The sequence below is a fragment of the Hevea brasiliensis genome, chromosome 16, assembly GCF_030052815.1.
Source record: "Hevea brasiliensis isolate MT/VB/25A 57/8 chromosome 16, ASM3005281v1, whole genome shotgun sequence".
Lineage (NCBI taxonomy): Eukaryota > Viridiplantae > Streptophyta > Magnoliopsida > Malpighiales > Euphorbiaceae > Hevea > Hevea brasiliensis.
Window position 1 is genome coordinate 68,920,981 of NC_079508.1, and position 68,108 is coordinate 68,989,088.

At 33.6% G+C, this 68,108-nt stretch overlaps 10 protein-coding genes, 1 long non-coding RNA gene and 1 other non-coding gene across 23 annotated transcripts; 4 read left to right on the plus strand and 8 right to left on the minus strand.

Moving 5' to 3' along the window:
* Positions 1-4,215: 4,215 nt before the first annotated feature.
* Positions 4,216-9,633, minus strand: LOC110643520 (probable DEAD-box ATP-dependent RNA helicase 48). Of its 2 annotated transcripts, none has more exons than XM_021795915.2 (10): positions 8,607-9,633; positions 8,233-8,339; positions 7,809-7,867; positions 7,505-7,729; positions 7,137-7,343; positions 6,946-7,032; positions 6,681-6,776; positions 6,387-6,602; positions 5,242-5,424; positions 4,216-4,791 (listed from the first exon to the last, which is right to left on the minus strand). In XM_021795915.2, the coding sequence occupies exons 1-10, from the start codon at positions 9,506-9,508 to the stop codon at positions 4,561-4,563; spliced, it is 2,313 nt and encodes a 770-aa protein (XP_021651607.2). In that variant the 5' UTR covers positions 9,509-9,633; the 3' UTR covers positions 4,216-4,560. The 2 variants fall into 2 exon arrangements, with proteins under 2 accessions (XP_021651607.2, XP_021651609.2); XM_021795917.2 differs by having other exon boundaries at positions 7,809-7,864; positions 8,607-9,632.
* Positions 9,634-10,930: 1,297 nt separating this feature from the next.
* Positions 10,931-14,691, plus strand: LOC110643513 (tyrosine-sulfated glycopeptide receptor 1). Its single transcript, XM_021795901.2, has one exon. It carries the CDS (start codon positions 11,258-11,260, stop codon positions 14,534-14,536), a length of 3,279 nt encoding a protein of 1,092 aa, XP_021651593.2. The 5' UTR covers positions 10,931-11,257; the 3' UTR covers positions 14,537-14,691.
* A 25-nt stretch (positions 14,692-14,716) lies between these two features.
* On the minus strand, positions 14,717-19,846 carry LOC110643514 (tetraspanin-10). 8 transcript variants are annotated; one of them, XM_058137588.1, is made up of 11 exons: positions 19,415-19,841; positions 18,767-18,879; positions 18,607-18,661; positions 18,441-18,496; positions 16,960-17,007; positions 16,661-16,709; positions 16,461-16,544; positions 16,307-16,374; positions 15,916-15,984; positions 15,747-15,822; positions 14,717-14,945 (listed from the first exon to the last, which is right to left on the minus strand). In XM_058137588.1, exons 1-11 carry the CDS (start codon positions 19,466-19,468, stop codon positions 14,880-14,882), a joined length of 738 nt encoding a protein of 245 aa, XP_057993571.1. In that variant the 5' UTR covers positions 19,469-19,841; the 3' UTR covers positions 14,717-14,879. The 8 variants fall into 8 exon arrangements, with proteins under 8 accessions (XP_057993571.1, XP_021651595.2, XP_021651596.2 ...); XM_021795903.2 differs by having other exon boundaries at positions 15,916-16,041; positions 19,415-19,832; XM_021795904.2 differs by having other exon boundaries at positions 14,717-14,940; positions 15,916-16,041; positions 19,415-19,831.
* A 924-nt stretch (positions 19,847-20,770) lies between these two features.
* LOC110643512 (uncharacterized) lies at positions 20,771-26,597 on the minus strand. Of its 2 annotated transcripts, none has more exons than XM_021795900.2 (14): positions 26,244-26,597; positions 25,345-26,008; positions 24,988-25,123; positions 24,789-24,909; positions 24,613-24,702; positions 24,202-24,486; positions 24,024-24,131; positions 23,615-23,686; positions 23,243-23,329; positions 22,885-22,956; positions 22,691-22,780; positions 22,320-22,427; positions 21,744-21,812; positions 20,771-21,188 (listed from the first exon to the last, which is right to left on the minus strand). In XM_021795900.2, exons 1-14 carry the CDS (start codon positions 26,505-26,507, stop codon positions 21,183-21,185), a joined length of 2,172 nt encoding a protein of 723 aa, XP_021651592.2. In that variant the 5' UTR covers positions 26,508-26,597; the 3' UTR covers positions 20,771-21,182. The 2 variants fall into 2 exon arrangements, with proteins under 2 accessions (XP_021651592.2, XP_021651591.2); XM_021795899.2 differs by having other exon boundaries at positions 20,771-21,351.
* Positions 26,598-26,916: 319 nt separating this feature from the next.
* Positions 26,917-28,479, minus strand: LOC110643511 (LIM domain-containing protein PLIM2b-like). The gene is made up of 5 exons (XM_021795898.2): positions 28,192-28,479; positions 27,981-28,080; positions 27,858-27,880; positions 27,671-27,760; positions 26,917-27,574 (listed from the first exon to the last, which is right to left on the minus strand). The coding sequence occupies exons 1-5, from the start codon at positions 28,324-28,326 to the stop codon at positions 27,263-27,265; spliced, it is 660 nt and encodes a 219-aa protein (XP_021651590.1). The 5' UTR covers positions 28,327-28,479; the 3' UTR covers positions 26,917-27,262.
* Positions 28,480-29,912: 1,433 nt separating this feature from the next.
* LOC110643508 (uncharacterized) lies at positions 29,913-31,711 on the plus strand. Of its 2 annotated transcripts, XR_002492650.2 has the most exons (5): positions 29,913-30,108; positions 30,471-30,597; positions 31,132-31,215; positions 31,317-31,403; positions 31,499-31,711. It is a non-coding gene; the product is annotated as an uncharacterized LOC110643508 (long non-coding RNA). The 2 variants fall into 2 exon arrangements; XR_002492649.2 differs by lacking the exon at positions 30,471-30,597 and having other exon boundaries at positions 29,917-30,108.
* Positions 31,712-32,832: 1,121 nt separating this feature from the next.
* LOC110643492 (remorin) lies at positions 32,833-34,679 on the minus strand. 2 transcript variants are annotated; one of them, XM_021795876.2, is made up of 5 exons: positions 34,197-34,679; positions 33,691-33,723; positions 33,516-33,603; positions 33,323-33,404; positions 32,833-33,230 (listed from the first exon to the last, which is right to left on the minus strand). In XM_021795876.2, the coding sequence occupies exons 1-5, from the start codon at positions 34,315-34,317 to the stop codon at positions 33,030-33,032; spliced, it is 525 nt and encodes a 174-aa protein (XP_021651568.1). In that variant the 5' UTR covers positions 34,318-34,679; the 3' UTR covers positions 32,833-33,029. The 2 variants fall into 2 exon arrangements, with proteins under 2 accessions (XP_021651568.1, XP_021651567.1); XM_021795875.2 differs by having other exon boundaries at positions 33,691-33,732; positions 34,197-34,663.
* A 2,895-nt stretch (positions 34,680-37,574) lies between these two features.
* On the plus strand, positions 37,575-37,658 carry TRNAL-CAA (transfer RNA leucine (anticodon CAA)). Its single transcript has one exon. It is a non-coding gene; the product is annotated as a tRNA-Leu (tRNA).
* A 711-nt stretch (positions 37,659-38,369) lies between these two features.
* LOC110643506 (nuclear transcription factor Y subunit C-3-like) lies at positions 38,370-38,985 on the minus strand. The gene has a single exon (XM_021795894.2). The coding sequence runs from the start codon at positions 38,782-38,784 to the stop codon at positions 38,413-38,415; it is 372 nt and encodes a 123-aa protein (XP_021651586.2). The 5' UTR covers positions 38,785-38,985; the 3' UTR covers positions 38,370-38,412.
* A 7,435-nt stretch (positions 38,986-46,420) lies between these two features.
* Positions 46,421-51,956, plus strand: LOC110643505 (uncharacterized). The gene is made up of 9 exons (XM_021795893.2): positions 46,421-46,862; positions 47,274-47,474; positions 47,566-47,688; positions 47,841-47,878; positions 47,976-48,081; positions 48,312-50,558; positions 50,829-50,984; positions 51,217-51,347; positions 51,531-51,956. Exons 1-9 carry the CDS (start codon positions 46,785-46,787, stop codon positions 51,772-51,774), a joined length of 3,324 nt encoding a protein of 1,107 aa, XP_021651585.2. The 5' UTR covers positions 46,421-46,784; the 3' UTR covers positions 51,775-51,956.
* A 2,245-nt stretch (positions 51,957-54,201) lies between these two features.
* Positions 54,202-55,337, minus strand: LOC110645934 (protein LURP-one-related 11). Its single transcript, XM_021799211.2, has 3 exons — positions 54,999-55,337; positions 54,680-54,895; positions 54,202-54,578 (listed from the first exon to the last, which is right to left on the minus strand). The coding sequence occupies exons 1-3, from the start codon at positions 55,236-55,238 to the stop codon at positions 54,444-54,446; spliced, it is 591 nt and encodes a 196-aa protein (XP_021654903.2). The 5' UTR covers positions 55,239-55,337; the 3' UTR covers positions 54,202-54,443.
* A 4,815-nt stretch (positions 55,338-60,152) lies between these two features.
* On the minus strand, positions 60,153-61,166 carry LOC110643517 (protein LURP-one-related 4). The gene is made up of 3 exons (XM_021795911.2): positions 60,882-61,166; positions 60,545-60,763; positions 60,153-60,434 (listed from the first exon to the last, which is right to left on the minus strand). Exons 1-3 carry the CDS (start codon positions 61,107-61,109, stop codon positions 60,300-60,302), a joined length of 582 nt encoding a protein of 193 aa, XP_021651603.2. The 5' UTR covers positions 61,110-61,166; the 3' UTR covers positions 60,153-60,299.
* Positions 61,167-68,108: the final 6,942 nt, after the last annotated feature.

Below are 68,108 nucleotides of genomic sequence, written 5' to 3' on the forward strand. Positions count from 1 at the left end.
GTCACTATTTTTTTTTTTATTTTGTAGTTTTTAACATTTAAAATTCAATAGGGATTTGAGTTTTTCTCTCTATTTTATTAATATTTTATTAGTTTTTATAAAATTCTTAAAGATTTTTTACTTTTTTAAATTTTTTCTTATTTTTATTAATATAAATAAGATAAAGGAAATGAATTAGTATTAAATATCATAAAAACCAAGATAAATGGTTGGCATCTCCATGAGTTTTTAATGGGTTTCTCTTAATTACATCGATTAAGGTTACTTTTTTTTTTTAAGTATTTTGTAATTTTAATATTTTAAAATTTTACTTATTACATTATTTTCAGTATTGCATGCACTTATAAATACTTATTATAATAAGAAAGCTTATATGTAAGAGCTAATTATTTATAATATTATTGGAATAAATTTGAATTTTATATAATAATTTTTAATAATAATAGTTATATATAATTGTATTTCATTTATATGGATGATTTATTTTTTATTTTCTTTTGACATTGAACTTTAAGGGAAATTATTTTTTTATAATTAAAGTTAAATTTTTTGTAAAAATTATTATATCAAATAATTATCATATGAATAAATTTTTTTAAATTACAAATTATTGTGAATACTTTTCATTAAATTTTTTTTATATAAATAATATCATAATTTAAATTTATGAATATATCTCAAATCTTTTTGTTTAAGGTTGAATAAATACAATTTGTATTTATATCAAAGCAACTGTATTAATAAGAATAAAAAAATAATAAAATAAAAGATAAAACTTAAAATATGTGAAGAAAACAGAATCAAAAAGCAAATATCTTTTGATCTTTTCAAAGTAAATGAATGGAGAGATAATAAAGTGTCTAATAAAAATAAAATACTATATTACATATTTAATGAAATTGTTTATATCTTTTATGTCTAATTATACTTTATATTCAACTTTAATAATGTATATTTATTAAAATATAAGATAATAATACTTTTTATTAAAATATTTATTCATATAATTTTTACAAAAATTTGACAAGCTGTATAATAATTTGAAAATCACTAAATTAAAACTTTGGGAAATGGGCCATAATTAAGTATCTAATCATTGAATTTAACGAGTTGTTATACAAAAATTGGTTTAATTAATTAAATGTTTTTATTGATTTAAAAATTAATTTTTAAAAAAATTAAAATATAAATTCACTAATTTATTATTTAATTAAGTTAATAAAAATTTTAATTAATACCAACTCAAGATTCAAATAAAGTCACTGTCCCTCTCAAAATTCTCAAAATTTAAATTTTTAATTAAAATTACTTCAAATATGATTATATTTGTAATAAACTCTTATGTTTAGTTTAAAAAAATTTAACAAAATTTTAAAAAGTTAAATAAGATGATTAAATTTATTAATTGAGTGGTCTGTGGCCCAATTAAAATTTATACCTGAATTATCTATTTTAATTAATATTTAAATTTCTTTTAGTCCATTAACGTTAAGTTGGTATTAAATTAAAAACCTAAATCATCTAAAGCTGACGTCATTAACTGCTTAAAGATCCAAATGTATTAATTTAAGGATATATTATACTTTTAATAAATATATTCTAATAATTTTAACTAAATTAATACATTTAGTCTAATATTTCATAAAACAATTAGATTTACTTAAATTCGTATAATATTTTTCTTCATTCATAATTATTCAAGGGCCACAATTAATATTTATGTCATTAATCAGGTGGACCAATAGATGAGTCATTTAACATTTAACGTTTAATGGGCTTATTGGCTAAAAAAAGTTAGTTAGTTTATAAACTTAATTCAAAAAATTAAATTATAAAATAATTAATTTTTTATTTAATTAGAAAAATATAAAAAAAAATCTAAAATTATTAAAATATTAACCATTAATATTAATATTTGTTAATTTCATATATTAAACTGTTTTAATTAGCCCAGTTTTAGAAATTTGAAATTCTAGTAAGCAAGAATCATTTTGAAGCTTTTGAGGAACATAATTTTGATGATATTCTAATTTCAAATGTGATTTGAGGCAGATCATCATGCATCCACTAAATAATATGTTTATGCATTTTTACAACATAATTTAAGAAAATAAAATCATTTCTTAGTTGAGATATTACAAAAAGAAAGAGCTGTAAATTCATAAACAATCCACTAAGACTTTCTCCAAACAAGCATTATGATAATTGATGAAGAAAATAGATAAAAAAACTAAATGGGTTGAAGGTTACAGAAATATCACCTACAATGAAAAGGGTTTCCATGCAATTAAAAAAAAAAAAAAAACCTGAGCAAGAAGTGCTTTTTCTGAACTTTTTTAATAAAAAAAACTTGATTGATCATACCATATATCTGTCATTTCACTATTATGTGTGAATCTTCTAATCACAGGGAAGACAACAAACTTTCCAAAGATCAAATAAGATGGTTGTTTATGCAACCAAACTTTGGCCTAAACTGCTAGTGGTATTTTCATCTTTTTCCCTTTCCTTTCCCTTTTTTTCAAAGAAAAATAATAAGAATTTTCCTGTAATGAGTAATCCGAATAAGAGAGGTAAATGACAACAGAAAATGAAAACATATCAGTTGAAGAATGAACTAACCTCCAATGAGGAAGAATGCTTTTTTGATGCTTAGAAATTTTTTTTTTTTTTCAGTTCTGTCTGTGTTTTTGGGAAAAATGAAACAAATGAGGTAAGTTATACATGGAGGGTCCTAATTTAGCAAACCCAGGTTCTTTGAAGAGAGTCAAATTGAAAGAGGGAAGCCCAGCAGCACATGTCCACTTGAATAAGGACCAATGGAACTGTGACAAGTTAGACTAAGGGTCCACACGACCATTTCACAAATCAGTGTCTAATTAATACAGGCACCTTTCTATTTTAGCTGAACTTGAATGCCAAAGTGTTGTGGCAGGGGTTAGTGATTCTTTGTCGAGTTTCCATTACTGATTTTCATAACAATGACCAACTTCATATACGTAAATGAATGATGCTTTATTTACCAAGAAAGAAAATTTAGTTTCTTATCTTTTCCCTTTCACCACAATCTTTTTTTTTTTTCCAGCTTGTTCAAATAAAAAGTTGATTTTTCAGAGTTCAACCATGTAACATTGGTTTTGCGGCTTTCCCGTTTTGAGTTGTACTCAGAAACAGAGTTTTATGTAAATTTGCTGTTTGTTTAGGAAAGTTAATAGGATTGAGATGTCAACTTTCAATGTTAACCGTTGGATTGCACTAATTAAGAGCAATAAATATTCCAAATCTACGATGGTTGTTTTTGAAAGCCATATTAGCACAAGAATCTGACTTGTCATCTCCCTTTCCACTCTGGCGCAGTTGTTCTCTGCTTTTTTTGTTTCCTTTGGAAATTTGAAATACCGAATATTTTATTTGTGTGGACAGGGATTTGAAAAACCTGGACGAGCGAATGGAACATAACTTATCAGTGAAGTTACCGAACTAAAATTTTACTTTGATTTGCCTGAACTGAAGAGAAAATGGAAACAGGGGAACTTGTTAACTTCTCGTGAAACCAGCACCCCATGTATGATACATATATTTCAACACTATTTTTCAATTAGGATGAGGTTATTTTACATTATCAAATGTATTAGAACATTTATGATCGATGATAGCTCCAGTTAGAGTGAAGCACAAGTTCCACAGTTTCGTGATATCTGATCAGGTTCAATCAATTCATGGCTGAATTTGTGTGGTCAAATGTGCAAATAGATACCATTTTAAGATATTGAGGCTAACCTTGTTCAATTCTTGCTAGTAATTGGTGAATTTCAAGGGCAAAACTGTTGATCTTATGGTTAGACCAGTGACGAGCGATAACTGTTTATCATGTCAAGCTGAGACTATCAATTTCATTGGCTCAAAACCCCAAAGGCCCACTCTGATAATGAAGAAAATTAATGGATCTTTCTATTCTATTCTTTCTATATATAATGTTCCAGTGATCTGTGTAATTATTTCACTTCTAGCAACTGTAACAAGGCATTTCCAATTTGTCTTCCAATAAAATCTTTTACGTGTGTTATCATTTTGCATTCAAGGACTTCCAAGTATTTGTTAGGCGTTTAAAAAGATAATCGGCTTCATCACTTTTCATAATTCACGAACAAGTCCAAATTCATGAGTAGCCAAAAAATTAATAAATAAAACATATGGAAAAGGTGCAGCTCAAGATCATCAACTAAACAATAGATTCATGAAGATGAACATACAGCATTGCATAAAATCTGATTCATGGAGATTGTGGAACCACCATTAGATCTTACTTCCTTATCAGACCCCAGATCCGAACATATTAAACCAAGTGATGCAAAATCTAATGCAACAGAAACTCTTCAAAGTAACAAGACAAAGCTTGGAAGACCTTACAGTATCAAGACAATCAAAGGAAGAAGCCTAACATGTACAAACTTTTCAGCTTGAATAAAAGTTGAATCTAGTGTTTTTGCACTAATTGTCAGTCCCTTTTTATCCCAGCCACATGATTCAGAAATTTGTATACCTGGCTCCCAGAAAGTGTCATGCTCGAATTCGTATGCCAGGGATGTCTTTCAAACCCATTTTTAGTGCTGTTTTCCTGAACAAATGAGGTGGCCTTTGTAAACCTATTGACTCAGAAAATCGATTGGCTAGCTCAACAAGAGTTGTTTTATCCCTGCCAATTTCCCTGATTGAATTATAATAACCTAGCCAAGCATGATATGCTGCTTCTTTGACACTACTATCAATCTTTGACATTGAATCCTCTACCTGAGAAAGTAAATAGTCTCCAAAGGTCAAACACAAGAAACAACCACAAATCTGTACCCAATAAACCAGTAGATACAAGAGACTAAAATCCTGGGAGACATGCACTTGAAGATGTTTATGGGATTTCCACCAAGAACTGGACATGTTTTAGGCAGTGCCAATATCAAGATGGTAACTCTGTACATTCACCAGAGAAGACACAGCATAAGCTGCATCTGTCAAGAAAGCAGGCGATCCCGTGGCATTCTATTCTATTGTTCTGACATGAATCCAGCAGGTACAGCCCAACAATTTAGGTGGCCTCATGAACTTCTGCATGTTACTTACAAATGCTACATTCCCTTTCAAATAAATAAAATTTTCCTATATTTTCAGCTTCATTTTCCACAACCTACACATTTCAGTATAAAATATAAATGCAAATGCAATTAAATAAAGTTAGAAATGGACCTTAAGTTTAGTTTCTCGATCTACATTAGGTAAAGGAAGTTTATCAAGAGGCAGATCTTCCAACTCATTCAGGAAATATTCTTCCCATGGAGCAAGCAATAAGATTCCTTCTCCATCTTTGCCCTCACGCCCTGTTCTTCCAAGACGATGGATATATTGCTCCCGATCAGCAGGAATACCAGCCTGGTTATAGTTAGAATAAACACATTATTGTACAGTAATCCAAGGTGAGGTACACAGTAAAATATTGGAATACTCGACCTTACATGATTAACATTTTCATTTAGTTCCATCATACCAATACAAGAAACTTTCAGAAATACATGGTAAATTCTAGGAGTGATAATTTTGGACACGACCCGCGAACACGACATGAACACAATACAAAAATATAGGGTTTGGGTTAGACTTATTCGTGTTCGTGTCGAATTCGTGTTGACCCATTCATGACACGGTTATAATCGTGTCGTGTCACGGGTTAACCCGCTAATCCGACTTGACACGTTTATGACACAATTTAATATTTGTGTCACGTGTTGTACCGTGACCCACTAACCCATTTGACCCACTATGACCCATGAACCCATTTATGTAGCGTGTTAAATGGATTAAGTCGTGTCAAACCTTGTTAAATGGGTTATTTCGTTGTGTCGTGTAACCCGTATAATAAAATAATCGTATTCGTGTTTAAATTTTTGACACGATTTGTTAATCGTGTCGTGTTCGTGTCGACCTTAATCGTATTCGTATCCCATGTTGACATGATACGAACACGACCCATCAATCCGAATTGACAACCCTAGTAAATTCCCTCTTAACATTCAAGCATCTACTTGTAAATAACATAGTGAACTGCTCATTATGCATTCATGTGTTTTCAAGAATTTATTTAGAAATAATTTTTACCAGAAACAACAACGAGGTGTTTGAGCACCTCATATAACTGAAAAGGTGAAGTAACATGGGAGGACAATTGGGCAGTTACTTCTTATGGCATCTCATCTCAGCCTCGGTCCATTGTATCATTCTTGTACATGCATGTGGTAGTCATAGCATGAAAGTTTGTTCACTGATGCATATGTTGAACATTTATTTGAGATTTTATAAATGCAGAACAAAATAAAATTCCCAAGCTTTATCAATACCTGAATTACCAAAGTAACATCAGGATAGTTCATTCCGCGCGCTGAAACATCAGATGTAACAAGAATTGATCGTTTGGATTCCTTGAATTCATCAGAGACTCGAGCTCTGTATAACTGAGGTTTTCTAGAGTGCATCTCCCTAACATTCATTTTCATTTCCCGGAGAAGCATATACATGAGTGATGTTACCATCCCAGTTGTGCAGAAAACAATGACCTGGGTGCAACCAAAATGTCAAAGCCTCAGGCACACACATTTCTAAATAATGCAAAATCCAAAGCTACAACATTTTACCTTGTAATCAGGTGTTCGTCGGATATGCTCCTTCAAGAAATAATGCACTACTTGAAAATGCAATTCATGCGGAACAACCAGGAAAGACTGCCTAACCTGCAGTTAGAAAAGCCAAAATTGGAAATCCAATTCGAAAAAGAAATAATGAGGCATATGATTTTTGACGTTGTTGCCCAACAAATCCACTCATTACAAGAGACTATGTTTTACCAGCAATTTCCTGATTGTAATTTCCCATACCAGTTAGTATGTTTTTAAAGGGTACCTTAGCAGGAGTTTCTAGACAACCCAGGCCCAGCGTATCAATAAAAGCATGCTCTCTTTTCAATACAAGCTGAGAAATTCGGCGAACCTGCATATGCATGATCAAACACAATCCAAATTTGGGTGAAGTCATGAAGCCAAAAAGAAAAAGAGTATTTAAACCATTAACAAAGTGATAAAGGGAACTCAAACCTCTTTTGGAATTGTTGCTGAGAAAAGCAAGGATTGCCTCTGCCGGGGCAAACAATCTACAATTTTTTCCACATCTTTTCGAAACCCCAGGTCTAGTAGATAATCAGCTTCATCAAGTATAAGCATCTTCAAGCCCATCAAATGCACAGATAAACCACCTTTGTTCTCAATGTGATCCAGCAGCCGACCAGGAGTTGCAACAATTATCTGGGAAAAAAGTTCAAAGGAACACTAATATCAGTATGTGCTATCAGTTAAACATACACATAGTATCTTTAAATTATATCATTCATTGCCCATTCCTTATCCACAATATCACACCCCATGAAACGAGTCGAAGTTTATCAGAATAGAACATATAGGCGAACCTGGCATGGATCTGATTCTAAGCGCTTCTGATCATCTTTGAAACGCGTACCTCCAACTAGTGTTTGCACGCCTATGCCATCATGGTATTTCAGCATAGCATTTGCTTCTGCAGCTATTTGACTTGCCAATTCTCTTGTCGGACAGATAATAAGAATGTAAACTGAAGACACCCGTGGATTGGCATTGCCACTTTTTGCTTTCAAAACTGCTTCAATTGCAGGAAGCTGTTTGTCTTTAGCAACAGAGCAGGAATATATATATGACCAAACTAATTCATAGGAATATCTGGGAGTTGTAAAGTACCAAAAAAGCTGCAGTTTTGCCTGTCCCAGTCTTGGCTTTAACCAAAGCATCCTTGCCTGCTTCAAAATGAAATCAGAACATTACCCATATGTTCATTAAAATTGAGTCATTCTAAGCAATTCAAATGACTAACATCATATCCACAATTGTAATTATTAGATCCAATAACAAGCATTCATCCGTCACATGTATCAATCTATAAATATTTGCAAGTACTTCTAATTACAGTGAATTTGTTTTTTTTCAATTCTTTTAGATAATGCCTTGGCATATTATCAGACTGCTTTCAGGCATTAAAAACAACAAAAAATTTTAACATTGAGAAAAACAATAATGTCTTGCGCTCTCAAATAAGAACTAACAAACTAAAGTATTATGGATAAAACGCAGGATGGGAGATATGCATAAGCCACAACTAACATACCATCAAGGCAAACAGACAAAGTAGCCTCCTGCACTCTGGTCATTTGAACATAACCAGCTGCTGTAAGTGCCTTCACAGTCAATGGTGATAAACCACATTCGTCAAATCTGGACACAGAATGGCAACATATCACACAGATTACAGATGAATTGCAAACTACATTTCACATAGTTGAGAAGCCCACTTTTTTCCCCAGTCCTATTTACTAAAAGCCTCTCCAAAATGTGAAAAATCAAAAACCTCTCCAAAATGTGTAAAATTCTTTCTTTTTAACATTCCTTTCGTTGTAAGCAAATGGAAATTATAAGCATATGAAAGCACCCAATTCTCAGGCTACCACCAAACATTGAGAAAATACGTACGTAATTACTTACCTTTTCTGACTGAGAATGGATTCCTCCTCACCTGTCTCACTCTTCTCGCCTTCATTTTCAGCCAACTTTTTCTTCCCAAGCTCATGTCTAATCAACTCCACCTCCTTGGCAAAATCCGACTCCTTCTCAAGCTCCTTCAATGGCACTCTTTTCGTTGTCTTCACATCATACTTCCTCAAAGCAGCTCTACCCCCGATCTCCCCTGCACTTCTCCCTCGCCTTTCCCCCTCGTTATACGAATCAAATCCATAATCTTCATCCTCGTCATCGCTGGAAGAACTCCCATTTCTCCGAAATCTCCTCAGTTTAGGAGAAGAGAAGCCCCTATTATATGAACTTCTCTGCGCCGAATAATCCCTTGTTTTTGTGTAATTATAAGACTTGCTAAAATTTTCGCAATCCTGCGATACATTACGTGCCTCTGATATCAGTTTCCTCAAATCAATAGGCGAATTGATCGATCCCGGCTGTTGATTCGGCCCAATTGGCCTTGGCTTTTCAATTGAATTCTTCAACGGAGGTTTCAACGGGCCGTCGTTTTCATTCCATAAGTCTTCAGCTCCTTCTTTCATGAAACGATCCGCGAGGGCTTTGATGTGGTCCTTTGGGGTCATGGGGCTGTAAGAAGTGGTGTTCGTATCCGGGCCGGAATCCTGCTCAGATTTTCCCGCGAGTCTGGCTCGGAGTTGGGAGCGGACTCGGGCTTGGTATAGTTGTTTCTCTTGCTCGAGTAGTCTTTTTTCTTTCTCTCTAGCTCTTTTCTCGTGGAGGCGTTTCCACTGCCATTTGTTTAGGCCACCAGGGAAGGTCCGCGGACCTCCACCCATGAGCCGGGCAAATAATCGGGTTCGGAGGTGGTCTGAGATGGTTCTGGAGCGTTGGAGGAAAATTGGCGAGTGCATGGTAGACGCCAGAGGAAGAGTAGAGGTATGATTTTGACGAAAATGGGCAGGTCTCAAGGGTTTAGGGTTTATGCACCAGTGGAAGCGATTTATGAAAAAATAAAAAATGAAAATGTAATACACTATAAAAATAAATAAATAAATAAATAAATTCGCACACAAAATAAATTAACCAAATATGAATACGTGGAGGGAAAATAGCAAAATAATTGCAAGCTTCTTACGTAAGAAAAGAAAATGTAAACCTCTTATGATGAAGAGAAATTCCAGCTTTAGAAACCATGATAAACTGAATTTCAGAGGATTTGAAGACAAATTTTAAATAATTTGAGCTCAGATAGAGAGAGAAGCTTGCAGGTATGGCAATATAAGCAACATCATTATTGAGAACCTGTTCTGTTATATTTGAGTAAAATTTTATATTAAATTTCAACCAGTTGAGCAGAATTATATTGAGAACCTGTTCTATTCGACCTCCATGATATTGTTTCTGTATCAGATTTGGTGTGAATTACAACATACTGTAACGAGCGCATCCAGAGATTTTAAGATTCTTATAGTAAAACCTTAAAATCGCAATTATACCCGTCCAATTCGAAGTAAGAGGAAGGTGGTGCTGCTGTTGGGTGGTGGTAGCCATGGCAGATTGAGTCGGCAGCGGCGGTTTATCACGCACTTTGGTAAGTTTAGTGGACGATTTGTGGTTTTTAATTGAGATCACAAGAGTGTAGCGATGCGACGGCGTTCAAGTGAGAGTTTATATGTTCAGCATAGTGCAGTGAGAGCGACGTCGTTTAATCCGACTGTTAGTAGTTTCTCATTAAAGTTACCGACTTTTTTGGGTTATTATTTATTTTGTTTAATGACCATTTTGGCCTTGTTATTATTGCCTGCAAAAGGAGGTAACAGTGGCAAAGTTGGGATCAGGCATAAGCTGACCATCGAGCAGTGGAAGCAATTTTTATCATTGATGATGGTGAGCCTGAGGCTGAGCTATATGCACTACGAAACTGGGCCACTTTTTTGTGTCTGCCACTTGCAACCAACCATTGCCCGCCCACTCCAAACACCCATTAACATTTTCGCAACCAACAAAAAAATAACACATAAAAGTTAGGGTCAATGGAGCAATTAAAAAAAACCCATATGGGAATATTCGGTTTCGCAACCAACTTGAGACAGAGAAAGGATGGCAGTCAATAAATTAATGGGTGGATAGAGATAACCCATAAAAATAACTAAAATATTTGTGTTGATGAGGTCTGATAAAAAATTTCACCAGTTTTTACAAGATATGGGGAGTTTTTGGTACTTTTAGAGGGCTTTTGTATATAGGCTATGGTGATCTATCAATCCAAAAGTCCACACCACCAACACCACCCGCACTATCATCAGCAGCAGCCCAGAAGTAAACGCTTATGACATATATATATATATATTCATATTTTGGGTGTTGCAGCTTTTTTGCTCCCTTTGTTTATATTTATCTTTGCATTTGTATAGCCTTAGTGCCATGATAATATCAATGACCAACGTCATGCCCCCACATCCATTGTCTACTTCCCCATCCTCTCTCATTTCATTCTCCTTTTTCTGCCTTTGGTCAACCGGGGTTTCACTGCAATCCCCACATCTCTTCTGCTATTCTCCAAGGTCACCCAGAGACCAGATAATCTTGTACTTTGTCTTCTTTTTCTCTTCTTACTCTTCCTTATTCCCCGTTCTTGCCATTCTTCTTTTGTCCCAGTGATGATGGGGACGGTCATGATTTGTGTTAAAGACAACAACTTTGTTGCCTTTGCTTGCTTGGGTTATTTAAAAGTACCAAGACCAGGAGAATCAAGAGGGCCTTCTTCCTCCTCCTCAGTCATGGTCTTGTTGGTTCTGGCAGTAATATTAGTACTGTCACTGCCTTCTTGCCATGCTTCAGCTGCCTGCAATCAACATGATTATGATTCTCTCTTGCCCTTCTTCTCCAACATATCATCTTCTCCTTTGAAATGGTCACCTTCCATTGATTGCTGTCTCTGGGAAGGAATTGAGTGCGGCGGAACAGGTCGCGTCACTCGTCTGTGGCTCCCCTTTAAGGGCCTCAGTGGCATCCTTTCTCCTTCTCTAGCTAATCTCGCTTATCTATCTCAACTCAATCTCTCCCATAATCGCCTCTTCGGTACTCTCCCTGCTGGATTCTTCTCTTCTCTTGATAATCTCCAGATTCTTGATCTGAGCTACAATAGGCTACATGGGGAATTACCATCCAATGATAATAACACCGCCAACATCGCCATCCGGATAGTGGATTTGTCTAGCAACCGCTTCAGTGGGGTAATTCCATCCAACTCATTTCTCCAGTTTGCTAGGAATTTGAGTAGCTTCAATGTTAGCAACAATAGCTTCACAGGCCAAATTCCATCCAACATCTGCATTGTTTCTTTTCTGTCCATCACAGCACTAGACTTCTCCTACAACGATTTCAGTGGTAGTATTCCCTCTGGAATAGGGCAATGTTCCAATCTTAGGAATTTTTCTGCAGGTTTTAATAATCTCTCAGGGACAATTCCTGATGATATTTACAACGTTGTCTTGCTTGAACAACTCTCCTTACCTCTCAACAACCTGTCTGGCACCATCAGTGATTCTCTGGCCAATCTCAGCAATCTCAGGGTTCTTGATCTCTACTCCAATCAATTGATAGGGTCTATACCCCGAGATATTGGCAACCTCTCCAAATTGGAACAGTTGCAGCTTCACATCAACAATCTCACAGGTTCTCTGCCTCCATCTCTGATGAATTGTACCAAACTAGTGACATTGAATTTGCGGGTCAATTTCTTGGTAGGGGAACTCTCTGCGTATAATTTCTCCAGACTTCAACAACTTAGCATCCTTGATCTCGGCAACAATAACTTCACAGGTAGGCTGCCCACTAGCCTTTATGCATGTAAATCACTAAAAGCAGTTAGACTTGCCTATAATCAGCTGGAGGGACAGATTTTACCAGACATACAAGCACTAGAATCTTTGTCTTTCCTGTCAGTTTCTTACAACAACCTAACCAACCTTACTGGTGCCATCCAAATTATGATGGGTTGCAAGAATCTCACCACTCTCATCCTCTCAGTGAATTTCATGAATGAAACCATACCAGATGAAGACACAATAAACTCAAGTGGATTCCAGAACCTCCAGGTTTTGGGGCTGGGTGCTTCGCAACTCTCTGGTCAAGTGCCCACCTGGCTAGCCAAGCTCAAGAACCTAGAGGTCTTGGACCTCTCTTTTAATCAAATCACAGGTTTTATTCCCAGTTGGTTGGCTAGTCTACCAAACCTTTTCTACATAGACTTGTCTGGTAACCTCCTATCAGGAGAATTTCCCAAGGAACTTGCAGGATTGCCAACACTAGCATCACAAGGAACTAGTGAACTATTTGGCCGGAGTTATTTTCCGCTGCCTGTGTTTGCCCAGCCCAATAATGCTACCTATCAGTACAGTCAGCTGTATAACCTGCCACCAGCTATAATCTTGGGAAACAACCACCTTAGTGGCGATATCCCAGTAGAGATTGGCCAATTGAAGTTTATTCATGTGCTATGTTTGAATAATAACAACTTCTCTGGCAATATTCCTGATCAAATATCAAACCTCACCAACTTAGAGCAATTGGATCTCTCTGGAAACCACCTATCTGGAGAAATTCCTGCATCACTCAAAGGTCTCCATTTCTTGTCTTCATTTAGTGTCAGAGATAACAATCTTCAAGGACCTATACCATCCGGAGGTCAGTTTGATACTTTTCCTCTTTCCAGCTTTACAGGGAATCCAGGGTTGTGTGGTCAAATTCTACAACGTTCTTGCTCCAATTATTCATCAGATTCAGGACTTGTCCATCCTACAGCACCTCAAAGCAAAAACGCAAAACTGGTTGTTGGACTTGTCCTTGGAAGCTGTTTTGGGACTGGTCTATTAATTGCAACGCTAGCTTTGTGGATATTGTCGAAGAGAAGGATCATTCCTGGAGGGGACACTGACAACATACAGATAGATACACTTTCTAGCAACTCCGGATTGCCTCCGGAGGCTGACAAGGATACTAGCCTGGTTATATTGTTCCCTAACAATACTGATGGGCTTAAGGATCTGACAATATCTGAACTCTTAAAAGCCACTGATAACTTCAATCAAGCAAACATTATTGGTTGTGGGGGTTTTGGTTTGGTTTATAAAGCAACACTGGCAAATGGGACCAAGCTGGCTATCAAGAAACTCTCAGGAGAAATGGGTCTCATGGAAAGGGAATACAAAGCAGAGGTAGAGGCTCTGTCCACAGCCCAACATGAGAACCTGGTTTCATTGCAAGGTTATTGTGTGTACGAGGGTTTTAGGCTGCTTTTGTATTCCTATATGGAGAATGGAAGTTTGGATTACTGGTTACATGAGAAAGCTGATGGTGCAGCACAGTTAGATTGGCCTACTCGATTGAAGATTGCTAGGGGAACAAGCTGTGGTCTGTCTTACATGCACCAAATATGTGAACCCCACATTGTTCATCGTGATATCAAGTCCAGCAACATCCTTCTTGATGAAAAGTTTGAAGCACATGTAGCAGATTTTGGATTGTCCAGGTTGATTCTTCCTTATCATACTCATGTTACAACCGAGCTTGTTGGTACTCTGGGTTATATTCCTCCAGAGTATGGGCAAGCATGGATAGCCACATTGAGAGGAGACATGTATAGTTTTGGGGTTGTTATGCTTGAGCTGCTGACAGGGAAGAGGCCTGTGGAGGTATTCAAGCCAAAGATGTCAAGAGAACTAGTTGGCTGGGTCCACCAAATGAGGAGTGATGGCAAACAAGACCAAATCTTTGATCCTCTCCTGAGAGGAAAGGGCTTTGATGATGAGATGCTCCAAGTGCTAGATGTGGCCTGCATGTGTGTTAACCAGAACCCTTTCAAGAGGCCAACCATCAATGAAGTTGTTGAGTGGTTGAAGAATGTAGGCTCACAAAAAAACCAAAATAAGGATTAATGGGAGTATCCTTTTGCACGTGAAGAATTACAGATATATATATATACTTCTGCAGCATTTGTGATTATTAATGTATATTCTCACATCATTTTACTATTTTAATTGGGAATGTACCATATCCAACTAGTTTAAAGATTTACAAAACAAGTTACTATGATTGATTTAATCTTTGTGATGAAGTGATTTAATCATTTACTCTGGATCCATTTACTTTGTCATGAAAGGCAAGCAGCCAAAACACTTTATATTGTAGTGTAACGTGCACAAATGTAACCAAAATGCTAGAAGTAGCATATAATTTACATAATCAGGCTAAAGTTGTACAACATAAATGCCGAGGTTGTCAAGAACTGCCTAGTTCTCTTGCCCTGTAGATCGGTTGTTTAATGTGCTTGATTCTCTTGCTATCCTTAAAAAAAAATACGTAGTGCTGAATTAAAATGGCCCATATTAAGAAAATTAATGAACACTTAAATACCCATCAAAGAAGGGGATGCAGAGGGGTGAGTGAAGTGGAGTAGAACGCAGCACAATAGAGCACAATGCCGAATCACATAAATCTATATGTTGTTTCGCTTATTCTGTGAGAGCCTACGTGATTTATTTTTGCTAGACATAAATTAGTCAATCAGATATCACATGTGAAAGTCACTTAAAAGTGTTTGATGAGTTTGGTTTTAACCTTAGTTTTGTAAATTTCACATGATTATAGGCACTGCTTATAGGCAGAAGGCCTCAGGCCAAAAACTTTCCAATCCAATACAGAACACAATTTACAACTGCAGCTCTTTCACTTCTAAGAGTGGAAAAACAACCAGCAGATTAATCAGTATAATCTCAGGAACAATAAATGACTATCATTTTCAATAAAGGTCCTCTTTCAAGCTTTAGAGTGATTTGCAGCAGCGTTTCGTCTTGCACAGCATCCCACAAAGTAAATAATTGACTGGCGTTTACAGCAGCATATAGAAAGAAAGATTTTTATTTTAAAAAAAAAAGGGTCAAGATAACACCAATATTATGTAGAACAGAAATATGAATAACAGAATCATTGTCAAGCTTTATTTAATCAAACAAACTATTAATGCTAACATTTGATGAGAAGAATATCTTAGTTCAATCCAATGCACAAAATGAAAACCTTTTTACTTTCAAAATAACACAAAAGTTTATAGTATGTTGACATATTTGATGAGAAGTATTGACTTACCAAGACGACAAATAAAATCACATTAAAGATTGCAACCACTCTCCACTCAGTTTTCATGAATTGTGCAACTCCGGCCCTGAAAACATGATTGAAAGCAAGTAGGAAGTAGTTTATACAGAAAAGGATATGGAAAAGAAAAGCGGAAAACCCATTTAAAGGTGATATTTACTTGCAGGAATCACAATTATAGCATTTGGTAGCCTGGGAATTTTTGTAAAGTTTGCAATCCTTGTTGGAGCTGATTGGGTGGAAGCTCAAATCATAATATGAAGCACTAACAGCAGGATAACCACATCTATGAAGCAAGTTGAACACAAAGAAACATCTTAAAACTGGTTCTCAAGTCTAGCGATAATTTTTTACTATAAGCTATAATATCAAATACTTATAGGTGTAATGTGCATATCTTCAAAACGAGGAAACTAAATAAAGTTTGATAACATCGACAAAAGGAACAAGGGAACATGTTATCTCATCAATTTTGCATAATGAGTTAAAAAAACTCACTTGAATATTTGCAAAGGAAGAGAGGGGAAACAAACGCAAACAAAGCTACTCACTCAGATGGTGGTCGGCAGCAACCAGCTTCAATAGGGGTCAACTTTGCTGATTTATACTGGTTAAGAGTCTGCAATCAACAAGTGAAAGCACCTATATTGATGTTAAGAAATTGGAAATCAATGAATTATCGTCATTTGAAGCAAAGTTATGAACCTTGTATTTCTTGGATAGATTATTGCAGTCATCAGATTTCACAAGACAACTCTTCAGTCGCTTCCAATTTTGCGTATTGTTCAGCTGAAGTGAACAACAAAGTTAAGCACGACTGCAACTTCTTAATTTATATTGCTGTGTGCACCAAAAAGTAAACAAGCATCAAATCCATACACAGTTGATAAGGTAAAATTCTTTACCTGTTTAAGAAACCATGAGCTAAAATCCTGAAGTTCATACTCCTTATACCTGACCAGATGAGTATATAACCGTAGCTGTCACAATACCAATTTGAGCAGACCATGCATGAAATATTCCATGAAAGATAAACTGTTTTACAAACCAATTGAAAAGGATTGCAGGTGAGGAAAAGGGGAAGAGAGAGAGAGAGAGAGAGAGAGAAGATTGGAAGATCGGACGGAAAATGATGTTCCTATGGAATTTAGGGAACAGAAATGAGAGATAAGCACAAATAACTGTTTTTAAATTGCATGCTTACCTCAAACCAGGGACATAATGACCAGATCCATTATTTGTTACTATAAACCTATAAGTCAAAGAAAATGTGAACATGTTTATTATAAGTTCAAAAAAAAAAAAGAAAAAAAAAATCACTATTTATGAAAAGATATGCAGGCCTCTACCTGATAGGCAAAAATTATTACAGCATGAAAACTCTATAGAAACTTTTCAACGGCTCTTTAAGTGGACTCTCAAAAGCAAGGAAATACCAAACGTTAATTTATGTATTGTTGGGACAAAGCCTTGCCCTTGCCTCTTCCTATATATGGTGTAATATAGCCAGCAGCCTTACCCTTTTTTTTTCACTATTTTCCTTTTGCTGGTCATTTTTCAAATAAATAAAATTGAGATTATGGTGGTTGAGATATAGAAATGACAAGCAGAGAAAATGAAGTTGTCAGGAAAAATCACCCAAACCAAAGAGAAATATATAACTTCCCTAATCTACAAAAACAAGTATCCAAATTACAAATTAAATCATGATTATTTCTCAAGGTCCAATTAAAAAAAAAAAAGTTCCTTTATCTCATTCTCCTTATATCACCTATTACATTTCTAAATATAATTTCTTTTATTCCTAGAGCATCCTAAGTTATAACCGCAAATTTCACATTTCGCTGCTAGTTACTACTAATTAAACCTCTTAATGTAACGTTATCCTGGCAAACATAACTAAGCATTCACCCTAGGAAGACCCTTCATAATCAACTAAAAAAATCAGGAAATTTTAATAAATTGGATCCATGAAATTGAGCATGCATAAGTCAATCCTAGGACTATGAAGTTTTACTTTAGAAGCATCAAACATCTGCCTCAGTTAAGAAAAAAAAAAAAATCCTTTTTTTAAACAAAAGCAGCCCCAACACAGGTATCGTTGATTCTTCTATTAATATCCGAGAAAAATTTCTGAATGTGCCATCTCTGCCCATGATATCAAACTAAATTATCATAAATTTGAGATTTTTCTCTCTGTTGACCTGAAGGATGTTAGTACTAAGGAAGGAATGACTAAGATGCATTTAAGCTACAGTACAATCGAAGTAGCAGAATACAAAAGGAGCTTAAAACAAATAGCAAATTGGTTCTATCAAGTGGCATAAATCATATAGGAGTCAGCCCAACCAGTAAGAAACCTTTTGGTTTTCACTGAAGCATTCCCAAGTGACAGCAAAATAGATTGGAAAATCAACCTTTTGCAGGAGAGGAAAGATGGAAGAAGAAGATCATGAAAAAAGTCCCAGGTTGATCGACCAAAGCACAGGATTAATAAATAAATCAACAAGTAAACTAGGAAAGAAGACAAGAATTTCTTTCTAGAAAAAAGATCAAGACTCAAATGGTTGAACGAAAGAAAGCAAATTATGGTGAGAAAGTTGATCCATCTATTAACAAGCCTATCATCAGTCTTGACAACGCATAGAGGGTGAATCAAATTAAGCCACCATCCAAAATACTTACGCCAATACAGTGAAAACCAGAATAGCCACCAAAATGATGCACAACATAATCAAATACTGTAAGCAACCAGTCAAGGCATGTCCATTGAATATAAAGAACAAATAAATTATTGAATTTAAAAAATTTTAGATAACTAAAATATCAAAAGTTCATTTTGTAAGGATACAATCCACAACAGTACAGGGTTGTTCTTCAGTGCGCCCAAGAAGCCAATTATTGATCTAAAAATCAAGGAAAAGTCTCTCTATAACCATTTCCAGGAAAAATACAATGATAAATGGCAAAAGAATGCATCAATGTTCAATAACAAAGAAAACAAAGCTTACATTACAAATATGAAAGCCGCAAGGCCCAGCACAGGGAAAGTGAGAGACCTCCGGCAGCTGTCGTGATGTGTGCTCATCCACACTCCGAAAATTATGACAGCTATTGCTAAAAGCTACACAATAAAGGAGCAAGCAAATCTTATGACACCAAAGCTATATAGCAAAGACAACATATTTACTTCTACAATTTTAAATTTAGCGAAGCCCAAAAAATTTGAGCAGACCCATATATTCAGGTAACTTGAAAAATAAAATTTAGCTGGATTATAAAATGTACCTACAGCATAGGACTACAAACCAATTACTAACACAAAGAAGCCCAAAATGTGAAAGTAGGAAGTAGGCAGAAGAGAAAGCAACCAAATTTCAAACAAAATGACAGTAAGGATTAAAAAAGAAAATCAAACAAATAAGTCAGAGCAAAAAGAAGCAAACTTCAACTTAGCAGCTTTCGGAAAATGGAGCACGAGCACTCATTACCTCTAAGATAGGAAACCATTAACGAGAAAATTGACAACATCAATCAGTAGACGACAAAGCACTATTGAAAGGCCAATCAATTAGAATGCAGAGTAGAATCTAACTGAAAAGCCCAAATCAAGACCAAAGAAAAGAAAAAAGAAAAAGAGAGAACCATAAAAAGCATACCATGGTGAGAAAGTTTATCCATCTGATCACAAAGTTGCTGGTGCCCATACCCATTTTCCCTTTTTTTTATTTTAGCTCTCTCTCCCTCCCTCCCTCCCTCTGCGAGCTTCCACTTGAAGCGAGAAAGAAACAGGGAGAGAGATATCAGAAGTTGAAGATCATTTATTTTGTAGAAAAACAAAGAAAATGGAAGGGAGTAGTGGTTCCTTGTGAGCTAGCTCTTGGAAGTGGCACTTGCACTACAAGCAAGGAAAGAGCAGGACGTGGAGGGCTTGTCAGGGAATAATGGAATGAGAATAAGGGCATTTTGATCCAGAAAAAGACAGCTGCATGAGGTTCTTGCTTGCCATGGTTTCAATTACTCCATCACGGGCCACGACACAGCAGGACAGGAAAGCCACGTAACAGAAAGCTGCAAATCTTATAACACAATATATCTTTTTTCCTCCTTTGTTTGCCGCTGGTCAATGTACGATGTTGACCATGATCATTGATCTTTTTTCTTTTTTTTTTTAAGATCGATTTTAAGGTTACTAAGATGGGAAGAATTAGCCTCCTTAGGACAATTTGTACTTAGATGTAATAAGAAATAGCAAATGCTGTATCAATGTCTGCCCCCAGTCTTGCGATGCATTTGTTATTTTATTTTTAATTTTTTAAGTCTTGTGTTCAATTCAGTTAAATAAGGTTTAATTAATTAATTAATTAATTAATTATAATTTTAACTAATTTAATTAGTGTAAGTATTAAGGATTAATCCTTTAAATCTCATATCAGATATAGAGTGAGTGTATCTGTATAAATTATATAAAAATAAAATATTCTATTAAATGTTTTATAAATAAAAAAGAAAATTAGTGCAAACATACCTATCAGAAATAAATATCCTTGTCTTTAATATGATATAATGGAAAGGAATGAAGAATCATTTTAAGTAGCATTTGGATAAAGTATTTTTTATTATTGTATTATAAGATTATTAATATTTAAATTTTTATATTTTAAAAAATAAATAAAAATATTTCTAAACTTTAATTTATCATAAATTTTCATTTCTCTATTCATTTTTTTAACTTTACCCTTAATAAAAAAAAATAAAAATTAATTTAATATTCATTGTAATTATTATTTTATCCATAAATTTTAACATTATAAATACTTTTATTCTTTAGTTCATTAACTAATGATTAAATTAATAAGGATTCAAATATTAAATATAGAGAAAAAAAATATCCTAAATATTTTAAGCCGTGATGGGTGAGAATTTAAAAGCTGCTTTAGCAAGTAATGACAAACAAGACGCAATCAGCTCAACCACCAACGACTTAAAAGCCTTTCATCACTGAAGCCATGCCATGCCATTCCATAACTTTTTCCGAGTGTATTGCCCTTCACAGATGTTGTACAAGTTTCAAGTTTAAACCTTTCTTCACTTCAAGGCTAATACTGCTGCATGATAAGAACCCTAAGACAAAGATTAGAGCTACAGATTCCACACAACTAAGCGTAACATGAGAAGAAGAAAGGGGAGGAATGATGGAAGCTCAACTCCAAAAAAAATACAACATCAATTGAATTTTCTGTTCTGCTAAGACACCAATATAACCTGTAATTTAAATGACTCGTGTCATCAACTCCCTTTCCAATACACAAGGAAAAACTGAAAAAGCATCACCTTTGCCCTTGCCCATCCTCTCCCTCTCCATATGCCCGATCACTGCAATGAGATCCTGTTTTTACTCTCTAGAATAAAGAACCATGCAATGAGTCAAACCTGCAGTACCAATGTAGCAACACAGCGCACCATCTAAGTGGGCTGAATAGGAGGACGTATGAAATTTTGTGAACCAGCAACTAATTAGTTATTCCACTCTGTTAGTGCATGATAAAATCGTAGATTTCATTTCTTCTTTACCCAATGATGCTTCAACTATCACCTGCTTCAAATAAAGGATTTATCATCATTATCTAAATTCTTTAAGCTGTTAACAGTTAATGTTCTTGTGCAATAGACCTTTGTTTTCTGAGGGAAAAGCACAAGCACTATATGATTTTTTTTGTTAATGAGTTCAATGCAAGCTTCTTATGAGGTGAAAGTCAAGGGCTTAGAAACAATATAAAAAGTGTAGAATTTAAAATGGTTTTAGTATTGAAGTCAAATTAAAGATAATTTCATATCAAGAGATGAGGTCTAAATGCTTTCAACTATTTATGAAAAGACAGATGAACTTCCAATTTGAAAATTTCATCTCTGAATGAAGGGGAAGAGTAATGAGAGCACAAGTAATCCAGTTATGCAGATGCAGCAGACTATGAATGAAATTTTTACCTCTTGTACTTTGTTTCCAGATCGAGCAAGTAACTTGTATTGATTTTCAAACATGGACGCCATATATACCTGAAGAAGAAGACAGATGGGTGAGATTATTCAATATTTGGACTGACGTATGAAAACCAATATTGTGTGCAGAACTAAAAACAAGTGTAGATCACTGTGATCCAGATGGAAGTGAAAAATTGCCACTTTTTTTAATAGTTTGTTTTAAGCTATATTAAAAGAGAGTAAAGTTATAAGCACACATAAAACAAAGAAAGAAAGAAAGAAAGAAAGGATTGACTTGAATAGTTAAAACAACACTCCAGTAACAGCTAACATTTGGATTCCCAGTGTGGATTAAAAAAATAAAATAAAATAAAACAAGAAAGAACATTGTTCACAAAAGGATGAAGGGCTGGGTGAGAGGAGAATGCCACCAATTGCTAAGAAGCAACATTTTTGTAACCTGTGCATGACACCTGTTTAGAGCTGATCATCAAATAGGAACCTAAATTTTAACAATTAGCAAAACCACATATACCAGAGCTTGACAAGCAAACTTCAAGTAACTGGGTTAAAGTTAGTTACCTGAAATGTTGGGGCTAAACCAGGACTCAAGAAAAAACGGCCTTTAGTTACGGACTGGATCCCTTCAATTTGTTGCAGTTCTTTGATAAGTGATTCTACATCAGTCCACTGTCAGAATTCCAAATCATATTGTCAGGGACAGATGTCACAACATAATGTAGAGAACCAGGGAAAGAAACTGAGCAACTAATTATAGACATTCTCCAGCACCTTTTTAATTTAAAAACATGTTAATGCAATGACATTTAAATATTCTGAAACTTTTCTTTTCTATACATTCTACTTGAGTGTCACAGTGAAATTCCTTGTTCATCAGAAAAAAGTGGGGGGCCTTTTACTTGCAGAAATAAAATGGCAGGACTAAAACAAACCTCAGAATCTGCCTGCACTGCTTGTAATCTCCCATCAAAGGAATCACGATCACCAACCACAGATTCCAAGGCCTCAATCAGTGGATCAGGCTACCATGTGAAAATACAAGAAACAAATATAAAACACAGCCAAATAAAAGCTTAGATTAGGGTAAAAATTCAGATATTGCATAAACTAAGTAAAGATTAGTTACTGTAATCTCCTTTAATGATAAGAAAATACGTTCCATCGTGAAATCCAATTGGTGAACTTTTGCCTCCACAATCTGAGACCAGAAAACATTATCTCAAAATTCAAACAGAATGAAAGAGTCAGCAGCAAAAGAAGTATCAACAATATTCAAAGTATTTGATTGTGTTAGGCTTTAGGTGAAGCACAGACAACAAACAGAAAATGGGAAGAAGAAGAACTAATAGCAAAAAGATCTAGAGTTTTCACAAGCCAAGACTTATCCAATTTATAGTTCTGTGCTTATGACAATACTACAGGTACAGGTTAAAGTAAGCAGAACTATAAATTTCTGCAATTTAATGAAAACTAGATTGACATACCTGACCAACTTTAAAATATGATGCAGGGTCCACAGTTGCATCCCATGACACCTCTGTCTGGTGAATTAATGCAGGCACACCTTCAACCTACAGAAGCTCTTTTAGGTTAAGATTCAGTTTTAAAAAAAGATAATTATGAGCTTTGAACTCTTAGTTATCACTGCATTTTAGATAGTTGTACTCAAAAAATGACATTGAGCATGCTGTTTAAATGTTAAACCAGCAAATCAACTAATTTCCTCGAAAACTATTCATATCTCCTTATTATGCAACCATTAAAACAGTACTGAAATATTGCTAAGAAACATGCTTCTAAGAACATGAGCAGCAATAGTCTTTAATGTCTCAACAAATATAACAAAATCATTTTACCTCAACAAAAATTCCAAAGTAAGTTATTTTCTTGATACAGCATTTCACAACGTCTCCTATTTGAAGTTTAGCCTGCAATAACAAATGGAATAAAAGCTAGAAGACCCGAAATTGACTTGATCAAATGAAAAACAAGCTCTTGGACAATATAAAATGAGGATACTTATATAATATCCTGATTTCATTCAGGGCCAAGTCCAACATGCATCTCTAATTCATTTGATATGAGTAATTTCAACTGAAAATTCTATGTGGGGGCATCATAAATACAAAACAACAGAACTTGCAGATATAAGTGTCACTATCAAACAATGCTAAATGTTTTCGAGAATTTAAAATTTGCATATAGAACTTCCAAAAGACTGGATTGAGCATCATCAAGTACTGCCTCTAGATATGCGTTCCTCACCATGAGATATCTCTTTTTCTGAATTGACTCTTCCTTCTCTTTTGGCCTCAAAGAAACTATAAGTTTCCTCAATTTCCGGTCAGCCATTACCACATTCACCTTAATTCTCTGCAAATAAAGAGTTGATCAGAATTTGAGAAGTACTTGAGATTCAAATATCAAACCTATTTCTTCAAACCTGACCAACAAATGAGGACAAGAATTTGAGTTTCTCTTGGTCATAAATCCTAAGAAGATCCTCCAATTTCATATCTGGTGCAATTTCTTGTCCAACCGGATCCATTCTTGAATCAGGAGAAAGGTTCTTGTCTAAGACATCATAACTGCCAATAATTCCTAAATTTTGCTTATAGATTGATGGGTCAAAGCCTTTCTGCTTCAACCAAGATTCAAATGCTAAAAACTTCCATTTTGCAGCAAGATTACGGTATGGCAAAAAACATAACAACGAGCCGAAAGATACCTGTAAAATAATTGCACCAAACTCAGAAAGTTAAATGAACTTGTTGTTGTATACAAATATGGTAAAATAGGAGAAAATGCAGGGCATGTCAAAGTGCATTTAATCATTTCTTTACACTGTACTTACAACAAAGCCTCTTGTGCTGGAGCTGACTAACTCAACCTCTCCCCTATGTCCTGTCCTGAGCAGATCCTCTGCTTTGGACCAATCAGCATCCTATAAGTTCAAAAAATTCCTAGAATTATGGCATAACATCTAATGATTAAAAGATCTAGATGGTCTCAAAGATATTACAATCTGACCTCTAAAGGTGATGTAGGAGGGCGATTCAAAAGCTCATCAACATTTACATGACTTTCTGGATGTAAAATAGACATCTCTTCTATGATAGAGGTTGATGCTTCTTTCAATGAGAAGTCGAATCTATAATGAAGCAGCATGTTAAAAGATATGGAAATGTTTTGACAGGGAAGAGGAGATACAACATTTCAAGTACCTTACCTCTTTGGCTTCCCTTGCAGTGTAGCTTCTGATGAGATCTTGACAGTGGAATCAACAGAATTTCCATCAGATGATACATTTGTTGCAGTTTCCTCTGTACTGGGCCCAATATTGCTCTTATCAAGTGGCTGCATTCCTTAAAAATCCAGCAGAAAATCATTTTTCTACTATTCCAAATAAAAGGACATTTAACTTGCTTAGGAGGCAAAAGATAGGTTCTTATTAGCATAGACATTGAGTTTGAATCTTCCAGGTAATTAAAAGTTAAAATAACGAAAGTAAAACACCAGATAATCAAACATATGCAAGTGCAACTCCAACTATAAAGGATACCTATAAAGCAATATAATTAATTACCTAATCTGGAGTCATCTTCTAGCTCTTGCTCATTTGCAACTGCACCATCCCCAGTTTCTGAAGATTGCCTAACATCACTCATTGTATTCTCAGGCTTCTCTAATAGAGTAAAACCACTATAGTTATGCCCATCTTGTTCCTTCCACATTCTCGATCTGGTTGCATCATTGCAAAATTTCGTCTCTGGATTATCCAAAGATTCTTCCTTTTTATCAACACTCAATGGTTCTGGCTTTCTCAACAGAGTCATATCACTAAACTTTCCCTTGGCTTGATCATTCCTCATTTTCAAGGTCAAATTTGGTTTAATCCTCATTTTAGACCTTGAAGTAGACTTATCTTCCACATCATCCTCAACGAACATAGCTGGCTTTCTTAAGATAACATTAGGAACACTGCGCTTAGTATTATCCATGGCTTTTCCAACTGGTTGGCTTGGCTTCTTTATCACGGTTGCTACTGGCTTACCATCAGCTTGAACTTTAAATCCTACTTTAGGAACAGGGCGAACCAAATTCAAACCATCTAATGAATTCGATGGTTTCTTATCCTTAGACACATCAAAAGGAAGTTCCCTTATTTCCACTATTTTACCCTTGTTCTCGTAAAATGATTTCTCAACTTCGAGATACGAAACATTCGGGTTTGCCTTTCTAGCCATTATCTAGCAACCAAAGTAAACAACCATAAAATCAAACTCAATAAAATAACACCATTAGCTCATAACAATTTGAAATTTATAGCAGCAAGTTAAAAAATATAATTTTCATGAATTCTTGAAATTTATAGCAGCAACTTGCAAAATATCAATTTTCATGAATACCCAATACAGCATTCAAGGAGAGAAACATTCAAATATAAAGAAAGAGAGAGAGAGAGAGAGAGAGAGAGAGAAGGACCTTGGCAAGGGTAAGTTTGGGGTCTTCACCAAGCATGCGGCCAAACTTGAGCTCCATTTGGTCCCACTGGTCAAGATTGGGCTCTTCTTCTTTTGCTGCCAAAACAACAAATTTACTCTTTCTAAGGAACCCCACCTCTCTTCTTCTACTTCTTATACCTCTTACTGCAGCTGACACAAAAGGAAAATGCGATTTATTGATAGACAAGGAAGAGCAAGCGTTGGTATTGGCGGAAGAGGCGGTAGCGAGAGCGAGACCATCCATTTCTGTAAATTAAGGAGTAATCTCATGAGAAAGTGCTAAATGGCATTGAAATTTTACAGAGTCTTTGATCTTGCAAATTCGAATGGTGTGTTTTGAAAGGAAGGAAGGGAGCTTTCCTTTATCTGTTTGGTGATGCTTACGTGGCATTTAAATGTTTGATATCCTCTTAAAATGAGCCACGTTGACAATGGGATATAATTGATAAGTGCCCCGCCAAGGATTAGATTATGGATGTTCATCACTATCTTCTTATTATTAATCAATTAGATAGATTCGTTAAGAAATTTATTTTCTGTTTCCTTATTCTTTGGTGTTACTGTATGCATGTGTTATTGTGCAGGATCCTGTGCCATGGATATAATATAATCAAACAAGAGACAATTGGTGAGTGAGCTAAACTCATTATCAATTCAACAAAGCAAAATCATGTTTATTGCTTGTAAAGGCCACTCCCCCGTACATTTGGATCAACAAGACTTCCATTTGGAAAAATTCCTAACCATAAGAAAATTCTGCACTTCAATTTCCTTCATCTTCCCCTGATCATAAAAAAGAAAGAGCAAAACTTCCCCATTGATTTTGCAACTGTAAAAAACTTCCAAGCCCAACTCAAACAAAAATGTTCATGTTTATTGCTTGCAATGGAGCGAAAATGGAACAAGGATAATAAGCCTTGGCTAGCAATTCCAATGTTCTGCTGGAGGTGAAAAAGAACAAGGACAACATTGAGGACTAATCATGCTCATTCTTATGGATTATGATTGCTCTTGTGCAAGGGCTTCCTCGGAGTTGGTTTCTGTTCCTACTTCTGGATCTGGTTCTGCTACCACTGTAATTTTGGATTCTTCTTCTTCAGGTTTCTCTTCTTGTGCATTTGCCTCATTTTTCTTTACTGAGGCACTCTTTCTGACATGATTGTAGCAGCCTTTCTCCTTAAACAACTGAGCAAAATGGGGCTTGCAGTAAAGGATGCCATCAAGAGCAGCATAGGATGAGGGTGTAAGGTAGCAACCCCCATGAGAGCACCTGAAGCATGTTTTGTGATAGAATTCTCCCTCCACACTTACCTGTTAAAAGAAAAAATTTGCTTACAGCTTCATAAAAATTTCTTGTCCACTTAAACCATGTTGACTAGATGAAGGAATTGGATTATATTTATAGACCTTCTCCAAAGGGTATGCAGTTTTGTTGCAGCGGGCACACTTGTCTTGGGTGCCACAGAACATGGAGGATATTTTGCTAGGAGCCCTTGCCTGCAGAGAGGAGAAAATATGCATCAATAGTAAGGAACATGATGGACACTTCCATGACAAAAGAAAAAATCAGGCATATGGAAAAGAATCTACATACCAGTCCATTTTTCTTTTCTCCGGCTGAAAAGACATGATTGGAGGAACTTAATTATCAGCAAATTAAATTAAAAAAAAAAACTGAAGACGAAAAAAAATAAAGAAAGGAGAAGGGACTAATTACATGATGGGAATTTCTTAGAAAAACTGCCAGTCTCTTTGAAGAGTTGCTCAAAGTGAGGTTTGCAGTACAAGACTCCTTCCATTGAGGAATAGCTGCTCATCTGCAACACAATCGTAAACAATACAACTTCAGAATGCATTGAGGATTTGGGGTCCTTATGCCATCCATTTTACAACAAAAGGAATTTTACAAAAAAGATATAAGAGATTACCACAAGGAGTCCATTGCAATGACTGCACTTGAAGCAGGTCTTATGATAAGAAATTCCATCAGCCGTGATCATTTCAATGAAATGAACAGTCTTATCGCAAGCCTTGCATTTCTCTATGGTTCCGGTAAACACCATTATTACTACTTGTGTTGTTTTTTAATCTTAAAATGAACTAGAAATTAAGGCTTGTAAAGGGGATTGCTACAACAACAAAGTGAAAGTTCAAGTCTATCTCAGAATGTTGAGATAGAATGAACTCTCAAGAATTTGTTGTTGTTCTTAACCTTAATTTGTGTTCATCACCAACAGGTTTAAAGTCAGTATATATAGTGGAATGGTTCTGGATAATGAATTCACCACATTTGCTATTTTCTAAGAATAGGGTTCATCCTCACTACAAAGACGGATTAAATTGCTGATCATGAAGAATAGTCCTGAAAAAAGGGATCAATTGCAATAAATTTCTTTTAATATTATCCAGAATTAGACCATCTTATCAGGTGGTCAGGTTAGAGATCTCAGGTTACTCATTCCTGATAAAATGGATCAATTTACAAATAATTTTTTTTTTTTGTATGGTAGTTAAATTTGTTATCTCCAGGGTGGCTACATATAAATGATTCATCCCATGAGCGTTAGAGATTGAAATTTAATTTTGGAAATGAAAATATTGAATTTATTCTATTTAATACCGGTACTTTTAAGTAGTAATTTGCACCTATTTTAACTTTTAAAGTTTACTAATTTTTACAATTAAATCATGAAATTTATATAATTGTGAATCTCTCCTGTTTGAATGATATTGACCGATCGTAAATAAATTATTAGTATACTAATGAGAATTTCATATCAGTTATAGTTAATTATTTCAGAAAAAATTATAAAATTTATTAATTTTTATAATTAAATATTAAATTTTACATAATTATCAATTAAACCTATTGATTTGATTGATGTCTCAAATTGATCCGACCGTCAACAAATCATTAATATATTTAACAAAAACTCTCAAGTAATTTTTATATATAAGCTAACGTAGGACTGTTGTTAAGTATATTAATAAATTTTTAATCGGCGAATCAATTTCACATATTAATTAAACATAAAGATTTAATTAAAAATTATATAAATTTTAGAATTTATTTATAAAAATTACCGAACTTTAGAAATTTTTTTTACAGTTAATCCTTTAAAAATCACTAACTTTAATTGTTATTTTTTAATGCTAACTTTAATTATTTAGTACTAATAATATTTTGAATTCGAATATTTATCAGATTAATAATATTAATTCTAACATATTTTTTAAAACATGCAATTCAAATTTTATTGGGTGGGATGACAAAATTTAGAAAAGAGGGAGCTACCCCCATTATATTACTAACTTAATAAATAAAAAATAAATTTAGTTTATGAGACTAATTAATCATTCATATTCCAAATTTTACTATTTTATCATAATTTAATGATTAGCTTTTATTGTAATATAATAAAAGAGAGTTCAAATACAATGAGTATTTTTTGTGGAGTATATATTCATTTAATTAATAATTATTATATTATTAAAACAATAATAATAATAATAATAAATCCTACTATAAAACACTATGAATAAAAAAATTTTATTTAATTGAGTGTGTGATTTTATAAAAAATAAAAATTCCTTAAAATTTGATGATGTTTGACAAATAAAATCCAAAGTCAAAAGTGATTGCCAACTGCACATTGTCAAAGTCACATGAGATCATTTCACGTAAACCTCTCCTAGCTGGTGGTATCTCCTCCATCCAAACGCCCATAAGCCACCGCACCCAAGGCAGTCGCCACTGGCAACGAACACGGGCCAACCATGAAGGTTTTCGACGTCAATGGAAACACCTTTTCTCTCGCTCTCTTCGCATATGTCACCAATTCCAAGTGACTCTCTCTCTCTCTCTCTCTCTCTCTCTCTATCTGTGCATACTTCCGTATGCTTTTTAATTTTCTTTTTTAGTTGTGTAAATCTCTAATTGGAAGAATTCTTGGTTTCAAATTGAAAGTTTTTGCTATTCGAGGCAAGAATTATTGGGCATTGGCATAATTTAGAATTTGGAGTCTTAGTAGTTTGGATTTCCTTTGACATGATGATATAGGAAGGTAAAAATAGCTTAAGGTAGATTGTTGCTGGCAAAACACGGAATATAATCAAGTTGGGGATCTTGAAAATTTTTATGGTTACTACTGGTTTAATTTCCATGGGAATTCAACATAATTTAGTGTTATTGCATTGTAAGTAACAGGTTTTCCTGTCTTGGAAGCTTGAATCTGGAATTCTTCGTTAGGTGCTCCTTTTGTTCAAAGTAGTTGGGAGATATGCAGATTGCAGAGAAGCTGGCATGTGACGTTTGAACTTAGTTTAGTTTAAAGGTGAACATATTCTGGAAATTGGATTTTATTATGGATTTTTCTTTAATTGATATTTAGCAATTAACATTATACATTTATTGTCAATAGGCTGAACCAGTTAGTACTGTAAGACAATTGTTCACAACTTGAGTCTTGGATGACAAAGTTTAAGCCTTTCTGCAATCTGAAGAGCTAAAGCTCCCCATTTTGAGTGTGAAAAACAGTTATTCTCACCTTCAGTGAATCCATTTGGCAAATTCCACTTTTATTCTCAATGCTAATAGTAACTGAATTATAGTTTCTTTATCAACCTGCCTTTTTCTCTCTCCATCCCTGTTTGATTGCCACAAAAAATCTGGTATTTTAATACACTATTTCAAATATATATTCAGGAAAAGAAAAATGTTTTTAGGGAACAAGGTTTAAAGTTTGCCTAGGGTTATGGATAGTTTCCAAGTGTGTATAACTAATTAGTATTTAAAAGATCTGTTTAACTAATTAGTATTTAACTAATTAGGCAAAAAAATTAATATTTTAAGCTTTTTTTTTTTCTAGATTGCAGAATCTTTGAAAAGATGTGGGATCTCTGAAACCACTACATACATCCTGGCAGCTTGTTTCAATGCTTCTTTAGATGAGGTGAGGTTTTCCATAGATGTTGTAGCATCATTCAAAGCATTGCATTATTAATTCAAAGGTGTTGCCATTCTGGTTGTGATTATGTTATGTTACTCTATTAGATGTAAGTTGTAGAGAAACTAATCAATGGAAAATAAATCAATTTGGAGGAATTGGAAGGCAGAGCAAACCAAGCACAAATACAAAAGGTTAGTTGGGTGAAATGGTGTTAGGTACATGTATTTCTTTTTATGTCTTGGTATTTGCTTCTAGCCATTGATGATACGTGTTTGAAAATTTTCAGCACTACAAAATTTATGGCCTGGAAGCAGGGATATCCTCTCTGGCAGATGCTATTACATGCCGAATAGCTTCCTGTGATGCATTGTGAGAAGGAACAATTATCATCTGATTGTGCATCTTATTGATTTTATGTTGTGAACTTACATAAGACTCTTATTTATGCGTCAACAATTCAAGGATATAAAAACGCTTTGCAGAAAAGCACTATTTTAGATGTTTCTGAAAAAATTATTTTGTTATTTTAGTATTTTTATAACTAAAACATATTAAATTTAATTTTAATTAATTTTTAGTATTCTCTAACCGATATATTTTAAAAAAAGTTTTTCTCAATAGCTACTCTAACAACAGTGTCTAACAAACCCTATATGATGCAACCGAAAATTGCAATTCCCTATTTAGAACCTATAAGCTTACATTTAAGGCTGAGTATTTGGTTCAAATCGAATCATCAAAACCAAATTAATCGAATTACTATATTTTAAAAACCGAACCGAATCAAAATGAATGAAAAAGTAAACCGAATAGAATCGCTTTATTTTAGTTTGATTCGGTTTAAACCGATCAGTTTTTGAGTTTGGATGAATTTTTTAATTTAGATTTGATTTTTAAGTTATTTAATCTGATTTTGACTTTAGTTTGAACCTAATAACCATTAATCAATGAAATTAAAAATAATATATATATATATATATATATATATATATATATATATATAATTACATATAATTATAAATTTCCTATAAAAATAAATCAATTTAAAAATCAATAAAGTAATTTAGTTCGGTTCAATTTAATCGATTTTTTTTCTCTTCAAAATCGAATCGAACCGAAATAATCAAAATCTTAAAATACAAAACTAAACCAAACTGAATCATCTTGAAAACCTAACTCAATTACTGAATTATGGCGATTCGATGCGATATATTCGATTCAAATCGAACAGTGCTCACCCCTACTTACATTCCCTAATTATTATTAAAATCTTAATTTTTTTTTCCCCAAAATTTCAGCCTAAATACTTCTTATTCTCAGTTAATCGGATGACAAGGTGGTCTCTATGGCATCGGATCTTCTAATCTTGATCGCTATCTTCCTATGGAGATTTGTACTTCTTGGCCTTTTTCAGGCGTCCAACTTGTGCTGCCATATGTGAATAGATTGAGAGAAGATGAAGCCTAGGCCACAGGCAGCAATGGATGCAAGGCTAATTGCATTTACTTCATCTTATTTTCTTCCCCAGTTTTTGAAGCTACAGATCCTTTTGATATCCAGTCACTAAAAAAATTAAAAAATAACAAATATATATATATATATATATTTAAAGAAGAACACTTCCAATAACAACCTGTTTCCATGACCTAGGTAATGTTACATAGGTGAACCTATAGCTGACATGCCGTACATAAACAACGACACCAAACCAACTTTAATTTGCAGAGCACCAGCAAAACAAGCTAAAGAATGGTGCATAATCAATTCTGAAACCCTTCTTTCTCATTTTATTATTCTTTAGAATTTGCTAATACATTTCAGCTGCCAAAGCAACCAAGATACCTCCTTGGCATATGCCCAAGTGAACGGTATGTTGCTGCAATTTCCTCTACCTTGAGACATTGCTCACCTCGTTTTGCTTCAATCATTGCCCTCTTCTCTTCTGCTGCCCTGTGGATTTCTGCTATTTTGTTATTCTTTTTCTCTGCATACTTGGCCTTCTTCTTTTCAATCTTTTCCTGTCATACACAAGATCATTGACACATGTTTCGCCAAATGGTTCTTGAGCAGCATTAAAAGAAAGCCAATAGAGATTTTTTTTTTTTTTTACCTCATACTTCTTTATTTTTGTGTCCACGTATGCTTTCTTGGTAGTCTCTTGTGATGCAACAGCTGAGAGCTTTTTGTGAGTTCTATTTGACAACACAGTATACTTAAGTTGCGCTAGCTCAAGAACTGAAGTTTATCAGAGATTATCTAAATTTTAACAACCATTATGTACTGATAATAAACTTAGATCTTACTTGTTCTCCACTTTAGCCTTCTCGTTTTCTTCCCATGCCTTGATTAAAGCATATCTTTTCTCTGATTCAACCTTTGCTAGCTCAGCATCTGAAATAATACTATGTCAAGTTTAATTAAAACAAATTTCATGATTAGAATATGGTAAGTTCAACATATATTGTACTTTGCCCATACCTCTGTCAGTTGAAGTCATCTCAGTCTTAGGATCTGCAACCTCTGCCCACCAGGTAAGGAGCTTATTATGAAATTCTTAAAAAAAGCATCAATGACATGAATAAATGCAGTCTGTGAATTTGGAATTTTGGAGTTGCAAAGACTCCTTAATTAGCTTCTGCTTCAATTTCTACTAACATTCTTAGTTGTCAAAACTTTTCTTATTGAATAATGAATTAAGGTGAACGTAATATAGAAATAAAGCCATTCTAAATCATGGAAAATTTTTTCTTTTTTACCTGTTCAAAGTTTGGAACCTCGAACTTCCCATTAATTAGGACAATAGTTCCAAGAATTCAGACAACCTCTCCTCCACTAGGACTAAAAGTTGAATATTTCACTCAATTTAAGTCATTCTCATTCTCTTTAAAACGGAATTCTACATGAAAATTTTATAAAAAATTTTCATTTTGCTTTCTCTAAGAATTTCCCAGGAACCAAACAGCAGAGAGAGAGAGAGCACATACCATTTGAAACTGGGGCAGCAGTTTCTTTCAGCTCTCGAGCAGGGATCGTCTGATCTCGAGGTGGTGCAGGCACAGAGGAGGAGGCGTCAGATTCAGCTTCCTTGGGATCCCCTTCTCCCATAATATACTCTTTGAACTTAGCCACGGCGACCCAGAAATATTGTAACAAGAACAACAAACGGAGCTAGATGCCAATTGAAAAAACAGGGAAACAGAAGAGAAGAAAGAAAGAAAGAAAGAAACAGTGGTAAGTGTCTGCAGAAATTGTTGGTGGTGGTGGTAGTAGGTAGAAAAGGAAGTTGGGTATGGACAAAGCCAGATGTGGGCTTATCAGGAAACAAATCCTACAGGCTATGGCAGACTACTTCCATGCGTGAACGGGCTGGCTCTATGGGAAATGTTGGATTTTTTTGTTTTCACAGAACCACTAATCCTAATTCTTCTGAATGATGATGATGATGATGATGAGAATGATTTAGATTTTTTTTTTTTTTCTGAAGAGTGATTTAGTTCTTTCTTCGAGTTTTGTAGTGTTTGATGTAATTAGGCTACTTTTAGGACTTCCTAAAATTATCCTTTAACCATCATCACTGGAGGGTGGCCATTTCCTTTGATGTTCTTACATTGTTTGCCTTATTAACAAATTTAAATCCTTATATTGCATATTTTTACAGTGAATGTTTTCCTTCATCACTGATTTAAGAAATTAATTTTTTACTAAAAAAATAATTAATATGTAAATACAAATATGATCTGATCATAGCTGCATATGTAATTCAATATAAAATACTTAAATTTAACTTCTTTTTCTTTATATATGTAATAAAAAAATAATTAATATATATATAAAAATAAAAGAAAATTTTGTTACTAGTTAATGTAACTTTTTAACCAACAGATTATAATAGATTAATTTTTACTAACAAATTATCAATTCTTTTATTAATAAATAAAATAAAAATACACGAATTAATAATAAAAATTAATCACTATTAAAATTTTTAATAAAATTATGATTTTTATATAACCCATTCACATACATATTTCATATTCCAGGTGAATCCCAAATAATCAAATTTTTAGGTACACTGAAAATGATCTAACACTTCACGGGCAATGCAATAATTTTAAGCATTGCAAAAATGCATGTTAAATACGTACAAATTTAACTCTCTCCAAATTAAAACTGTAAAAAATAAATAAATAAATTGAAAATGAGCGAGAATTCATGGCATGACCATATCCGTGTCCGTGTCCATGTGCATGTCCCCTGTGATGTAACCGGTAACATGGGGCATTTGCCATCGAGTTGACGTGGATTTGGCTGGAAATTATTAATTTTAATTTTTAAATGTTAAGAATTCAATATTAAAATGTATGAATCTAATTTAATTTAAAAATAATATTATAATAGAAATTTTACTTAATCTATAAAATAATCTGCTGCTTTGTTATGAAATATTCCTTTCATTTAAATTATAAAAAATCTCTTTTAAATAAATTATAATTTTGAGTCATAATTTTCTTTATTTTAATTAATTTCAATTTTAAGTAAGAATTATAAGTTTTATTTTCTTTTATTTAAAAAATTTTGAATTAAATTAATTTAATTTAAGAAAAATAAGAATAATTTAAATTAAATTTAAATTTATGAAATTTTGATCGAAAATTAAACTGATTCAATTTTAAATAATTACATTCTCAGCATTAATATGTTCTAGTATTCAATTGTACTCACAATTTTTGTAAATATTATAAATTAAATTTAAATATGCCACTCACTAAAATACTAACAACAAAACTTAAATTTATTATTTTAGGATGAATGCATCTTTCCCTTACCACTGAACTAACTTATTGAGGATGACATTTTAGTTGTTGCTCTAATCCTAACGAAATTAAATTTTTTTTTTTTAATTTTTATGGTTAAAATGAAAGAATTTAATTTTTTTAATTTAAAAAATATATTTTTAAATAAATAAAAATTAAGTATGATTGTATGGGTTATTTAATTTTTTTTTTCAAATGAAACCTGTAAAGAATTGGTTTTATACCTGATAATTTACTTTTCTTGAAGGTTTTAATTGAAATTTTGTACATTAGAGAGGTTAAAAAGATGATCCTTTATTAAAGGTGGATTAAGAAAATTTAACTTTGAGAAAACAAAGAAAAAAGAATCAAGATTCCCATTACTATCAGTAGACAAATCGCATCAACACAGAATTGAACTAAAACAAATGATACTCTGAAGCACAGATGTCTCTTCTCCAAGACAGGATTGTTGCCTTGTAATGTTCACATCACATGGCCAAGCCTTCTCCCTGATCTCTTCCAGGATGCCTTACACGTTCGGCATGCAAGATTGAAAAAAGCATTTCGAAAAGCAAATCATGCCTTGGTAATAATTTCCTTGATGAAACTAGAACATGTGTCGATTGTCTGAAGAAAAAACATGAGCACTCTCGCCCATGGTAAACATAAATATACCCACTTCTTCTTTTCTCCCTTATAAATATCACCTCTTCTTGCTACTTCTTTCAGGCTCAAACGTTCTCACACACATTGCAACGTTTCCTGAACTTCTTTGTGATCATTCTTTCAGGGGAGTTGCATCACAATGGATATCTTTATTCCTGAGGAGTATGTTATACAGCGAAGAAGTGAAAAAAGGGTGGCTGCAGTTGCTGGTAAAATGTCAGAATATCAGGCAATAAAGAGGATTGTTATTGAAGAGAAAAAAGTCCGGCCACCACCGTTTGGGTTGGTGAATGACTTCTCAGTGTCTAGTACTGGCCTGAGTACTGAAAATGTAGTTTTAAGTTGTTTCTCAGCTTAATTTTGAGCCTGAAAAACTTTGTAATGAAATTAATCTTAACTAGTAATGAAAAGTTCGCAATTTAACTTTTTTTTTTCCTTTGAGTAGGAGATTGAAATAGTGAGGATTCAACACCAGTTTATTAAATGAATAGTAATATACTTTTAATTACTGAACTAAATTATTTAGCCATTCTGACTTATATGTTACAAATTTTTTGACAGATTATTCCATTTAATGATGGAATAGTTTACTTTAGCCTGATAACTGATTAATCATATAAAATGGGATTTGGACCCACGCCCTTTCATTCATTTTTTTCCCTAAATATTGTTCAAACTGATAATCAATTATGTACTTATTATTCCTATAATTTGCAATATTCATATTATATTTATCATATCAAATCAGATTTTACATTTTGGCAAAAAGTTTTATCAAGATTAAAAGAAGAATTGACGGTGACGTAGTAATTAAGAGGCTAAATGATGTATAACTAAAAGAAAAGGCTAACTTGCTTATTTTGTATTAAAGTAAAATAATTTGTTAAATTATTTGCGCAAGTCAGGATGGCCGAGTGGTCTAAGGCGCCAGACTCAAGTTCTGGTCCTCGTGAGAGGGCGTGGGTTCAAATCCCACTTCTGACATTTTCCCTTACAATTTTTCCAGTTTTTTATGCAAAATGCTGGATTCCGACTCCTTTTTCTGTATGCTATGGTATTTTGTGCCATTATGTCACCTTAATTATTAATCACTGGTTAGGCATGGAGAGAACTAGCTAGAAGACAAGCACTGGAGTTAACATGGAGACCTGGCTAGTGTTCACTGTTCAGTCAATATATATACTTTGCATTCAAGCCCTTGAATCTACTCTCGAGGCACATCACAGCAATCTTTTCCACAACGACCATGCATGCTCTATATGTTTGGCCGTTTTCTATATTCTTTCTACAAAAAGACGACATGTCGCATCCTTGTCTGTCAAAGTTTTTTCAGTTCAATTCCTGATCTTGTTGGCAGGGGGTAAAAATTAAAATATGAAATGCTGATTTGGTCCATTTGCACGTAATTTCAGAATGAGCTCCCAAATTCCCATTGGCATGCAGTTTGGCACAATTTCCAGATCATGTACGCCCTGATTGCACCTTTTTCATACATGTATAATAATAAAGGTATGGTTCAAACTCCCATAATTAATTATAAATAATAAATTCAACCTTTTTATCTTATGGAATATAGTACGTTAGGTACAACTGTTCTTATGAAATTCTAAAATAAATGCAGTTGATCAGCACTACATACGTTTATAATACTCAAAAGTATTATGAGGAGCAAAGCACTATTAAACTAATGCTCGTAGTTTATTGTGATGATGGAGAAATATAGTCTGTACTTAGAGAATTATATGAGTTTTGATCTGATATTGATTTCCTGATCAGGATTATCCATGGAGTTGCAGGAATTATTAGCCACCAAGTTAACAAGAAAGTCAAAGATATCAGTAGCTATAACAGCAGAGGCAACATCTTCCTTGAGAAGGGTCCTCCTCTTGCCTTGCATGGTCACCATCCAGGACCTTTGTGTTAGCTCTTCAATGAAGAGCTCACAAGCCTTTGAGAACACAATTGGGGCTTCCCTAGATATCATCTTCACATCATCTCCAGATTTCTTCATGATCTTCTTGATCCTTGCCAAGGGCAAGCAGTGTGGCCCCCCTCTTCTCCCTGATAAACCACCCCACAGTATCGCCGAGTATGTCCCAGCTTGCCTCATCTTGTCCTTGAAGGATTAATTACTGAGTTTGGTTTATATAATTAATGTGAAAGAAAGGGAAGATGAAGTAAAGGATTGAGGAGTTGCTGCATAGAGAGATTACTGGGGGTTTTCCTTACTTATAGATTTAAGCCATGATGTGGTACCGCTCACTGCTCAAGGCCGGCAGTAGGCCGGCTAGCTACTCTAACATGTCAATGAAAAAGTGGAAGCTCTACATGTAAATATTCCTATTCACTCTCCAAATTTGTTTCATATTATGTTTAAATATTGTATGGCAACAGTAATTAGTATTTTTTTTTTCATATTTTTGTCTATTATCATATATATCATTTTCTTCCTGTATAATTTAATATGATTTTTTAGAAATTTCTACAAATACTTAATTAATAAAAAATTATATTCATATATTTTTAAATAGAATACACCATGATTTAAGCTAAAATAACAATCGATAATTGGTTAGATATATACGTTTGGATGTAAAAATTACACTGATTTTTTCATGTGAAAGAGATAAAACAACCAATAATGATAATTAAAGCTCTTCCAATCTTTGCGAATGCTGATGAAATGGGATGGCTCTACTGTTGCAATCATCAGCTTCTAATGCAGGAATAATGCTGTTGAGTGTTATTGAGGATGATGGCCGACGCTAAGGACAAATTTCTACTTTACGACCACCCATATTCAAACAAACATAATTATTATAAATCATTTTAATTAGCTATATATAGGTTAGTCTTGCACTTGTGATCGGACCGTGATCTACTACGCCTTGAATCAGACTATATAAATTTAAATCGAAACCGTGGACCAGAATGATTTTAGGCTTGATTGTGAATTCAACTGATCCATGGACAGGTCTAGTGGCATCAATACAAAATTAGACTAGTTTAACTAAAAATTAACAAAAAAAAAAAAAAAAAGCCCTACATGTCTAATGTGAAAAACGACATGTTTCATCACTTAAAGCTAGGTTCGATCCAAAGAGCTCTGCTGAATTTACTGTCATATTGACCCATAACGACTCCATCTACCTTGTTGTAAGTGCCCATCATCCCTCCACAGAAATCGGTAGAGTTCTGACTAACTTCTGTGCAATTATAAAAATTGGAAGACGTCTCTGTAAAGTATATGCAATTAGGTTTGCAGCCCGATTGGCTGAGGCTCAATCCCTCAACAGAAGATGAAGATGAATTCTCACTCAAGAACAAGGCTTTCTTATCCAAGTTCAATACCTCCAAGCACTTGTCCTTCTCAAAATCTAATTCGTAAACCCTGAAAAGTATGGTTTTCCAACTTGAATTTCTCTTTACAGATACCATCTCCTTCAAAACCATCAGCATGGACCCTGATGAATCCACCAAAAAAACTCTTCTTAGACAACTGAACCTTTTAAGAAGTCCCCCTGGTAACTCTAATACGACCCTGGCCTTTGTTGTTGGATTAGGACCTCCAACCTCACAAATCAGAATTCTATGCTTCGCATCAATATAATAGAATTGGCCCTTCCAGTATGTACCATTCACGCATGAAGAATCAGTATCTATTGCTGTCCATACCTGCTCTCCAGCTTTCCAAAAAGCCAATTTTGTAGTCGCGAGACCGTAACAAGAATTCTTAAACATGATCATGACTGAGAAATCTGATCTCTCAGTTGGTCTGCATGATAAAAAAAGCCTTAGTGATCATCTTTGTCAAGAAGTTTACAGGTTTCCTGCTTTTAATATAACTGATCATACTGGGCAGTGGAATTTTGACATGAGAGAAGGGATGCATGAGATAGATTTGTTCCGCGCTCTTGATCAAGAGCCAACCTTGCGATGCAAAGCAATTCACGAGGCTACTGGGAAGATAATTTTTATGAACGATTTTCCCTTCTGAGAATTCGTAAAGTGACCTGCGTTTTCCTTCTGGGAATATTAGCCATGGAACTCTTGGAGATGTGTTCAACTTCTCTTTGGTTGCTACCGATAGCCATGACGTACAAACTGCACTGAAATTAACCAAATCTCGAAAAGAGTAAATTCGTTTCGCAATTTCTACCAAAATATCATCATGAAGTTCCGACCAGCTCGGTTTTATTCTTTTTCTTTTACCAACTGAGAGTGAGAGTGCGGCCATTGTTGAAGACTATAAAGAACCGCGAATATGAGGCATGCTTATATATAAAGTTTAGGTTACCTGGATTCCCATTTGACAAGGGAAATCCAAATCCCAGAAGCCATTGGACCCTTACATATAGTTTAGCTTGCTTTGGATTTGGATTCGGATTCCTATTTGATTTAGGAAATCCAAATCCCACAATAACTAGGAACGGAACAAGTCCAATTCATACAAGAACTTCTTGGGCTTATTACCATCCAGCCCAAGCCTCTGTCCAGAGAAGTTCTCAAGGACTTATGGGCTCTCTCATGTCCAGTTATGGTTTTCTCTTGCCTATTTGTCATTCTGGAGATATGCTGTCAAAATAGAACCTTCTTTCTTGGCACTTGCATAACATCTATTCTTGCTCCAACTCTTTCCAATATAGACAGTAGATGAGGCTTTGACGACTGAAAATGAGGGCAAAACAATATCATGATGAGGTGTATGATGGCCTCTTCTTAACAAAAGTCTTGGCCTCTTTCCATGTTCTTGTGAGGGTGAATGGGGTCGACCAGCTTCACGTGAGCACCTTCTGTTGTCTCTCGTGTGCACATATGCTCATGATTGCTCTCTCTTTCTCTCTTTCCTGTAGATCTTATAGTCTTTAATTTGTTATCTTTTGCATGTTTTCATACAACTTAATCACACTTCCAACTTTATATGTGTTAACGAAAAGAAAAAGGCAAAGGAAACTATATTCATGTGACTCCCATAAATAAAATAATATTAGCTACCTAATTAAAAAGGATAAATGAGACTGCTAATCCTCCATTTATTTTCCTTTATATAAATTCCTGTTAATTGGATTTTAAAAACAAAGTAATTATATTTAACTTTCTTATTGTGAGATTCCCCATATATAGCTTGATGATAGCTTAATTATAAGCCTAAAAAGGTCTCTTGGTTTGCAAATTGAAAGTAACAATTAAACGTACACATATATGGACCCATCATTTTAATCTTATTCCTATGCAAATTTTATGGTAAAAAGTAATGATGAGGAAGAGGATCAAGGGTCCTTCTCCTTTTTCAGAAATAAGGTGTAAAGGTTGAAGGGGACCATCTAGAGAATGATCACCATCTTCTCTCTACTGTACATTATCTCAAGCATCTGTACTTGTCTTCTGTGAAGACGGAAGCCTAGCTACCTCCAACTCCTTTTTTGTCAGACTAAAAATCTTAATTGCTTGATTAAGTCATTGAAACTTCCTTAATCACCTAAAATCTTGTAGAGACAATACGCAAAACTTGAATATTTATCAGTGTGATTATGACTTATCATCCAAATAAAATTAGACCGCTCATGGGTATTCAGTGCTTTAAGTTAAGATGAATTTAATGCACTTCACCTGAATTTTCTGGCACAGCGATAGTAGAATATATTATGCAATTAAAATGCACCTAGTGTAATGGGATATGTGTTGACATAATGTAGGACAGCCATTTCTGCTCATAATCAAAGAGGTCACTTTCAATATATATATATATATGAGAGCAACTATAAAAAAACTCAAACTCATATGATGATATTACTGCTTGCCAGTGGCTGACCCTCTGCATTGAAGGCAATTGGCCATTGATGGATAACAGTCCAACTCTTTGATGTGCTCATCTCATGTGAACTTGACTATTACTTCTCCACTTTCCCAGTGATTGATGGTCTCTCACACAAGATTTTAATTCTCAAAATCTTCTGTAGGGTTACTACTGATAAGGTGAAAAAAAAAATCATATAATATAATTTTTGAAAAAAAAAATAAAAGAAGTGGCAATATGAATAAAAGTGAAAATTAATCACATTAAAAGAAAAAAAAGAAAAAAACGAAATGGGACTAGAATTAGCTGGTAAACGAGGACTCCAACCCCAATGAAATTGGTGGTTAGAGCGACAGTTGCGTGTAGAAGTTTTGTGAGGACCATTTGCTGATAGATATGTTTGGGTTGGGTTTTAGCTTTTAACCGCCTAAGCTCCTCCATCCATGTCCATGGCCATCTTTTAAGCCAAGAAAATTAAAGCCACAACTGGACCCACACAACAAGCAAAGCTACAGCTCCTTTTTTTGTTTAATAAGCATATATATATATATATATATATAAACATATTTCTTTGTGTGGGTTACCCAACCAAACGGCAGGTATATATGTACAATATATTGCAATCCTGACTGCACATATTTGCACCTTTGGAAATAAAGTATACAAATCTACCAAATTCAGTAAACCAACCCCAATTCTGTGGCATTATTATTTAATCCTTTTTTAGGTTATGAATTCTTTAACCACCATCAGCTTGATTTTGAAAGCTAACAAAAATAATGTTAAATAATTATTTAATTCTATACACATTAATAACGGATTATTTGACAAATTCAATTGTAATTGATTTAATTAACTCATAATATGTGCTTCTATCTTTATTAAAAAAAATAATAATAATAACTAAAGAAATGAGAGGTGAGAATCGAAATTCTACATAAAAATTAATGTTAGAAGAGTGTGCGTGCGTTAAGATTTGTTTTTACTTTATTTATATGCTAATTCCGTCACACTTGGAATTTCTCCATGGCCTTAAATTTTTAGTTCAATGGATGGGTGGCAATAAAATATTGGTACTAATTATTAATTATTTTTTGTTTTAAAATTATTAAAAACTAAAGAACTAATATTTGGTTAATACGTCATTATCTTAATCACCACTAATTATGTCAAATAAATATTAATTAGTAAGAACTGTGATGTGCCCTTAATAAAGGAAAAGGAAATTCAAATCAAGAGAAATAAATAAAAAAATTAACATTAAACAAATAAGTAAAAAAAAAAAAGCAAGCTGACTGTTAGCCGTTGCTTTCTATAAAGCTTTTTTCTTTATTAGTATTCTTTCAAAGAGCTCCTAGGTTGACCGTCGGTGTAATATTTATTATTTATTATTAAATTTAAAGAGAATAATAAGCAAATTAAATACTAATTTATTTTAATATAATAAATTATATAAATAATAAAATTACTTTATATATTAAAATGTTAATTAATTTAATATTATAGTCTAATTATTTATATTCATTCTTTAAATATAAAAATAGTCAAATGACTATAATACCCTTGAATATCATGCATTCTTTTTTTTTTTTTTTTTTTAAGTTTGAGTTGGTCTCGAAAATTAACTCTAACAAACAAAGTGGGGCGCAATTAATGAAAAAAAAATAAATAAAAAAAAAAACCTTGCATGAGCTGTTGGTATTATGTTATGGTAGCAGCTAGGCTGCCAAAATAAGGACCACATTTTTGTTTTTTTTACATTTTACATGAAAGAAAAAACGTTTCTTAGTAACTTGACAAATGAGGATAGGATGATAATTATGGTTGCTAGTATTAATATGCATTCATGTGGAAATATTAGGATTTTAATTAAGTGGGTATATAAGGCCTACAATAGTTTTTTTTTTTTTTAATTATTAACTTAAACTTAATATCTTATAATTTTGATAAAATTTAAAATAATATTTGAAAAAAGTATTAAGAGTACGTAGAAAAAAAAAATAACATAGTTTACGTGGTTTGATTAAATTAATTAACATCCATGCACGAATAAAAATTTTAATGGATATATTATTCCCATTATATATGTTTACAACTCAAAATGTATTATAAATAACATCTCAAAATGTAATATCTCAATAATAATAATAAAATAGTAAAGTATAAAAGCTAAAAAGAAAAATACAACAATTAAATTTTAATATCAAATTAGTTAGATTAGTTATGTGAATTTTTTTTATTATTTAATTCAATTAGACATTAAATTTATATAACAATATTTAAAATTTATAAATTTTTTAATATTGATTGAAACTCAAACTCCAAAGGTTATGATTTTGAGAATCATTTTAATAATTAAAGTGCATTGATTATGGCCTTACTAATAATAATAATAATAAAAAAACCTTCATATTATATTGATAATGATACCACCAAATTATCCTAAGGGAATCCAAGAATGCAAGATTGAGATTGATTTACTTTAAAAACATATATATATATATATATATATATATATATATATATATATATATATATATATATATATATATATAAATAAGTGCAACAAGGCAGCTTGGCATGGCTAAATATGGAAGCAACAATTTTGCCATTTTCCAAATGTAAAAAAAGCATCTCTACATTTATATATGGAGGACATCTCAACTCAATAATAAAAGTGTATAAATTTTAATTCATAACATAAAATTTTATAATATTTAATTTAAATAATATAAAATTTCTCTAATATTTAATAATATATTTTTATGTTATTTTTATTAATGTGACATTTATCATATTAAAAATTATATTTTTTTCTCTATTATTTAGATATTTATTAAAAAAAATAATTATATTATCCATTTATCCATAACTCTAACGATTTAAATTATATAAATTGGCATTTCAATAATATAAAATTTATTTACCATAAACTATCAATTAATGAAAATATAATTTTTTAATTTAATAAATAATATGTCAATATAAATAACTTAAAATTCAGTTACTGAAAATCATAAAAAAAAAATTATTCTACTTAAATTAAAAATCAAGAAATAAATTTTATATTATAAATTAAAATTTAAATATTTTATTATTACATAAGTTACCGTATATATAATATACTTCTGTTATGCCCTTTTAGAAGCTTATATCCCACACCTTAAGGGTAGGCATGGTGGATTTCAATTGAAAATTTAAGTGAGTGAAAATCAAATTGTAGAGTCCCATTTGATTTTTATTTTTTATTTTATTATTTTTTAAAAAATTAGGAGCAAAACTCAAAGTAAAACTACAAAGAGCTAAGATAACTACGAGCCACCCACACTAATTTACTAATAATTTTTTAAACTGTTTTAATTTAAAATTAATTTAATTTAACTTAATTTAATTTGAGATGAATTTTTATTAATTTAATTTTAATTTATTTAAATTCCATTTAATTTAATTTCAATTATAATTTCAAATTAAATAATACCGATCTACCTTCATGACATGTGGCTAATCTTCAAATTGAAACTACTTCAATCAAATTTATTATCCTTTAATTTTGATTTGATTAAAATTTAGAATTAATTTATTATTCAAATTTGACCAAAATGCAAAATTATACATAATCAATTAAATTAAGTGAAATGAAAATTAAATATTTAATTTCAGTTCATTAGCCTCGGTCAAATTAAATATAATGATAATATGAATTAAATGGATAAATTCGAGTTTCATGCGTAATATAATTTTGATTTTCTAAAAGAAATATTCAACAACTAATTAACGAAGCTATTGGCTAGAAAATTGTAACAACTAATTAACGCACTAATCTCCTATATTATAATAATTATTAATTTATCTAAATAATTAATGAAACAGAAGCTTCTCTCTCTCTTTTTTTTTTAATTAATTAATTCAATTTTCTTTTTTATATTTTCTACTTTAAATAAATAAAACATGCTTCATCACTTTCTGAAAGGCTGTTACGAAGGAGGAAATCCTTACAACCTGAAGAAGAGAAAAGTGTGAAAGAAGCTTCTCAGTTCTCATTGGATCTGCTCTCTTCATTATCTTTTCCCCTTCTTAATTCGCATTCCTTCTCTAAGTCCACTCGCTTCCCTCTCCGTAACATTCACTTATCATCCATACCTATACGTGCACTTTGTTCATGCGCATTTTCAGATAGGGTCCAGAAGTTGATTGCTTGGGCTGCATTGGATGGAACGATCGAGGAAATGGTGATTTTCTGGCGCTTTAGCCTGATGTTCCGGTGACGGACTTGATTTCCCGGCGAATTCGCCGGTGGAGCTCCACCGGAGAAGATGTTCAGGTCGGCGAGACGGAGGAGCGAGAAGAACGAGGTCAAAGCTGTGTTAAAATTTCATTTCCATGTAACTCAGGTATTCTTACATGCAGTGTAAACATACAATTATATGTTTCTCTCTAAAATTAAATGTTTAAATTGAATTTACTGATTGGCTGGCTCAATTTTTTTTTTTTAGCTATAATGAAAGATTGGAATTTTGTATTTAATCATACTGTTGAACGTTTGGATACTTAGAAAATGCAGGAAAATAGAAGAAATTTAAAACTTTGACTGTGCATTTAAGTGGGACCTGAAGAAACTAGAAATTCCATTAACTTGAACCTTACATGAGTATTTGACTTGTTTCATTCAAAATTATAGTTTCTACCTTCTTTTCCTGTCTCCTTCCAAGTCTAAAGAAGAATTTGGATGTGGAACCATTGTGTGTTAAAGTGAATCGAGTGATCAGAGGGATTAAAAATTTTCTGGTGATCTATGAATATAGGTTTTTCAGCTGAATGTGGATGCATTGGTGATGTCTGTGGTCCCTGGGGGCGTTGGGAAGCCAACAGCAAGACTAGAGAAGGGTATACTCCGAGAGGGAAGCTGTCGGTGGGAATATCCAATATATGAAACCGTGAAATTCGCTCAAGACGCAAGAACAGGGAAGATCAATGAGAGAACATATCATTTCATTGTTTCAACTGTAAGAAACTTCTTTAATATTGTTGAGTTCTATTGTGTTAAATGTAATTGAGTGTTTCATTTTGTAATTGGATCTTTTTGGATTGTTGTAGGGATCCTCAAAAAACAGTTTGGTTGGAGAAGTTTCAATTGATCTTGCTAATTATGCAGAGGCTACAAAAGCCTCCACTGTTTCTCTTCCCCTGAGGAATTCAAAATCTAATGGGGTTTTGCATGTGAGTCCCTGCCTCCCCTTCCAGCATTTAATGTAACAGATATCATTATCAGAAATTTAGGAGTTCTGACAAGACATATGCTTGAGTTTGAGTAAAAATCGCGGCTTTTCATTGATTTCTGGAATTTAACTTCAGCTATTGGTTTTCAATAGGTTTCAATTCAGAGGCTGCAGGGGGGTATCGATCAAAGGTAACAGTGATGTCGTACTTACATAGCTTTTTCTTATTTTGGAGTTAGCTTTTATTGATTTTAATTGTACTTTTGGCCTTTTCTGAGAGCTTTACAGAGATGTGGAGGAAACTGACAATACAGACATCCAAACCCAGAATAGAACCCTGAACGCCCACTTAAGCAATGGCGAAGAAGAAGGCAGTAAGAGCAATTCTAATGAAGTAAGTTTGCAACCTAGCGGTAGAAGGCAATTCTTTTTCTTTTTTATTTTTTTAACGGAAGGCGATTCTTTAATTCTTGGTTTGCATGATTGGGGAAATTAGAGGGTGGAGAAAGATTTACTACAAACGCAAATTATAAGTTTCCACCCTTCCTATAACTCCTTTTCTTTTATCCTGTAATTAGAGAAATGGTTGGTGAAAATACGTTTGTGCATTTTGTATTGTTGAAGGTTGGACCACTTCATGATGCCATCCACATGTCTGATGTAAATGGTGACCGCAGAACATCTAGTGGATCTGACATAACAATGTCAAGTTCTGAGAGCAGCTCTGGGCTTAACACCCCATGGGAACTTGGATCGAGAAATAATTACATCCTACAGGATTCAACTAGCTTCCCATCATCTCAAAGCCATGCCTCAGTTCCTCATAAACCAATTGCAAATGTCTCAGCAAAGATCTATGAAGAGAATCGGCAATCACAATGGGAGTGGTCAGCAGACTCTGATCATGGAATATGTATTGACAACTCAATAAGCGGTTCTCTAGACAACCTTACAGCAGAAAGATCTCAACACAATTCAGATATTGAGATTGAAAAGCTCAAGGATGAAATTGTTTCTTTGGCTAGGCAAATAGATTTGTCAGAATTGGAATTGCAGACCCTTCGAAAGCAAATTGTAAAAGAAAGCAAAAGGGGTCAGGATCTCTCAAGAGAAGTCATGAGCTTGAAAGAGGAGAGACATGTTCTCAAGGCGGAATGTGAGAAACTTAAAGCCTTCCAGAAACGTATAGAGGAGGCAAAAAGCAAAAATAAGTTGCAGTTTGAGGGTGGAGATGCACGGGTTCTTCTTGAAGAAATCAGACAAGAACTGAATTATGAGAAGGACCTGAATACCAATCTTCGATTACAACTGCAGAAGACCCAAGAATCAAATGCTGAGCTGATACTTGCTGTGAAAGACCTAGAAGAAATGTTGGAGCAGAAAAGTAAGGAAACATCTGATCCTTCAAATAAATCAAGATTCTCTGAGAATGCTATGTCACAAAGTGATACTGATGATGATGAAGAGCAAAAGGCATTGGAAGAACTTGTTAAGGAGCACAAAGATGCTAAAGAAACATGCCTACTAGAGCAAAGGATCATTGATCTCAGCAGTGAGATAGAGATCTATAGGAGAGATAAAGATGAGCTAGAGATGCAAATGGAGCAGCTTGCACTTGACTATGAGATATTGAAGCAGGAGAACCATGACATGTCATATAAATTAGAGCAAAGTCAGCTGCAAGACCAACTGATGTTGCAGTATGAATGCTCTTCGTTTGCCAATATAAATGAACTAGAAGCCCAGATTGAGAGCTTGGAAAATGAACTCCAGAAGCAGTCCAAAGCATATTCTGAGTCTCTGGCGACCATAAATGAACTGCAAACCTATATCAAGAGCTTGGAGGACGAACTGGAGAAGCAAGCTGAAGGTTTTGAAGCTGATCTTGAAGCTGTAACTTGTGGAAAAGTTGAGCAGGAGCAAAGAGCCATCAGGGCAGAGGAAGCCTTAAGAAAGACCAGATGGAAGAATGCTAATACAGCTGAGAAGCTACAGGAGGAATTTAAAAAACTGTCCATGCAAATGGCCTCTACATTTGATGCAAATGAGAAGGTAGCCATAAAATCGCTGGCGGAAGCTAATGATCTGCGTATGAAGAAAAGTCAACTTGAAGAAATGCTTCAGAAAGCTAATGAGGATCTCCATTCAGTTAGGGATGATTATGAGACAAAACTATGCTACCTTTCCAGCCAATTAAATTTCAAAATGGATCAGATAGAACAAATGTTGGTGGAAATTGATGATAAAAGAAAGCAGCTGGAACATAAAAAAAAACATGAGGAGGAACTTGTTGGATCTTTCTCACAAGAAATCCTTAGGCTAAAAAATGAGCTTGAAAAGTGCACAATGGAAAATAATATCCTTTCTGAACAAGCAGAACATAAAGAAAATATGAGAGTTGAATTGGAACAGTTGAAGGCATCGATTAAGCATACTGAAGAGCTGGTACAAAAAGGAAATATAGAAAGGAATGAACTGGTGAGCACCCTTGCTTTGATGAAGAAGGAAGGGGAGAAGTTGATGGAGGAGTTAAATAAAATGAAATCTCTCAAGGATGAGAGGGAGACAGCAATGGGTCTCATGCAGACAGAGGTGGAATCACTGAAAGCTCAGTGTAATGACTTGAAACATTCTCTCTTTGAAGATGAGTTGGAGAAAGAAAAACTTAGAAAGCAAGTGTTCCAGTTAAAGGGTGACCTTAATAAGAAGGATGATACGATCACTAGTATTGAGAAGAAGCTCAAGGAAAGCAACAAACGCACAGCAGTATCTGATAGCACAAGAATGACTCTCAGAAACAATAAATCTGCTCTAGCTTCTCATGGCTCCAAAGAGGCTACAAATCTGAGGGAGAAAATAAAATTGCTTGAGGTAAATCTAGAACTCCAAGTGTACTGTAAATTAAAAGTTTTTACTAGAATAGGCCAGGCTGAATATTAGTGTAGGTGGCAGCAATGATCACCAGTTTGAAACCATAAATATTGCTGATTGCCACAAGAGGAAGATTTTCATATTAGTATCATATGAGATTCATGTTGACCTTCCTACAATATGTTCATGTTTTGCAGAATTCGATTATTGACTTCTTGTTACAGGGAACATGATCATAAGTACTCATTATGTCATGATTTTGTATGACAGGGACAAGTAAAGCTAAAGGAAACTGCTCTAGAAACCTCAGCAAATTCATTTTTGGAGAAGGAAAGGGATCTGCTAAAAAAAATTGAAGAGTTAGAGCACAGAGTGGAAGAACTCAATCAAAACAGTGCAATTTTATTTGAAAAGCAATGCCAAAAGGTTAGCAATGATTTATATATCTCACGTCAGAAAAGAGCCAACCAGGAAATAAATCTGAGAGTATTAATGCCCATGTAGTTAGAAGAGGCCATCACAGAAGTAGATGAACAAATTTGCCTTTATTTCCTCATCGATCAAATGCCTACTAGGTTTTTATCTTTGTATTTGCTTCTAAATGTCACCTAAGTGTACATCATACCATCATTTCTGAATGATTATGCTTGGGATGCAGTTGCCTGAGGACACCATTGGCAATACTTCAAATGGTGGTTTAGCTGAAGATATAAGAAGCACATATGAGAATCTGAGCAATACAGCATGGATGTCCAAAGAGAATGGAAATGCAAAATCATTAGTCAAGAGGTATGATTTTGAAATAAATAATAAATTATGTGAGTTGAGTTTTTTTTCCAAATTTCCTCCTAGTTTTCAGTACTTTTTCGAGGACATTATGGCAATAACAATAGATCTAGCTTAATTCCTTCCTAACAAGTTCTTAGTATTCTCTCTCTCTCTCTCTCTCTCTCTCTCTCTCTCTCCTTCCAGAAATTCTGCCATTATATCAGAGAAAGAACTGAAAACCTGTGTCATCAGCAACGGAGAATGCAATACTAATGAGTTACTGAGTGAATTAGAATCATTGAAGGAGAGAAACAAATCAATGGAAAATGAACTGAAGGAGATGCAAGAGAGATATTCAGAAATAAGTCTCAAGTTTGCAGAGGTAGAAGGAGAGAGACAACATCTTGTGATGACGCTACGACACCTAAAGAATTCCAAGAAACGGTAATCATTTTTCCTGATAAACAGAAACCTATAAACTGTGTATAGCTTAAGCGGCTGGGTGTGTCCACAAGGAAATTCTATATGTAACAGTTCTATCAGAGTGAATAATCAATTTGTACAAAAGTAATAGCAATCTGAATGTAGGTAAAGTTTCTTCAATTCATGTTATTTTGTAATTCCTTAAAAGCTTGTCATATTTGCGATTGATTTTCATTTAATATATTCGTTTGCATTTTTTTAATGCTAAAACATTGCAAAGTCACAGTTCTTTCTCTTTTTGCAACAGGATTTTTAGTTCCTTGTCTGTAACTTCAATATTAATTAGGGAAATTTTGATAAAGCCATTAGTTTGTACATAAGTCCACTGAAGCTTCCCCTAAAGGCTAAATGGTTCTTCAAAGGTGGATTGCTGGAATGCTGTGGGCAATTCAGAGTTCCCCATTGCTGCAGCCTGTGAGGAAATCTGATTTCCAATTTCTATGGATTTCTGATGTTAACCTGTCTGCATTAGGATTTTGAATCTTGAAAATCTTGAAATTCAAATTAGTTCCATTGTTCAGAACAAAAAAGTATAGCATATTAGAACTAACAAGTCAGAATTATTCTCACAAAACCACAAATCTGCAGCTAAAAAAGTTTCCCCAGTTCCTACAAATAGCAGAGAACTTGATTGGTTTCCCTTGAGTTAATACCCAATATTCCATTTCTGCCTGATGATACCCCAGCTCCTGCAAAGATTCCAAGGACAGACCAAATTGAATATTTATTTCTTAAGCGTGCACCAAGGTTGTTTCAAGTTCCAACCAACCTTATTTTATATGTAAAACGAATCTGATACCCTTCATTTTAAATAAAAATAATCACATATAGAGAACCAAAATTCTGACATGTTTGCTTAATTTAGTCGATCTCAAGCAAGTCTAATAATGGTGTCCCTGCAAAAATATATTTATTAAAATAGTAATTTTAATGAATTAAATAGAATTAATCTAATTGATATAATTAATAAGAATGAGAATCTATCTTTTATTAATAAAAATTTAAATTTATTAAAAAAATAATAAGAAATAGAAAAAAAAGAAAACCTTCAATGCAGATTAGATTCTTCGCATTATTCGATGAGGAAGAGTTAATCGTTGATTACTGTTAAATGCTCACTAATGACAATAAACAACAGAGGTTATGGATTATGGAATCATGAATGTGATCCTCGAGAAACCCTAAAAAGATTGGAAAGAGAAATTCTCCAATTATAATACTATAATTAACATGAAATATCAGAGCAACCATTTTTTAAAATTGACCACATTAATTCAAGATTTGAAATCCTTAAATTAATACTGACAGAACATGAAAAGAACTTTCATTTTAAAATTTCTTAATGCGCATGTAAGAACTCACATGAAATCAATAATTACTATTTATTTTATTCATTATAACCAAATTTATTGCCAGAAAAATCTTAAACTAATTCTAGTATTCACTCTTTGCCCCTTCTTTTTATTAAATGTGCTGTATTTTATGTTAAATTAACATTTTTATTAAACAAAATATATATCACGTATATTACAATTGACTCTAAATTAATAATGGAAAGAACTCAATTCCTTTTAAGTAAGGTTTCGAGTTAGGTTTCGACTTTGAATCTTGTAAAGAGAAAAAATTACTCTGAGAAAGCTTTCTCATATAAGTATGATATTAGCTTGACTCCGAAAATAGTCAAAGTCAATGAATCACCAAATACTGAAAGATTATTAAAAAATATATATATAATTGATAAAAATTTAATTATCATTATTGTTTATAATTGAAATTTGAATAAAAAATTTAGATTTTAATACTCATTACCCCTTCATTTATTTAGTTATTTATTAGTTTTCTTATGAGATTCCAACACGTTTACAGTATGCAGATTGATATGCAATTAATGAAATATATCGAGGTTTATTAAATAATCTACATGATTTATTTTTTTATATATATAGATATAAATATATTGAGGCTTCTATGTTTTTTTCCTTGTTCTAGAATAACAAATATTAAACAAAAATAATTATAAGAAATTAATGAAATAATTAATTTTTATAATTTTAACGGTGCTAATAAATAATTATATAGTATAGGAATGATTTCATAAATAACAAATATGAAAATAAAAACATCTAACATTTTGTAATGGGGACATAGCTTACTTCATATGAATAATTAAATAATTAAAGTAATAGTAATTAGCAAATGACTGATTAAAGTAATATGAAAAGAAAAGGATATGGATGCTTGCTTGTGCTTGGATTTGGCTCTTTTTAAGATGATATGATTGATTTTTTTTAATTGCCTGTAAGAAGTAAATATTATACTAATACAAGCCCTTCTGGCTGCTGAATTCCTCAGATTTTTTTTTTAAAAAAAAAAAAAATCCAAGCCAATGAAATTTGATGGAATTTTTTGATATTGATTTTTTTTTTTTGGTATATAATTACAAACTGTACTAGAGCCACATTTGAGCTCTGTATGTACAGTAAAAAATTGGGGAAAATAGATCCAATCCTCAGGCAAATAAAAAGAAAAATCCTTTAGATCAGCAAAATTCAAGAGTTAGTAAACGAGGGAAAAAGAATTTCATTCTCTGCTCCATATTCTGAACCAGCTTGCACCTTCATGGAAGACTAATGCTCACAATTTGTGATGAATTAATCCACAAACAGTGACTAGAGCCATGATAAAGGAGTGATCAACCTCAGGTTCCACCACTAAGGTCAATACATCATCTCCCAATACTATTCCTGAAGATGTTTGCTTTCTTGTGACCTGAAAAAAAAACCAGTCACAGAATCCAACTGTTAGTTGCCATCTTATGAATAGGGCATAATATGAACTACAGTGACTAAAGTTTGAAATAAAAATCTCACCTTTGCAACTAGTCTTCCGTTGCTGTCTGTGATCTTGAAAGCTGATTTCCCAGCCGAGGCTTCCAACTTGTAGCAACCAGATCTAACAGCAATTTCACAAGATAAATCGCCCTTGAAAATTCCTGAGCTTTTTCTCACTTGGAAGAAAGGCTTCTGAGATTTTAATTTCAACCCATCACATCTGTAACCCTTCCATTGTCTGAAAAACCAAAGTTTCTGCACAAAGATAAAGAAAATCATCTTTCTGTGACCAAAGAGGTAGCTAGTATCATAAACTTATGAGAGCACACATCATGGTTTTAGAAATGAATCAACATACCCTTATGGTGAACAGGACTCTGCCCTTGAGATCCATGAGATAGACCTCCCTGCTTCCTTTCTTGTCATAGTTATCTACACGATAAACAATCTCTCCATTTTGATTATAAACAGTGCATCCATTTGTGTGCATCACAAGGGATTTCATCCATACAGTAAATGTCTCTGCCTCTGAAGTGATGTAAGAAGTAGAGAAAGAGCAAGAAGATTCAGCAGGTGGAAGAGGGTGAATTTTGGCCATTTGAGAAGGATGTGATGGAAAGACTTGGTTATTCCTTGGATCTTGCAGGCTACTCAATTTGCTGTTTTTAGGCTTTGAATGCTTTCTAGTTTATATATATGGTGAAGCCAGCCATGAGAAAGGGATACAATAATATAAATATAGCTAGTTCACTAATTAATTTATTTTAAAATGGTTATGCTATTATATTAGATACTTAATCACGCTTAAGGTACGCATGTATGTAGTTTATTTTAAGTAAATTTTGTTTTAAAGATAATCCCGAAATTAATATATATATATTTAAGCTAATAAAATTTAAGTTTTAAATCAAATTGAGTTTGAGTTTGTGCAGAATTGAATGAAAATCTAACCAGCCTAATTTCAACTTTTCAAGCCGTATTAAAAAGATGAAGAGAAGGCACACGGCTGACTAGACCAGAGAGAGATAGCCTCTTTATAACATTAATTTTTTAAATATTTATTTATTAGTATTAATGTCTTACATTTTATTAGTCACTTTCAGTCCACTGTTTGATATCAACATTGTAATTAACGCAAGATTAATTCATCCTTCCAGATAAAATTGACTATGTAATTACATTCTAAGATGAGGATCACATACTCTTTACTATGCAACTCACATGAATTAAGTATTATAATATATGGTCAATTCACATTATTTTCAATTAGAAATGTCATTCAATCTCATATTAATTATGAATAAAAATGTGTGAAATTATGAGAATTAGCCTATATTAATAAAATTGTCATGATTATTTCTTAATATTAATTAATTAAATAATTTTTTCAATTTAACAAGTAATTTTCAAGTAAGAATATAGAATTTAAAGTACAAATTACAGTTTAAATAAGAAAATAATAATATGAAATCGTTTCCTCTTACTATCAATAAATTAACGTAGTCTTGATATTAAAGACAATTATTTTCACCTTGAAAGTAATAAATTAGAAGTATTTGTTGCACAAATTAATGGAAGCCACTATGTGCAATGCAGGCCTGAAAGCAAAGAGAGAAATAGAGGTCCCATTCCCCAAGCTTAGCAAGAACAGCATACAGCTGTGGATGAAAGACCCATATGCTGAAGATTGTGGGAAGAAGAGGAAGCAAAAGGGTATGTACGTTAACATCAAGTGCTTGGAGTAGTTGGCATATGTTGGGCTAAATGGGGAGCATGAATATTCAGTGCTACATCTAATATTCTGTACATGCATATTGTCTCTCATATTAATTATCTTCAGGCCATAGCGCTTCATAACCCTTGTTGTCGGCCGTCTTACCTTTCTCTGGCCACTCTTGCTGGCTGCTGCCCTTTTTTTGTGACAGCTGCATTATTTTCTGGCAAACATGAATCGGTTCCCTCTCTACATATTTATGAGAAGATTCAAGAGACACACCTAGCTACATTTGCACCTAGCTACATATTCTTTGAGTTGGCATCATCTCCACGGCACAACATGGAAATTTTTTATAGGTATATATATCAATTTCTTTTGCTTAGTTTTCAGTTTGAATTTTCACATCACAAAAAGCGATGATAATAATGCTGATGCGAGTCTCTTTTAACCGGTCTAAAAAGTGATGTAAGTCTGCATGCACAAAAAAACATGTGAGGTCAATGACCTATTGACCTGTCACGATCCAAATTATGGGCCGAATCAGCATTAGGACCTGGGCCAGCCTAAAGTCCCCGAGACCCGTAGTAAGCCTAACTATTACTAAACCCAACTCTAAGGCCCATTTGGGTCCAATTTCAAGAATTCAACCGAATAGAGTCCGGCCATAAAATAGACTTTTTAACGGGAGTTTTTTACTCATCCGACCTGTAAACACAATATATAATCAATTAGGGAGTTCAGCTCACCCTCCACATACTCAAATGTCATAAAAATAAATGGGAGCTCAGCTCCCTCATCCAGTCCAACATATATGCATATAATAAGTTTACAGGTTCAACATGGTAATTATATTACAAACCCCAAATCAAATGAATATTTTTAATACATGCGGAATTCTAGGAGTTAACAGAATTATACAAACATTAATAGACGACCTGTGAAGAAGAAAATCAGGTTAACCACAACAATAATCCTCCTGTAGCTTGGAAAAATAATGAACAAGAGTGAGCGTTCGACTCAGAGAGTAAAATATCAATTTTAACCATAATCTCTATAACTATCTAAAGCTAATGCACCCTGTAGAGTGAAATGCAATATCGACAATATTTTCACATCATAATAGAAAAAAGGTAATTTGGAGCACTCACACACCCAGTAATGTCAAATCATAAATATATGAGAGCTGATCCCCTATACAGCTTTCTTTAATTCAACCTGTGCCAGCGAAGAACTAAAGCCGGACTTTCGCTTAATAAACCAAATACGGGGTCCTAGCGAAGAATTCAAGCCGTGTCTACCCCGAAGGACTGGGTTCCAGTGAAGATCTCAAGCCGTGTCTACCCATCCTGTCCATATCCAATACTATACCACACGCACGCACACTGCTCCAAATTACCACAAACACATCCATGGCACTTTAACAATTGTGAATGCAACATAAATCGTGCCTAGAGTTTAACTACATAGATATATATATATATATATATATATATATATATATATACACACACACACATATAAGTGATACATGGGCATGCTTAAACATATAATAATATCGAAATTACAATTAAAATTAATATTTTAATCACAGACTTAACCGCAGTCACTGTAGCGGCTGAGAGGAGGAAGAAGGCTGTCCCGACTCACCTGACAATTTTTATTACAATTATTTAGTACATTTGACTCAATACAAACTAAGAAAAGATCAAAGATGTCCTAAGTCGTGCCGAAAATCCGACAGATTCTCTCCTATACCTATGACCTATCCGACCTGCAAAAAGGCTTAAAACACACTTCTATATCCACAAACTATATATCCACAACTCAATCACATCACACAGCCCCTCCTGGGCCCATCCAAACAATCATCAGTCACACTATGTAACATTACAGTTTAGTCCTTATAATTGACCATTTTCCAAAAACTACCCAAATAAACTCTAAAAATTCTAAAACTTTACCTCGCGGTCGTTAGCAATATTACTAAGCTAATGCAAAAAGAATAATAATTTTCTGAGCTGCCACGAATATTTTATGGATTTTTAATCCCATTCAAGCACTAGAAAATTAAGAAAAAGTAAGGTTCGAGTTTACCTATGCCGATTCCAATCTCTGGAACCCGCTCGAGGTGTTTGACAACAGTGGGGTAGCCAAAATCTCGAACCAATTCTGAGACTTTTTCGGTAGCCTGTCATTTGGCCGGAAATTCACAGACCTGGGCAATCGTCTAATTTTCGCGAATTGAAGGTACCTACACGAAGCTTACAACACGGGGGTTAGCACATAATTTTTACAAAATTTTCTAAGCTCATTTAATGCTTGAAAAAATACTACGAAGTTTCGTGGGACCCACCGAAAAACGGTGTCGAAAAATATTGAAATTTATATTGACGCGAAGCTCTCAACGAGTGGAGCACTCTGGTAATCTCGGTTTTCTCGTGGGGTTCACGGTTTGCGAGAAATCTAGCCTAAAATTCGAAATGGGCTAAAACTTCCCGGACAAAAATTGGGCAAACTGCTAGATGGATTTTGGTGTTCTTCATGTCTATGGAAAGCTCTCAAGGTGTAGATAGTATTTGACACAAGACCCGGCCCAATCGGTGGCCGGATCGGCCAGATTTCGGCAGGGAAGCTGAAACAGTGCGTTGTGCGTCGCGCCTCTTCGCACGTCATTTTCGGCCGCCTGAAAGGCCGGCCGGTGGTGGGGCAAGGCTGAGGCGGCGCGCCGGCGAGGTGGGGAGGGCTGGGTGGCGACGGCGGGGCGTGAGGAGGAGGGAGGAGAGAGAAAACGGGAAAGAGAGGAAGGGAGGTCGGGACGCGTGGGGAAGAGAAGAAAAGAAGGAGGAAGGCCGGATTCGATCGGTCTGATTCGGCCAGTTCGATTCAAGGCATCCGAAATTGAATTTTTATCTGGCTTGGGACCAAAAATTCAGAAAAAATTCTAGAAAACTTAGAAAAATTCGTAGAGTCCAAATATATTTTTAGTTTTACCACGTGGTCTTTAAATTAATTTTTAAAAATCATCAAAGTTTTATATTTTTGGAAAATTGAACCCAATTTCTAAAATCTGAAAAATTTCAAATAATTTCCTAAAATTTAAATAAAATAAAATATTAATATTTATCAACAAAATACTAAATTTAAAAATTTGGGGTGTTACATGACCAGTCACTCCGATATGATTTGTCTGAGATGGTTTTGAGAACAATAAAATTAGAATTTAATAGTAGTTTTTCAGAGCAAGTACTAATCTATGTATCATTATGATACTTATAGATTAAAGTCTTGATAACCATTTGCGGTGGTCTCGACAATCTCAGATTGGCCGGTTGTGATCTATTTATTCTCGACGAGTAAAATTATTATCATTTGCATGTTCCTTGCAAATCTATATCTTCTATTGAGCCTGATTTAACCAATGCTCGACTAATCAATACTCAGATCTCTTGGCCGAGCATCTAAGATTATAATGTTCGGGATTCTTATGTTGATATCCAAGTCATCATATTTGGATTGAGTCTCTCTTGACCTTGATTTTTTAGTCATTGTGCTAATTCTTTATCTGAACCTTCTAACTCATTGATTTTTTAATTGTAACTATTTGATTTTTTGATAGATATTTTTTACCATTTAACTCAATTTTGGGCGGAATGAAGAGCGGAATGAAGAGTTTAATTCATTCTTCCCTTTGAGAATGGAATGTCAATTGCAATGATTTTCTACTCCAACTATATATATATATATCCCTTAATATTATTATTGGTTTTCAAAATTTTACTTCAATAAAATGCAAATATGTAAAAAACATTGTTCAAGAAAAAGTATATTCAGATGGAGGACAAATGAAGCTGCCTAGCTATATATGGCTGCCTATATATGAGTACCAGCTCTGGGACTGCAATCACATTTTGGTGCATACATCGATGATAATATAGAATCTATCTACATTTTGTAATTGATTAATCCATAGACCGTCACAATTGCCATGATAAGGCAATGATCAATGTGAGGTTCCACAATCATAGTTAACACATCATATCCTAATGCGATTCCTGAAGATAATTGCTTCTGCTTCACCTGCAGAATCAGATTTAATCATCATCAGTGAAGTACTAATAATTATTGTCATCAGGATTGAATAATTTCAATAAATTTTTGGATCTTGATTAAACTAAATGTAAATATACCTCAGCAACAATATCTCCATCCAAGTCTACGATCCTGAAAGCTGCTTTACGTCCCAATTTCACAACCCAGTATTTATCAAACCCTACAGTAACTTGACAGGCTGAATTTCCCATACAAATTCCGCAATATTTTTTCATTTGAAACCATGGCTTCTCCTTGTCTATGTTGGCAGGATTCCATCTGTACCCATACCAACGTCCAAAAACTAGTAATAAAGTCTGCAAAACATATACCAAGAAACAAGAAAACCCAGTTCAGTTTATAATTAATCATTTCCAAATAGCACCTCAGCTTGAAATCAAACAGACCCCAAAAAAAAAAAAAACATTGTAATACCTTTCTTCTTATGGTTACAAGAACTCTGCCTCGAAGATCCATGAGATGCACCTCATTGTTGCACTTGGTACCATAGTTTTCGACGCGGTAAATGATCTCACCATTAGAATCAAAGACAGTGCAGCCATTAGTATGGCAGACTAATGATTTCATCCAAAGAGTAAATGTTTGTCCCTTGAAAGTCATGAAAGGAGAAAATATGGGTTTCTGAGGGAAAATCTTAGCCATTTACAAGGGCGAAGAAGACTTTATTTTGAAGATGGAGAGAGGTATATGAAACAGGAGGCTTTATTTATGTTCCTAGCAAAACAAATTTAATAAGAGTGAATATAAATTATGGAAATGATCTCATGAGATACACATTGATAATGGAAAAACAAGTAATTTAAAAAGAAAGCTTCTGGATTATTTTAGTCTTTTTCTATCTAAAGTTGTTCTCCTCTTCTTCTTGGAGTCAGACTTCAATGGAATTGGATTTATTAATTTGTGCCGTGCTCCGGGACCCTATTAAGGTATGGTAGGCCACTTCTTCTTTTTCTTTATATTTTTCTTCCTTTTCTTTTGTCTTTTTTCTTTTCCTGATGTATTCTTTTCCATTTAGTTTTCATTGAAATTCAAACTCGAGAGATCACAAAGATAAACATTGTTGATGGTGAAGAAAAAATAAAAAAATGAGAGGAATTTGACGACGAGGGATAGTTAAATGCGTTTTATTTATTTTATTCTTTTTTATGATAAAGTAATTTTATTTATAAAATAATTGATAAATTAATTTCACAATGATTTTTATGAGATTAAATTGAATTTCAATAGACTTTATGAAAGAAAATAAAATTTAATAATCTTTATGAGAACATTTATAAAATTAAGTTATTATCAGCTGATTATAGCATGTGTAAGGCATTTTTGTCAGCTAAGAAATAGAATAATAAAGGCATCTCTTCATCAGCATCAGCATCAATTTGAAGTGATTCACCACTTAAAAAAAAAAAAAAAGAGAATGTGCACAAAACCATATCTAAATAACTTTTTATGAGATTGATTTGTCGATGTCATGCACAAAAGGAACATGAACAATTTAGCTTTTTGTGCTATGTATTACTTGTTTTCTCTATGATCTTATCCATTCAATAACAACATTATCTTATACTAACTCTTCGTTTTGTTTTAATTATTTATTAAATCACTTGTTAATTTGTCTTATAGGCTTAAAATTAAAATATTAATTTGGGCTGTTCATTATTCAATGCCACAAAAGATCCGTTGCCAGTTATAATTAATCTGTCATATTAATTGAAGTGGGAAGTTTGGTGATTGGGTTTAAGAATTTAATCCTAATCCTAATCCTAAGCCTTTCCTTTTACTCACAACGGATTAATTAATCTTGACTTGTTTAATCATTAAAAAAACAAAACGAAAATCTTGATTTGCATTAGGCCCAATATACCATAAACTAGCAAAGTCTTCCTGTGTTTGGGCCACATACCACCTTGCTCTTTTTCAAAGCGCAAATCCAGCCTAAGCTACTTGTAGTTCCTTGGTGCATGGCAGACTGATATTTACATATTTCTCACCACTATTGATCTCTACGTGTGTGGTGATATATTTACATATTTCTTACCTTTACATTAAAAAAAAAAAAAAGGTAATTTCCAATTAGTGAACCAGAGATCTGTTAGTAGAATTCAAGGGGAGAGGAAACACTACTAGTGTTGTTTATAGTCTCATCTGAAATTGTGAACGACACCCATTAGTGATTACAGGATTAGTGTTCCACAATCCTTTCTGACCCAAGAGAAGGGAAGGAAAAAATAAAAAAAAGCAGATTTTTATTGTTTTTTAGACGACAAGGCACGTTTTGAAGTTGGGTGTTGAAGTCTCTCATGGAAGCCCAGCCTTGTGCTCGTCAGCGACAAGTGCTTAGTCTTAAGAGGCTTTCCTTACAACGAGAGGAGGGTTGCCTTGGTGTTTGGTCGTTATTAGGCACACACAACACAAATGCCTTGTGCAAGTCACGACAGAAAATTGGCAGTTGCCTGCTAGGTGGGTCTTCATCACATTGGCCACTGCGGAATATCCGTTAGAACCTTATCCATCTTTCATATTGCATATTGAGAATTTCATATCTAAGCATTCATAGATATACAAGGCTTATTTGCATTGTGTGGGTGTGGCCTTTATTGCGGTCAAAGGAACAGCAACTTGGAGCAATTATGGGAGGGTTACCCTCTCACACACTCAACATGCAATGAGCAATAGTAGGGTTACCTATCTCATCTCTTGAATGGGTATGCTATGCTACTGAAATTGTGGGTGTGGAGTACTGCTCAAATATTTGGGCCTTGCCCATGAAATGGGCCATAGAAACAGTTCATTTTTTTTAAATAATCATCCCAGTTCATTTTGTTTTAATTATTATTCTATGGTTGTTCATGGCAACACGTTTGAAGTATCTTTTCCTCTTCTTTAATGGAGATTTAAAGAGCAACAGGGAATCTCATTCAACCATTAACAGTCTACAATATAAAAACATTATTATAAGAGAGTAAGTACTTGATTGGTTTTGCTGTCCTGTAGATCATAAATGGTTGTGTTGCCAAGCAATTAATAAGCAAGTGAAGTATCCAACTAACCAATCCAATATTTGGGACCAGCACCTGTTCATTTCCAGTGGAAGTTCTGAGCTTTATCACTGTTAAAGTAAAACAGAATTTCTCCCAAGTGCCATCCCTTCCACTGTGGAAGACAGTGCTGTGGGCTCCCCTGTCTCAAACCCAAATGGTTGAATGAAAATGACCACTTCTACCTCATTAGAAGCTTAAAAGCATCAACTTTCTGCCCACACAACTGAATATTGTTATCCTAAATGAATATCTCAAGCTGATTTAAGATTATGGTCAGTACCAACATAGCAGAGAACTCTAAATAATATGCCGGAACAACCATGCTTTTAATTCAGGAATCAAGAACCACTTTGATTCGCAACACTAGGGAATCTTGCCCATAATTAAGATTTAAGACCATTTAATTTTCTTGGTGAGAAACCCAATTAAGAGGGGCATACAGTTACTATAAGTTTAATCTATTAATCCTTGAATCATTTATTAGAAAATTCCAATAAATTGTCGAGTAACCTCTGCTACAGGGTAGGCCAATGAATTATTATTATTATTTTCATCTCTTTGGAGAGTTTTTGTATTCCTATTGCTAATAAGAAGAGGAAATGGGTTGAAAATGACTACATTGACACCCATTAATTTGAAATATTAATGTAACGAGTAACTTGTCTATGCCCATATGGGACATGAGCAATTTTAGTAGGACCATTTATTTAAAGGACTATCCAAACCTATGTTTCAAAAGATGGTTTCTTGGAATCCAATTCTCATCATTTAAAACTGCACTTAGGTTACTTATTAATTAACCGATCTACACATTATGTGTCCCTTGACCATGGTTATCCTTATTCTCTTTTGATAATTTTATCCAATTCTATCAATCTTGAGAGAATCGACTAAAATTTCAAAATGTACAAAAATCTTATCTAAATTTTTCTAAAATTATTTGTTACAATTTTATCTAATTTTTTTTACATATTTTTTTGCTTCATTTTTATTACTGATTTAACTTATAAATACCATTAATTATTTTTAAACTTTATTTTGATATTCATAGAATATCAAAATTCTTAGTTATTTGATAAAATTAGTTGATTTTTGTCATGCGCTCTCTCTACTCACTACCATCAAACTTCATCACTATTTGATACTTAATAGTTATCAAAATAAAATTATAAAGGAGTTGATAAATATGATAACATTAGATTTTCAATAATAGCAATAAACAAATTGAAAAATTAAGTTCAAAATATTGACAACTTTTAGAAAAGTGGCCAATTATGTCATTATTAAAATGATTGAATAAAATTATCAAAATACGATAATATTTATTTATTTTTTTGTCAATAGGCCTTGTGTTAAAGGGTGTGTATTATTTTTGTCTTATGTATATTCTCTATTAAAAAAAAACATAAATTAACATATAAAATATACAATTTCATCCCACTTTATAATGTTTATATTTTTTTTTTTATTATTGAAATTCAAATTTGAGGCCTTATAATCCTATCGATGATTCTAATATCACATAACATCATAAAAACACAAGCTTTGTTTTCTTTTTTTTAATAATTACCTAACTACAATGATGGAACTACACAGTGATACAAACACCATTTAAAGCATCAAGCAAGTGATGATCATATTTTTTTTCTTTTCTTCGTGCTAATGATCTTAATCGTTGGACGAGTTGATAGTCATAATTAATTATTGTTTGTCAAAAATAAACATGGGTTAACATTTGCAATTAGTGGGAGACATTGATACGAAGCACCTAAATATAACAAAAATTTGAAAATTTGAAGTGTTTGGTGGGAGATATGTGAAGGCAAAGTCAAGAAGTCTTCATTTGGTTACGTCAAAATGGTTAAAGGGGCCATAGAGATGAGATATTATAATAGACCATTGAGCTACGCTATTCTGGACTACCAAATCTTTTTAAGTCCCTCTCTTTTAACCAAACTTAGAAAAGTTCTTGCTTTTGAATCCATCTTTACTATGAAGCTTGAATAAGACATCCTATCTAATCCCACTCCATACCCACACAATTGCATAAATTTTACATCAACACATCTCAATTGAATTAATTTATTTCCCCTTTTATTAAAAATGTAACACCCCCGTTGTATAGCCTGGTATATTTCACTGTTCCGGTGACCGGTGTCGGTCCGGACAAATAAAGAGATTAGAGTCACACCTAAGACAACTTGAGAAGCCATAAACATAAATAATTAGTAATGTTTAATTAGTTAACTACAAATAAGAAAAACAGAACATAAGAGGTTAAGCAGTAGAGAGTCACGGCGATGAGTGACCTCCTCGAGAACGCAGCTGAAGTCATTTTAAACTCAAATTTCGAACCGTAAAAAGTGACGCTGCGGTCCTTAGGACCCTCATGAACACAGTGGAAAAGAGAAACCCACGAACAAGAACTGTTCAGCTAGTCAAATAATTAGGTCGTGGGCGGAAGAAATATTGGATTATTTGCAAACGGGATGAACCGCGAGGGCAATTTGGTCAATTGACCCAGAGTGACTCGACCTAATCACAAATAAAATCGGAGAAAAGAAAATTTTAGAATCGAGAATTAAATTAAAGAAATAATAGAAAAAAAAATAAATAAATAGAAAAAAAAAGGGAAAGAGGTTGGAAAAGTCAAAAGTTATGACATCATGCATGATGTCATAACTAAATTAATAAATTGAATTAATTAATTTGGATTTAGTGGTCTTTCATAAGCAAAAACGTGTAAAAGGAAAGAAAAACAAAAATCACTTCTTCTTCTTCTTCATTTGCCGCCTCCCTTCCCTCTCCCAAATCTCTCTCACCTTAAATCACCATTAAAGCTCATTTTGAGCTTGAAGAACCCTAAATCCCAACCTAGAAATTTTATTTACCAACCTTAAACCTTGTTGATTTCACTTGAAAGGAAGTTTGAGCAAGAAAGAAGAACAAAAGATAGGGTTTTGAAGCTTTAACAAAAGGTTAGTATGTTATAAATTGTTACTTTTCCATTCAAATGCATGTTTAGGTAATTAAGTGAGCTAATAACTTGATTTAAATGAAACAAATATGGGGAAAGAATTAAATTGAAATTTTGGGCAGCTTGAGAGGAGTGTGGTTTGCATGAATATGATGCAATTGAGTGAGTTTAGAAGCTTTACTTAGTGAAATGATTAACATTAAAATTATTAGAAGTAGTTAAATGCAAGAGTTAGTGAGATTAAGGTTTTAATGCTAGGGTTTATGGACCAAAATTTGGAGAAATGCATAAATGGCATGTTTAACCTATTGTGACATGAAATAATGATCAATTAGGACCAAATAAATTGTATGGGAATGGTGGAAAATTTAGCTAAATTCGTAGGTCAATGGTCATGCTTCTTGTGACATGACCAAACCACTGAAGGACCAAAACTCAAATTTTACAAGTCCAATTGATGTGCCACCAATTGGAGATGAAAATAGACATAAAATAGCACAATTTTCATTAAGGAGCCATTGCCAAAAACTGACCAAAACTTGGTGAAACAATTGACCAAAGTGAGTTGATAGCAGGCTGCCACTGCACTAAACTGACCAAATGAACTGTTCATTTGGTCATAACTCGAGCTAGGTAGGTCAAATTGACCTGAAATTTTACCAGAAATTAGATATGATATAGACCTAAAACTTTCATGAAGAACACCAACCCAAATTAGGCCATTAACTCATTCAAATCATTGAGCAAAGTTAAAATTTCTGTACTGAAATTCTGCAGATTTTTAGTTGAGCAGCAAAGTTTGGATAGCTATAACTCTCTCTAGAAAACTCGGATTTAGGCGATTCTTGAACCGATGGAAACCTAAGACATAGTACAACATTTCATATGAAGAAAGTGAGACCAAATTATGAACTTAACTTGATCAAATAATTGACCAAAGTTGGACCAAAAACCTGCCAGCACCTAAATTGCAGTATGAACAGTGCACGTGAACAGTAAACTTATTTTGGTCATAACTTGAGCTACAAAACTCCGATTGAGGTGATCCAAAAATGAGAATACACTTAAGACAATAAGGAACATTTTCTATGAAGGAAGTTTTATCAAATTCCAACAGTAGATCGACCAATGGAATAGTGCAACTTCGGAGAACCAAAACCGAAAATTGGCAATTTTGCCAAAATGACCTAAGTTTTGAGAAAATGACCAAAACCAACAAGTTTAATGACCAAAATGTGGTATGTGGGTGAAGTTGGAGTTCCCATACCTATTAAGCCTTAGAAAGTCAATAATTTGACTTGAATAGTGCAGTGAATAGTAACCCGAAACACAAAATTTCGAGAACGTCGAATTTAACACGTTAGAGTTAGGTAAATGTGAAGCTAAGTTTATTTTGAATTTATTTTAAGTTCTAGTACTGAAACATTGTAAAATTGTGTGTTTCAGTTGAAAAGAATATCGGGAAGGAACCCGAGGAACCGAGTCGAGGCTAAAGGACGACTCGTTTGAGGTTTGTGCACAATATTACTATGCTTTAAAAAAAAATTCATTGATTAAATGAATGAAATATGCATATTATTGTTGCTTTGAATTGTTGAAAGTATTGTGACCTTATTTATGATGTTT

What these genes read in the sequence shown, in the direction of transcription:
- LOC110643520 (XM_021795915.2), bottom strand. Translation starts at nt 9,508, where the DNA reads ATGCACTCGCCAATTTTCCTCCAACGCTCCAGAACCATCTCAGACCAC. An exon ending in GACGAACACCTGATTACAAG is followed by an intron (nt 6,603 to 6,680) that starts GTAAAATGTTGT and finishes GGTTGCACCCAG; the next exon opens with GTCATTGTTTTCTGCACAAC. An exon ending in ATCGAGAAACTAAACTTAAG is followed by an intron (nt 4,792 to 5,241) that starts GTCCATTTCTAA and finishes TTACTTTCTCAG; the next exon opens with GTAGAGGATTCAATGTCAAA.
- LOC110643513 (XM_021795901.2), top strand. Translation starts at nt 11,258, where the DNA reads ATGATGGGGACGGTCATGATTTGTGTTAAAGACAACAACTTTGTTGCC.
- LOC110643514 (XM_021795903.2), bottom strand. Translation starts at nt 19,468, where the DNA reads ATGGGTATGGGCACCAGCAACTTTGTGATCAGATGGATAAACTTTCTC. An exon ending in GCGGCTTTCATATTTGTAAT is followed by an intron (nt 18,662 to 18,766) that starts GTAAGCTTTGTT and finishes CTTGATTTTTAG; the next exon opens with ATCAATAATTGGCTTCTTGG. An exon ending in ACCCTGTACTGTTGTGGATT is followed by an intron (nt 18,497 to 18,606) that starts GTATCCTTACAA and finishes GGTTGCTTACAG; the next exon opens with TATTTGATTATGTTGTGCAT.
- LOC110643512 (XM_021795899.2), bottom strand. Translation starts at nt 26,507, where the DNA reads ATGGATGGTCTCGCTCTCGCTACCGCCTCTTCCGCCAATACCAACGCT. An exon ending in CCAAACTTACCCTTGCCAAG is followed by an intron (nt 26,009 to 26,243) that starts GTCCTTCTCTCT and finishes TTTGGTTGCTAG; the next exon opens with ATAATGGCTAGAAAGGCAAA. An exon ending in AGAAGATGACTCCAGATTAG is followed by an intron (nt 25,124 to 25,344) that starts GTAATTAATTAT and finishes TGGATTTTTAAG; the next exon opens with GAATGCAGCCACTTGATAAG.
- LOC110643511 (XM_021795898.2), bottom strand. Translation starts at nt 28,326, where the DNA reads ATGGTGTTTACCGGAACCATAGAGAAATGCAAGGCTTGCGATAAGACT. An exon ending in TTCTAAGAAATTCCCATCAT is followed by an intron (nt 27,881 to 27,980) that starts GTAATTAGTCCC and finishes ATGTCTTTTCAG; the next exon opens with CCGGAGAAAAGAAAAATGGA. An exon ending in GAGAAAAGAAAAATGGACTG is followed by an intron (nt 27,761 to 27,857) that starts GTATGTAGATTC and finishes TCCTCTCTGCAG; the next exon opens with GCAAGGGCTCCTAGCAAAAT.
- LOC110643492 (XM_021795875.2), bottom strand. Translation starts at nt 34,317, where the DNA reads ATGGGAGAAGGGGATCCCAAGGAAGCTGAATCTGACGCCTCCTCCTCT. An exon ending in GATGACTTCAACTGACAGAG is followed by an intron (nt 33,604 to 33,690) that starts GTATGGGCAAAG and finishes GTATTATTTCAG; the next exon opens with ATGCTGAGCTAGCAAAGGTT. An exon ending in CAAAAATAAAGAAGTATGAG is followed by an intron (nt 33,231 to 33,322) that starts GTAAAAAAAAAA and finishes TGTGTATGACAG; the next exon opens with GAAAAGATTGAAAAGAAGAA.
- LOC110643506 (XM_021795894.2), bottom strand. Translation starts at nt 38,784, where the DNA reads ATGAGGCAAGCTGGGACATACTCGGCGATACTGTGGGGTGGTTTATCA.
- LOC110643505 (XM_021795893.2), top strand. Translation starts at nt 46,785, where the DNA reads ATGTTCAGGTCGGCGAGACGGAGGAGCGAGAAGAACGAGGTCAAAGCT. An exon ending in ATCATTTCATTGTTTCAACT is followed by an intron (nt 47,475 to 47,565) that starts GTAAGAAACTTC and finishes GGATTGTTGTAG; the next exon opens with GGATCCTCAAAAAACAGTTT. An exon ending in TTGAAAAGCAATGCCAAAAG is followed by an intron (nt 50,985 to 51,216) that starts GTTAGCAATGAT and finishes CTTGGGATGCAG; the next exon opens with TTGCCTGAGGACACCATTGG.
- LOC110645934 (XM_021799211.2), bottom strand. Translation starts at nt 55,238, where the DNA reads ATGGCCAAAATTCACCCTCTTCCACCTGCTGAATCTTCTTGCTCTTTC. An exon ending in GAGTCCTGTTCACCATAAGG is followed by an intron (nt 54,896 to 54,998) that starts GTATGTTGATTC and finishes ATCTTTGTGCAG; the next exon opens with AAACTTTGGTTTTTCAGACA. An exon ending in ACGGAAGACTAGTTGCAAAG is followed by an intron (nt 54,579 to 54,679) that starts GTGAGATTTTTA and finishes TTTTTTTTTCAG; the next exon opens with GTCACAAGAAAGCAAACATC.
- LOC110643517 (XM_021795911.2), bottom strand. Translation starts at nt 61,109, where the DNA reads ATGGCTAAGATTTTCCCTCAGAAACCCATATTTTCTCCTTTCATGACT. An exon ending in TTGTAACCATAAGAAGAAAG is followed by an intron (nt 60,764 to 60,881) that starts GTATTACAATGT and finishes TATGTTTTGCAG; the next exon opens with ACTTTATTACTAGTTTTTGG. An exon ending in ATGGAGATATTGTTGCTGAG is followed by an intron (nt 60,435 to 60,544) that starts GTATATTTACAT and finishes CTGATTCTGCAG; the next exon opens with GTGAAGCAGAAGCAATTATC.